Source organism: Cervus elaphus, chromosome 30, assembly GCF_910594005.1.
Source record: "Cervus elaphus chromosome 30, mCerEla1.1, whole genome shotgun sequence".
In the NCBI taxonomy this organism is placed as follows: domain Eukaryota; kingdom Metazoa; phylum Chordata; class Mammalia; order Artiodactyla; family Cervidae; genus Cervus; species Cervus elaphus.
In genome coordinates, this window is record NC_057844.1 from 3,130,437 (window position 1) to 3,202,525 (window position 72,089).

At 38.0% G+C, this 72,089-nt stretch overlaps 1 long non-coding RNA gene and 1 other non-coding gene across 2 annotated transcripts; both read right to left on the minus strand.

Moving 5' to 3' along the window:
- Window positions 1-18,692: 18,692 nt before the first annotated feature.
- LOC122686848 lies at window positions 18,693-31,395 on the minus strand. The gene is made up of 2 exons (XR_006338916.1): window positions 31,321-31,395; window positions 18,693-18,776 (listed from the first exon to the last, which is right to left on the minus strand). It is a non-coding gene; the product is annotated as an uncharacterized LOC122686848 (long non-coding RNA).
- A 29,041-nt stretch (window positions 31,396-60,436) lies between these two features.
- Window positions 60,437-60,542, minus strand: LOC122687121. The gene has a single exon (XR_006339024.1). It is a non-coding gene; the product is annotated as a U6 spliceosomal RNA (small nuclear RNA).
- Window positions 60,543-72,089: the final 11,547 nt, after the last annotated feature.

Here is a 72,089-nt window from a genome sequence, read left to right on the forward strand (position 1 = left end):
ACTAGAAAGCAACTATAAGAAAAAAAGAAAAAAAAAAAAACCTGCAAAAAATACAAACACATGGAGGCTAAAAAATATGTACTAAACAACAAATGAGTAATAAAGAAATTAGAATGAAAATAAAAAATTACCTGGAGACTTGTGATAATGAAAATACAATGGTCCAAAACCTTTCAGATGTAGCAAAAGGAATTCTAAGAGGGGAGTTTTAGTAATACTATCTTTTCTCAGCAAACATGAAAAATATCAAATAAACAACATAAAAGCAAAAGAGAAAAAGGAACAAACAAAACCTTAAGTTAGTAGAAGGAAACAAATCATAAAGATCAGAGCAGAAATAAGTGAAATAGAGACAAAGGAAATAGTAGCAAAGATCAATGAAACCAAAAGTTGGTTCTTTGAGAAGAAGAACAAATACAGTAAAGCTCTAGCCAGACTCACCTGGGAAAAAAAAGGAAAAGCCTCAATTTAATAAAATTAGAAATGAAAGCAGAGAATTTGCAATGGGCATCACAGAAATACAAAGGAGCAAAAGAGACTACTACAAGCAACAATATGTAAGTGAAATAGATAACCTGGAAGAAATGGACAAATAATTTAAAGGTACAATCACCCATGACTGAAAAAGAAAGAAATAGAAAATATGAACAAACCAATTACTAGCACTGAAATTTAAACTGTGATTAAATCTCCAACAAACAAAACTCCCATCCCATATGGCTTCACAGGCAAGTTCTATCAAACATTTAGAGAAGAATTAACACAATTCTTTCTCAAACTACCCCAAAAAAGATTGGAAGGAAGAAACACTTTCCAGCTCTTTCTATGAGCCTACCCTCATCTTGATACCAAAACTGAAAATATCACACACACAAAAAAGAAAAATACAGGCCAATAACACTAATGAACATAGATGCAAAAGTCCTCAACAAAATACTATCAATTTGAATCCAACAATGCACTAAAAGAATCATACACTATGATTAAATGGGGTTTATCTGAAGGATGCAAGGATTTTTTGATATCCACAAGTAAGTCAGTGTGATACACCATCTCAACAAATAGGAGATTAAAAACACTATGATCGTCTCAATAGGTGGAGGAAAAAATTTAACACCCACTTTTTATGATTAAAAAAGTTTCTCTAGATAGTGGGCAAGAGGGAAACCAATAATATAATAAAGGCCATGTATAATAAGTCTGGGCTTCCCTGGTGGCTCAGATAGTAAAGAATCTGAGAGATTCTTTGCAAATTCAATGCAGGAGAACTGGATTGGGAAGATACTCTGGAGGAGGGAATGATACCCCATTCCAGTATTCTTGCCTGGAGAATTTCAGACAGATGAGCCTTTCAGGCTACAGTCCATGGGGTTGCAAAGAGTCAGACGCAACTAAGCGACTAACCACACCAGCACACATAATAAACCTACAGCTAACTTCATACTGGAAAGTGAAAGTTGAAAACATTGCCTCTAACCTCAGGAACAAGAAAAGGATGTCCACTCTCACTACTATGTTATCGTAGTAGTGAGATACTATGAATAACTTTTGGAAGTCCTATGCACAGCAATCAGAGAAAAGAAATGAAAGGAATCCAAATTGGAAAAGAAGTAAGACCATCACTGTTTGCAGATGATATGAAACTCTACATGGAAAATTGTAAATATGCAACCAGAAGACTACTGGGGTTCACTAATAAATTCAGTAAAGTTGCAGGATACAAAATTAACACAGAAATTCGTTGTATTTCTATACACTAGCAATGAAAGAGCAGAAAGAGAAATTAAGGAAACAATCTCATTTACCAGTGCATCAAAAAGAATAAAAAACCTAGGAATAAATCTACCTAAGGAGATGAAAGATCTGTACCACAAAAACTATAAGATACTGATAAAGAAAATCCAAGACAACACTAACAGAAATATAAACCATGTTCTTGAATTGAAATAATGAATATTGTCAAAATGACTATACAGCCCAAGGCAATGGACAGATTCAATGCAATCCCTATCAAATTACCAATAATATTTTTCGCAGAACTAGAAAAAAAAAAAAAAAACTCAAAAATTTTATGGAAGCAAAAGACCACAAATATCCAAAACAATCCTGAGAAAGAAAAACAGCTAGGAGAATCAGGCGCCCTGTCTTTAGAATATGCCACAAAGCTACAGTCATCAAAACAGTATTGTACTGGCATAAAAAACAGAAATATAGATCAATGAAACAAGATGGAAAGTCCAGAGATCTCCTATGCACCTAATCTATGACAAACAAGACAAGAATATACAATGAAGAAAACAGTGTCTTCAATAAGTGGGAGCTGGGAAAACAGGAGAGCTACATGTAGAAGAACGAAATTATAACACTCTCTGACATCATACACAAAATTAAGCTCAAAATATATTATAGGCCTAAATTTAAGGGTGGATACCTTGTAACTCTTAAGCAGAACCCAGTAAGATCTTTTTTTATCTATCTCCTAAATTAATGAAAATAAAAATAAACAAATGAGACCTGATTAAACTTAAAAGTTTTTGCACAGCAGAAGAAACCATAAACAAGACAAACCATAAAAAATACAAACTTTAAAATGGGAGAAAATATTTAGAAAGGAAGCAACTGACAAGGGATTAATCTCTAACATATACAAAAAGTTTATGTGTCAGGAAGCATTTAACAGGAGTCTTCCTGTGTGCTGTTTTGGACCTGTCAGGAATCCTCTGTTCCATATTAATTCCTGAGTATTCAGGAATTAAGAGGAGGGACAAGCCTTTCCCAGGGCTGAGGAATCCAGGCATCTCCTTCGTTAGTTTTTCAATATGGTGATAAGTACCTTCTTCCTTCTTATGAACCATACGGTAAAAGTGACTGTTTACAACTCTCTCTCTTTAATATGAATCGCCTTATGTTTTGTAAGTCTGGAATTTTAATCTTTATCTTTGCTGAGAATAACTACCTTGTAAGACATATGACCACACCATGTTGATTAAAACACCTTTGCTCCATCAGAGCTTGGGTCCCCGTGTCTGTCTGTGTTTCTTTCTCTGTCTCTCTCTATTTCTGGCTGATTCCCTGGAGTGCAAAAGCCGACTGTGTAACCCAGGGAATATTAGCCTCTTTCCTTCTTTTGCTCTCTCATCATCGACTCCAGACTACCAGGTTCCGGTCCATAAAAGACCAACAAGTGGCGCCCAGAACAGGGACTGGTACATGTGGCAGATTCGGACGGAGTGACCCCAGAGGGCCTATTGAGGCCGGTAAGTACTAAGACATAGGTCAATCAACTAGAAAGCCCCCTCACTTTTCTACTTTACTTTATCACTTATTTAAAGTTCAGGGATTTTCTGTTTCACATCAGCGAATAGAGGCTTGCCTTCAGACAGTGGTTGAATGTAACCCTTGGTTCCCTGATGAAGGTAGTTTTGATTTAGAAATTTGGCATCGGGCCATAGAGAATGTTTAACAAGCCGTCAGACAGGGGAAAAATATTCCGATAGATTTCTGGCCCCTATGGGCTCTCACTGAAGCTGTGATTCTGCCATTTCAAGGTAATTCTAGCTCTCCTGAAATTCGGCAACAGGCAGAACACTTATTACATGAATATTAATTAGATGATGAAGACTTACAAAAGGCCCAATTCAAACAACATAAGATATTTCAGAATTTTCCTACTAACCCTTCCCCAGTTGCTCCAAGCGCTCCTCCCCTGCCAGCAGGCACAAATCCCAAAGTCTCTCCCCTGAGAGAGACTGATAGAACCTAATGATTCTGGCAACGACTCCCTTAAGACACCTTTTAACATTAAAACTGACAACACCTTTCTGAATAACAATAATCTACCCCCTTCAAAACAGAGGCTTTCTGAATCGCTGGCTTTGCAATCACAAGTCTCTGAAGATGATTGTTTCTCCACCTTTCCAGTTTTAAGAAATATTGACACTCAAAGACAAATAATGCCTCAATATGAAGGTATTAACCTTTTTCACATGCAACAAATGAAAAAGGCTGTAACTATGTATGGCCCACATTCGCCTTTTACTAGAGAGATTCTAAATGCTATGCTGTCTTTTATTATAACCTTTATTCTCTATGATTGGCAAATTTTAATAAAAGCTCTCCTTAAACCAGGAGAGTATCTTCAATGAACAATGTGGTTTCAAGATATAGCCAGAAATCACGCTAACAAAAACGCTCAAGCTGGTGCTCCCCAAAACCAAATTACTTTTGAAATGTTAACTGGCACCGGACAGTATGATTCTATAGAAGCTCAAATACAATTCCCTCCTTTGTTACATGGACAATTAAAAACAGTGGCCCTTAAAGCTTGAGATAAAATTACTCCTCAAGAAAAACCTATAGGTAGCTACACTAAAATATTGCAAATACCTAATGAAAAATTATGCTAATTTTTTAGCTGGATTAGAAATTGCTCTTTCCCATACTGTATTTGAAAAAAGAGAGAGAGAGAGAAAGAAAGAAAAAAGCTAAAAGACAACTAAAAAATTTACTTGCTTATGAAAATGCAAATCAAGTATGTTAAAAGGCTATAGCTCTAATTCGTGAGACAGGGACGATTTTTGATTATTTGAAGGCTTGTCACAATCTAGGATCAGAAACTCAAAAAAAATGCAAATACTAGTTGAGACAATGGCTGCTTGCTTTAAAAAGGAAAATGAAGGGTGCTTTGCATGTGGAGATAAAAACCATTTTAAAAGGGGCTTCCCTAAGTAAGCTAATTAAAAAAAAACCTCCAAAAATCTGCCCTCGCTGCCATAGAGGAATGTATTGGGCCAAAGATTGTAAATCTAAATTTGATATTTTTTTCCTTCTCTATACAAATTTAAAAGGAGGTTTCTCTTAAAATACTGTGTTGCCATAATGACACCTGGTTTCACTTGAAGTTAACTATTCTCAAACCCTGAGTTACCCAATGCATTTTTCTTATGGAAATGTTTGTCTTAAGCTATGTTAATGTGCTATACATTTACCCCAGACTTTGTCTTTAAGTCAATTCCGCCTAATGGCTCAGAACCTACTTGAAAAACCAGTATGTTATACTCAGATATTGTTCCCCTAATCTATGGAAACAAAACTATTTGTATGGTAATCTTCCTTTCTTCAAGATTCATGTCAATCATTTTATGGCCCAGGACAACTCACCTGGTGCCAAGGTTGTCTCAAAATGCATGTTGTGGGTGAGGGATCTGGTGCTATTCTCTGAGTTTTGAGACATTTCCTTTCTCTAATTAGCAGACTGCTAGTAGTTTTATGACATCTGGCTAAAGACTAGCAGGGGGGCACTCTTTCTGCTCCCTTCTGATGCCCATGTCAGAAGTTTTCTCTACCTCCTTTATACTTTAATACAAATAAGTCTCAATTTGAGTACACATTACAAACTTCTACTGATTTCCAAATAGCTTTTCTAAGAAAGTTATTATTTCTCTCATTTATTTTATATAGATGGGACTAAAAATGCCAAAGCTGCATTTTGCTCTCTTAAAAAATATAAAGTCTTTTATACTAAATTTCATTCTGCTCAACAAAATGAATTATATGCCCTTATTCAAGTTATTTACCTACACCTTTACCCCATTAATATAGTTTCTGACTCTATATATTCAGTTTTTGTATTAAAAAATATAGAAACCTCCACCATAAACTCCTAACTCTAGTAAAACAGACAATGGCCCTGCCTATATTTCTAGACACTTTAAACAATTTTTACAATCTTTTTCTATTAAATATATTACAGGTATTCCTTATAATCTACAGACACAAGACATAGTCAAATGAACACATCACACACCAACGTTACAAATAAAGAAAATTAAAGAAGGGGGAATACACAGGAACACTACTGTCTTCCTTATCTAAAGCAGATTTTACTAGATTCCAACATAAGATATTTTCTAAACTCATAACTATTGTTAATACAGCTTTATTTGTTTTAATTTTTTTTAAACTTACTACAGGGAGATACCTTAACAAGAACAGAAATACATTTCGATGAATTGAAGGACACTTCTCTTCCTCTGCCCATTTGGTATCAAGACGAGTTCAATAAAAAATGGAAATCTGGGAAATTAATCTTACAGGGAAAGGGATATGCTTGTTATTTCCCCAGATGGATCCAACAAACTTTTTCCTCAGAATATTCAACCCAAGGGGGCCCCCAGGCATTCAAAATAGAGATGAAACAACAAGAACCTCAGGAGGAAGAAATTCCAATATGGGCCATGGCAGCTGTAAAGATCTCCAGAAAGTTCTGCCCTCAGCGGGATCAGCCCTATGACCTCCCGTCTTGGGGACAGATAAAAACCCTTACTAATGAAGCTGAAAATTTGGTCTGTCAACAGGGAATGCCTCAGAGGCCTGAATACATTTTCCTGCTAGCCTGTGCCTCCCAAACTTAACTGGGCTTACTTACCCAACCCCCCTTTATTATAGGTCATAAAGTGGATGGAGAAAAGACTGATCATATCAACCAATGACTCCGCCCATATGCCCCCTCCCTGGAACCCTCACAACCTGGGGAGAAAGGAAAACTAATTAACATTTCTTTAGGCTATGAAGTCCTTCCATTGCCTGGGCCCAGGAAAATTATGCATAAACGTCGGCTGACAAACTTAGGCTTTCGTCCTTCCTCCAAAAGAAGACTTTTGGACATTGCTGCCCTTTCTCTGTCTGTGAACCATGTTTACTACTGAAACTTTAGGGAAAGAGTTAGGGAAAGAACAAAAAACATTATGTAAAAGGTTACTAACACTATGTTGAAACATTACCATGACAAAGGACTTCTTGGCTGGCTTGACGGTGGAATGGCATCCCCTCCTCCTCGAATCGTCCTCGATAAACAGAGTGGGCCTAAACAATGGGACATATGGAAACTTGCTGCCAGCACCAAAGAACTTGGGACTTAGACCGGACATTTCACAGGGACCAGTCCTGGTCATAGTAACTATTTCTTTTGTTACAATCAGTTATACTTTACACAGGCCTGTGTCCCATTTCCTTTTGTTATAGCCATAGGAAATTTACAATTTAATAAGATTTTATGTTCTTTAACTTGTATTAATTGCCAATTTTGTGTTACTTCTGTTCATTTCAATCATAGTACCTACAACTGGGAACAAATCAAATTTCATGTACATGATAATGCCTCTCTGAATGTACAATTATTGCAAAAGGAAATCTTTAAAACTTTTTCTAAACATCTGCCCACTTCCACTAATTTGGAAACTTTAGCTGAACAAATTATCCAGGCTAGACCCCTGAGGATGGTTTCAAAGTATTACCCACAGCAATGGGTTTGGAACTGTAACTTTGGTGATTGTCTTGATAATTATATTTATTGTTAATCATCGCCTTTCTATAAGGTTGGTTAATACTAGCCAAACTCATTTAGTCAGGACTTTTTTTCTTTTTTTAACATATATAATAAAATAGGGGGAATTGTCAGGAAGCATTTAACAGGAGGCTTCCTGTGTGCTGTTTTGGATCTGTCAGGAATCCTCTGTTCCTTATTAATTCCTGAATATTCAGGAATTAATATTCAGGAAAGGGCAAACCTTTCCCAGGGCTGAGGAATTCAGGCATCTCCTTCATTAGTTTTTCAATATGGTGATAAGTACCCTCTCCCTTCTTATGAACCATACAGTAAAAGTGATTGTTTACAACTCTCTCTCTTTAATATGAATCGCCTTATGTTTTGTAAGTCTGGAATTTTAATCTTTATCTTTGCTGAGAATAACTACCTTGTAAGACAGTCTATATGCCCACACCATGTTGATTAAAACACCTTTGCTCCATCAGAGCTTGGGTCCCCGTGTCTTTCTTTCTTTCTCTCTCTCTCTCTCTATTTCTGGCTGATTCCTTGGAGTGCAAAAGCTGGCTGCATAACCCAGGGAATATGAGCCTCTTTCCTTCTTTCACTCTTGCATCATCGACTCTGGACGTCCAGGTTCTGGTCCAATAAGGGACCAACATTTATGCAGCTCAATATCAAAAACAAACAAACAACTCAATCAGAAACTTGTCAGAAAATCTAAACAGGCATTCCTCCAAAGAAGATGTACAGATGCCCAAGAGGCACAAGAAAAGATGTTCAATAGCACTAATATTAAAGAAACACAAATCAAAAATACAATGAGATATCATTACGTCACACCAGCCAGAATGGCCGTTATCAAAATATCTACAAACAAGTAATGATAACCCTATATGCAAAACAGAAAAAGAGACACAGAAATACAGAACAGACTTTTGAACTCTGTGGGAGAAGGTGAGGGTGGGATGTTTCAAAAGAACAGCATGTATACTATCTATGGTGAAACAGATCACCAGCCCAGGTGGGATGCATGAGACAAGTGCTCGGGCCTGGTGCACTGGGAAGACCCAGAGGAATTGGGTGGAGAGGGAGGTGGGAGGGGGGATCGGGATGGGGAATACGTGTAAATCCATGGCTGATTCATATCAATGTATGACAAAACCCACTGAAATGTTGTGAAGTAATTAGCCTCCAACTAATAAAAAAAAAAAAGAAAGAAAGAAAGAAAAGAAAAAAAAAAATGCTGGAGGGGTGTGGAGAGAAGGGAACCCTCCTACACTGTTAGTGGGAATGGTCATTGCTATGGTCACTATATGGAATAGTATGGAGGTTCCCTTAAAAAATAAAAATAGAGATACCATATGATCCAGCAATTCCATTCCTAGTTATATATCCAGAGGAAAATGTGGTTCAAAGGATGAATTCACCCCATTGGTCGCTGCAGTTTTGTTTACAATGACCAAGGTATGGAAGCAACCTAAATTTCCATTGATAGATGAATGGATAAAGATGCAGTATATATATATATATATTCTGTGGAGTATTACTCAGCCATCAAAAACAATGAAATAATGCCACTTGCAGCAACATGGATGGACCTGGATATTATAATACTAAATGAAGTAAGCCAGACAGAGAAAGATAAATAACATATGATATTCTTTATATATGGAATCTAAAAAATATACACAAATGAACCTATTTACAAAATGGAAACAGACTCAGAAACTTAGAGAATGAATTTGTGGTTATCATGGGGAAGAGTGGGTGAGCGGGATATTGGGAGTTTGGGTTATATTTAAAACAGAAAACCAAAAAAGACCTACTGTATAGCACAGAGAATGTAGATCAATATTCCGTAATAACCTAAATGGGAAAGAATCTGAAAAGGAATAGATACCTGTATATATGTAACTGAATCACTTTGGTGTACACTTGACACTAACACAACTCTGTTGATCAACTGTGCTCCAATATAAAATAAAAATTAAAAAAATAAAGTTGCTGGTATATTTAAGATAATGCAATTATTAAGAATCATAAAGAACCCAAGAAACAAAATAAGCCATTGGGTTTTCTTGGTTCCAAACAAAATACCACTCTAAAAACTCTGTTAATATTAATAAGGCTATTGTTAGCAAGATAAATTTGGATTTCTTAATGGATTAATCATATATAAGGTGAACTGTTTTTCTGTTCTGTGGACAACTGTATAAACTCAGTAATGTTTGCATTCTCTCCTTAGAATTCTAAAAACTGAAAACAACTCTACAGACAGCTCTTTTGTCTTCCAGTGTAATCATAATGTTACATTAGTTACAAACTAACAACTAAATTTTCTTAAATGTTTCATATTTTTTAAAGAAGTATTCAGTGTGGACTAATCTATTTGACCCTCAAAATTACTATCTGAAGTAGATACTAACCTCATTATCATTTTATAAATGAGAAGACTGAAATCCACTGAGATTAAGTAATGTATTCAATGTCACACAACTAGTAAAAAACAAACATCAAAGCTTTCAGTGACTGTTCCATACCACTTCCCTATTCATGGGTCTGGTGATAATATTCTCTATTGGTTTTCATTTCAACCACAGTTTTCATTATAGCTTTAAATGTCTTTGTACATCTAGTCTGAGAAACTTATCTTGCTTTCAATATCTTACCAGTGTAAAAGTGTGTACCCAACTACCTATCTCCCATGGAAGCAGACATTTGGACCACAGTGCATTCCTATACTCACTGTTCTGCTTCATTCCAAGCAATTTCTTCTAGATCATTCCTAAAACCACACCACCTCCACCCTGGGCATTTATTTGGTCATCCTCCACTCCCTCCATTTGAATTTTCTAATAGCCAAGAACATCAAGGATCTGGGACAATCTTGTGGTGTCTTTACTTTTTACACTTTTACTCTTCTTTTCAGAAATTCTGTCAGCAACAATTTCTACAGACCCCTGTGACTTAGAAAATAGCCTCTTTATAAACTGTGCAGAAATGAATAGCAGGTGTGTGCTAGCAGCCATGGGAAATTCAGAAGTGTCAGTTAAATATCCTGAGTGTTGCTGCCTGAACTTGAAAAGTCAATTCAGGTTATAAAAATTTCAGTAAATTGCCACAAATGCCTGAATGTTCTCCTCAGTTCATGTAGTGCAAAGATAATGGTCCACAGGGGAAAAGCAAGAAAAAAAAAAAAAAAATGGATCCCATCTCATTAATTGAGAGCTGGCTCTTGAAACAGGTAATTGCATAAAGATCCCATTTCCTCCATAATCACCACTTTAGGGTAGCAAAAATATATATAAGCCAACATACTCGTGTCATCAAGGGCAAGTCAAAATGAAATCATTAAAATGCCAATTTTTTCTATTATAGCCTCATTTATACAAGATAAAGTATATGATTTGGGCTTCTCAGGACATAATTCACTTAATAAGTATTTTGTCCAATTATCTATACTACAGATGGGATTATCACTGATCCAACTTTTGAGAAAATTGAAATGCCACCTTAAATAGAGGAAAAATGTGCTTTTTGTAAGAATTTTGTATTTAGCTTAATACATTAGAGCACTATATATTGCTTTTGTCAATTAAATCACTTACTCTGTCAATAAGAATATATTCATTTATTACTAAAATGATATAACTATGTTATTTTGGAATGAATGTTCCCAAAGAACCTATCTTTAATGAAGTACACAGGAAAATGAGAATAACTAAAGCATTTTTCACTTCAACTATACCATGTTACATAATGCACTGTTTTAGTTGATACCCACATTGAGTACTTAAAATTAGTTTGTTCATTTATTTGTTACATAATTGTTTAATAAATATTCATTTATTACATAATGGTTTAATAAACATTTACCCAGTAGCAAACAGTGTGGCAGGTGCTGGAAGCTATGAAGATTGATGGATGTTGGTCCTACCTCTCCAAGAGTTCACAATCATATCTGGTAGGATTATATGTGAAGAAATCAAATACACTGCAGAGTGATATGTTCTATAATAAGAGAAGGGACTGATCATGTGTGGGGCCACTGATCAAGAAGCTAAATTAGGCACAAAAATCAGGAGGAGCTTAAAAAGTTTTTTTAAACATTCTTCAGAAATCAAGTTGTTTTGCCAATCAGTTTGTTTTATTACAACACAAATCCTCAAATACTGTATCATTTGACTATCCATGAATAGAGGTACTGTCAATCAAAGCAGTCTGCTCACTTGAAAAATCTGTTCTCATAATAAAGTTTTCGCTGCCACAAACATTCTATGAGGAAGTCAGAAATACCTTCATTTTATAGATGGGCAAAGGGCAATGCAATGAGGTTAACAAACTATCAAACACTGAATTGTAGTGAATGTTCTCTCTGGCATGAAAACAGATTCCTGAGCCTAAAATTTTCCTTCTCTGCTAGACTGCCCAACTAACTACTCTGCCCCCCCCTCCACAGTTATCAGAGATACGCTCTATGTGCATACCCAATCATGCATTTCAATGATTTAACTAAAAACAAATATGAAATGTCTGAGCAGCTGACAGATAATATCACCTTAGTGAGAAGATGGATAGCATGGAGACTCTGTAGACTAACAGTGAAGAATAAGATTGGAAACTACAGCAAATACGTATGTTGTATTTGAACACATATGTTACATGGACTTCCCTGGTGGCTCAGATGGTAAAGAATCTGCCTGCAATGTGGGAGACCTGGGTTTGATCCCTGCGTTGGGAAGATCCCCTGGAGGAGGGCATGGCAAGCCACTCCAGTATTCTTGCCTGGAGAACCCCCATGGACAGAGGAGCTTGGCAGGCTACAGTCCATGGGGTCACAAAGAGTCAGACACAACTGGGCCACTAAGCGCAGCACACTACATGATTTGTTTGTTTCTTGGTATGTTCCCGACATATTCTGTTTTAAATATACATTTCCTTATGATATACTCTGAAATGAATTTATCTTGCAGGAAAAAAAAAGAATCAAATTAATGTTATAGTTAGTTGAATATAAATGGGAACTCCATTGGTTTAGTAGTCTGTTACAACAGGAAAATTAATATTAATTGCGTAGAGGTAAGTAGCTAAGATCATGTGTCCAGAGAGGCAATAGGGCATGGAGGTTAAGGGTTTAAGGCCTGGAATTAGATTGTGCTCAATCCTTGCCTCTAGTGCACAATTGTTGTATAGTTTGGGACAACCTTAACTTTTGTCTTACTTTCATCACTGTAAAAGTGGAATAATTAACAATATTAGCACCTACCTCGAAGCACTGTTGTGAGGATCAAATGAGTTACTACTTGTTAAAGCCAAGAACAGTAACTGACTCGAAGTAGTGTTCCATAAATGTGTGCTATTGTACTAAACATAAAGCACATTTGTATTACCTCATTATTATTATGTGGCCTGATGCTATCTGGTTCAAAAATAATATGTAATGTAAATTCAACCCTTAAAAGTTATGTACAGTTTTAATTAATGTTAAAGGAGCACTTGCAAATTCTATTTGCCATTCTATTAAAAAAAAAATTAAAAACCTATTTTAGTCAGGATGCATGCATGCATGCTAAGTCGCTTTAGTTGTGTCCGACTCTTTGCAATCCTATGGACTATAGTCCCACCAGGTCCATGGACTATAGCCCAGTCCTCTGTCCATGGGATTCTCCAAGCAAGAAGACTAGAGTGGGTTGCCATTCCCTCCTCCAGGTTAATCAGAATAGTCCTTATAGATTATGGCCTTTCATAATAAAGAGTTTAAAATGGCTACAACATATCCAGTGTCAGTGTGGAAAGATTCTAAAACACTCCACTTCAACACTCCACTTCGGATGTGCTGGACTGGATTCAGCATTTTAGTGACTCATTTTTGAGATTCCTGCTATCTCCAAACTCAGGATAAATATCTAAAGGATTCTAAAATGTGATCGAATCATACCCAGTTAAGAATGGCTACCATTTCAGTCTTAGAATGGGCAGAAGCAGAGAAAGGGGGTGTATACAGTGTGGCAAGATTTCATTTTACACCTTTCTTTATCTGTTCCTCCAAACAGGTAAAGAGCATGATTTCCAAGGCCCTCTGATTTTCTGCTATTTGTCAATGCCACTTCTGTCAGTGTCCTCGAAGAGGTAATTAACCTCATACTGATAAGCAATTTTCTGTGAAGACCATGCTTTACTAGCCCTCTTACAGCTGTTATGCCCTGAATGGGGGTCAGATCCACTCCCACGTTCCCTCCAATACCTGTCAAGGTTTTGCAAATGTTATTAGGTAATAACTTCACATTAGTATTTCCTTTGACGTAATGGTGCTAAATTTAATTTTGCCATGACACAAGCACATAAAATCAGGATATCACTTGTCATATGTCCAAAGTTCTTTATAAGTCTATAGATACTGTGTTCTTTGTATTTTCTCAGTGCCCCTGGAAATAACCAGGATAACCTGTATGGAAGTTGTTTAGCCCCACAAGTGTTTGGGATACTGCATCAGAGCCCAGGAGCAAGCTTAAGCTCTAGAAGAGTGTGACATTTCCTTCCAATCCCCACCTTAACACCCATTATCAGTAGCAGAAAACATATTTGAGGACAAAATGGTGAGAACATCAGGCAATTATCTAGCAAATATGCCAAATAAGAACTTAAACTCCAAATTTAGCTTCTGCAATGGTTGTTCTCTGTCCATTTCTATCAGCTGCTTTAATTGCTCTATTAATATGTGAGTTGCTAGGTACTTGACATTTGCAATCCTTCGAGTTTTATAGATGAGAGGCAAACTATTTTAATAATAATCTTTTATTTGTATTCCTCTAGGGAGTAAAAGACAAGAATGGAGTTTTGAGAAAGAAAACATGGACTTTATTTTGGGGTTCACTACCTATGTATTACACATCCCTAGAAAAGTAATTCAAACTCCCTGAGATTTAAAGTTTCTCATCTGCAAAATCTGAATAATAATAATATAAACCTTACCAGGATGGTATGAAAACAGAATAGATCATGCCTATAGAAAATTTGTAAATATTACTTCTCTCCCAAAAGGGAATAATTCTGGTACTGTCTTGACCTTTCTGGGGACATGTTGTAACAGACATGAGTGATGAGACAAACAGCTACTTGCACTACTAGCCTTGGGATATAATGACCCAGAACTGGAACTGCAAAAATGTGAATTATGTGCTTCTCTTATTTCTTCCACTCTATTCACCTCAGGAGAAGAGGGGATACCTGAAAAAAATTCAGTAGAAAAGACAAAAATTATTGTTCAAAATGATGCAGTATAAAAACATCTATCAGCAAGATGTTGTTTGATACTGAATGACAAATGTAGGTGAAACACACCATTCAGTTCAGTCACTCAGTCGTGTCCAACTCTGCTACCCCATGGACTGCAGCACTCCAGGCCTCCATGTCCATCACCAACTCCCGGAGCTTGTTCAAACCCACGTCCATTGAGTCAGTGATACCATCAACCATCTCGTCCTCTGCCACACACTTCTGCCTTTCCCAGCATCAGGGTCTTTTCCAATGAGTCAATCCTTTGCATCAGGTGGCCAAAGAATTGGAGTTTCAGCTTCAGCATCAGTCCTTCCAATGAATATTCAGGACTGATTTCCTTTAGGATGGACTGGTTTGATCTGCTTGCAGTTCAAGGGACTCTCAAGAGTCTTTTTCAACATCACAGATCAAAAGAATCAATCATTTGGCACTCAGCTCTCTTATAGTCCAACTCTCACATTCCTACATGACTACTGGAAAAACCATAGCCTTGACTAGAGGGACCCTTGTTGGCAAAGTAATGTCTCTGCTTTTTAATATGCTGTCTAAGTTGGTTATAGCTTTTCTTCCAAGAAGCAAGCATCTTTTAATTTCATGGCTGCAGCCACCATCTGCAGTGATTTGGGAACCCAAGAAAATAAATTCTCTGTTTCCGTTGTTTCCCCATCTATTTGCAATGAAGTGATGGAACCACATGCCATGATCTTAGCTTTCTGAATGTTGAGCTTTAAGCCAATTTTCACTCTTCTCTTTCACTTTCATCAAGAGGCTCTTTAGTTCCTCTTCACTTTCTGCAGTAAGAGTGATGTCATCTGCATATCTGAGGTTATTGAAAATTCTCCTGACAATCTTGATTCCAGCTTATGCTTCATCCAGCCCAGCATTTCCCATGATGTACTCTGTATATAAGTTAAATAAGCAGGGTGACAACATACAGCCTTGACATACTCTTCTCCAGATTTGGAACCAGTCTGTTGTTCCATGTGCAACTCTAACTGTTGCTTCTTGACCTGCATACAGATTTCTCAGGAGGCAGGTAAGGTGGTCTGGTATTCCCATCTCTCTGAGAATTTTCCACAGTTTGTTGTGATCCACATAAAGGCTTTGGCATAGTCAATAAAGCAGAAGTAGATGTTTTTTCTGGAATTATCTTGTTTTTCTATGAACCAATGGATGTTAGCAATTTGATCTCTGGTTCCTCTGCCTTTTCTAAATCCAGCTTGAATATCTGGAAATTCATGGTTCAAATACTGTTGAAGACTGTCTTGGAGAATTTTGAGCATTACTTTGCTAGCATGTGAGATGAATGCAATTGTGCAGTAATTTGAATATTATTTGGCATTGCCTTTCTTTGGGATTGGAATAAAAACTAAGCTTTTCCAGTCCTGTGGCCACTGCTGAGTTTTTCAAATTTGCTGGCATATTAAGTACAGCACTTTCACTGCATCATCTTTTAAGATTTGAAATAGTTCAACTGGAATTCCACCACCTCCACTTGCTTTGTTCATAGTGATGCTTCCTAAGGCCCACTTGACTTTGCATTCCAAGATGTCTGGCTCAACATGAGTGATCACATCATCATGATTATCTGGATCATGAAGATCTTTTTTGTATTGTTCTTCTGTGTATTCTTGCCACCTCCTCTTAATATCTCCTGTTCTGTTAGGTCCTTATGATTTCTGTCCTTTATTGAGCCCATCTTTGCATGAAATGTTCCCTTGGTATCTCTAATTTTCTTGAAGAGATCTCTAGTTTTTCCCATTCTATTGTTTTCCTCTATTTCTTTGCATTGATCCCTGAGGAAGGCTTTCTTATTTCTCCTCGCTATTCTTTGGAACTCTGCATTCACATGGGCATATATTTCCTTTTCTCCTTTGCCTGTAGCTTCTCTTCTTTTCAGAGCTATTTGTAAGGCCTCCTCAGACAACCATTTGCCTTTTTCCATTTCTTTTTGTTGAGAATGATCTTGATCACTGCCTCCTGTACAATGTCACGAACCTCTGTCCATAGTTTTCCAGGCTATCTGTCTATCAGATCTAGTCCCTTGACTCTATTTGTCACTTCCACTGTAAAACAAAAGGGATTTGACTTAGGTCATACCTGAATGGTCTAGCGGTTTTCCCTACTTTCTTTGATTTAAGTCTGAATTTGACAATAAGGAATATATGATCTGAGCCACAGTCAGCTCCTGGTCTTGTTTTGCTGACTATATAGAGCTTCTCCATCTTTGGCTGCAAAGAATATAATCAATCTGATTTCAGTGTTGATCATCTGGTGATGTCCATATGTAGAGTCTTCTCTTGTGTTGTTAGAAGAGGGTGTTTGCTATGACCAGTGCATTATCTTGGCAAAACTCTGTTAGCCTTTGACCTGCTTCGTTTTGTACTCCAAGGCCAAATTTGCCTGTTACTCCAGATATCTCTTGACTTCCTACATTGCATTCCAGTGAATTCCAGTCCCCTATAATGAAAAGGACATCTTTTTTGGGTGTTAGTTCCAGAAGGTCTTGTAGGTGTTCATAGAACCGTTCAACTTCAGCTTCTTCAGCATTACTGATCAGGGCATAGACTTGGATTACTGTGATACTGAATGGTTTGCCTTGGCAACAAACAGAGATCATTCTGTCATTTTTAAGATTGCATCCAAGTACTGCATTTTGGACTCTTTTGTTGACTATGATGGCTACTTCATTTCTTCTAAGAGATTCTTGCCCACAGTAGTAGATATAATTCTCATCTGAGTTAAATTCACCCAGTCCAGTCCATTTTAGTTCACTGATTCCTTAAATGCTGATGCTCAGTCTTGCCATCTCTTGTTTGACCACTTCCAATTTGCCTTTATTCGTGGACCTAACATTCCAGGGTCCTATGCATTATTGCTCTTTACAGAATCGGACTTTACTTCCATCACCAGTCACATCCACAGCTGGGTGTTGTTTTTGCTTTGGCTCCATCTCTTCCTTCTTTTTGGAGTTATTTCTCTGCTGATCTCCAGTAGCATATTGGGCACCTATCGACCTGGGGAGTTCATCTTTGTGTGTCCTATCTTTTTGCCTTTTCATGCTGTTCATGGGGTTCTCAAAGCAAGAAAGCTGAAATGGTTTGCCATTCCCTTCTCCAGTGGACCACGTTTTTTCAGAACTCTCCACCATGATCCATCCATCTTGGATGGCCCTACAAGGCATGGCTCATAGTTTCATTGAGTTAGACAAGGCTGTGGTCCATGTGATAAGTTTGCTTAGTTTTCTTTTTTGTTGTTGGTGGTTTTTTGTTTGTTTATTTGTTTTTGTTTATTTTACTTGGAGGTTAATTATTTTACAATATTGTATTGGTTTCTGCCATACTTTGACATGAATCAGCCATGGATTTACATGTGTTCCACATCCTGAACCCCCTTCCCACCTCCCTCTCCATCCCATCCCTCGGGGTCACCCCAGTGCACCAGCCCTGAGCACCCTGTCTCATGAATCTAACCTGGACTGGCAATCTGTTTCATATATGATAATATACATGTTTCAATGCTATTCTCTCATATCATCCCACCCTTGCCTTTTCCCACAGAGTCCAAAAGACTTCTATACATCTATGTCTTTTTTTGCTGTCTCGCATATAGGCTTATCATTACCACCTTTCTAAATTGCATATATATGTGTTAGTATGCTGTATTGAGGTTTATCTTTCTGGCTTACTTCACTCTGTATAATAGGCTCCAGTTTCAACCACCTCATTAAAACTGATTCAAATGTATTATTTTTAATGGCTGAGTAATATTCCATCATGTATATGTACCACAGCTTTCTTATCCATTTGTCTGTTGATGGACATCTAGGTTGCTTCCATGTCCTGGCTATTATAAACAGTGCTGCTATGAACATTGGGGTGCACATGTCTCTTTCAATTCTGGTTTCCTTGGTGTGTATGCCCAGCAGTAGATTGCTGGGTCATATGGCAGTTCTAATTCCAGTTTTTTAAGAAATCTCCACACTGTTCTCCATAGTTGTTGTACTAGTTTGCATTCCAACCAACAGTGTAAGAGGGTTCCTTTTTCTCCACACCCTCTCCAGCATTTATTGTTTGTAGACTTTTGGATAGCAGCAATTCTGACTGTCGTGAGATGGTACCTCGTCGTGGTTTTGATTCACATTTCTCTGATAATGAGTGATGTTGAGTATCTTTTCATGTTAACTATCTGTATGTCTTCTTTGGAGAAATGTCTGTTTAGTTCTTTGACCCATTTTTTGATTAGGTCGTTTATTTTTCTGGAATTGAGTTGCAGGAGTTTCTTGTATATTTTTGAGATTCTTTGTCAGTTGCTTCATTTGCTATTATTTTCTCTCATTCTTAAGGCTGTCTTTTCACCTTGCTTATGGTTTCCTTCATTGTGCAAAAGCTTTTAAGTTTAGTTAGGTCCCATTTGTTTATTTTTGTTTTTATTTCTGTTACTCTGGAAGGTGGGTCACAGGGGATCTTGCTATGATTTATGTCAGAGAGTGTTTTGCCTATGTTTTCCTCTAGGAGTTTTATAGTTTCTGGTCTTGCATTTAGATCTTTAATCCATTTGGAGTTTATTTTTGTGTATGGTGTTAGAAAGTGTTCTAGTTTCATTCTTTTACAAGTGGTTGACCAGTTTTCCCAGTACCACTTGTTAAAGAGATTGTCTTTTCTCCATTGTATATTTTTGCTTCCTTTGTCAACTATAAGGTGTCTATAGGTTCGTGAGTTTATCTCTGTGCTTTCTATTTTGCTCCATTGATCTATATTTCTGTCTTTGTGCCAGTACATACTATCTTGATGACTGTAGCTTTGTAGTATAATCTGAAGTCAGGCAGGTTGATGCTTCCAGTTCCATTCTTCTTTCTCAAGATTTCTTTGGCTATTTGAGGTTTTTTGCATTTCCATACAAATTGTGAAATCATTTGTTCTAGTTCTGTGAGAAATACCATTGGTAGTTTGACAGGATTGCATTGAATCTATAGATTGCTTTGGGGAGTATACTCATTTTCACTATATTGATTCTTCCAATTCATGAACATGGTATATTTCTCCATCTGTTTGTGTCCTCTTTGATTTCTTTCATCAGTGTTTAGTTTTCTGTGATTGTAGTTTTCAGTCTGTCTACCCTCTGATGGATAAGGAGAAGAGGTTTAGGAAACTTCTTGATGGGAGAGACTGACTGTGGGGGAAACTGGGTCTTGTTCTGATGAGCAGGGCCATGCTCAGTAAAACTTTAATCCACTTTTCTGTTGATGGGTGGGGCTGTGTTCCCTCCCTGTTGTTTGACCTGAGACCAAACTGACTGTGGTTGAGGTAATGAAGATAATGGTGACCTCCTTCAAAAGGTCCCATGCACAAACTGCTACACTCAGTGCCCCTGACCCTGCAGCAGGCCACCATCAACCCGTGCCTCTGGTGGAGACTTCTAGACACTCATGGGCAGATCTGGCTCAATTTTTGGGGGGGTCATTGCTCCTTTCTCCTGAGTCCTGGAGCACACAAGGTTTTGTTTGTGCCCTCCAAGAGTCTGTTTCCCCAGTCCTGTGTAAGTTCTGGTGGATCTATGGTAGAGTTAATGGTGACCTCCTCCAAGAGTGCTTATGCCATACCCAGGTCTGTTGCACCCAGAGCCCCTGCCTCTGTGCCAGGCCACTGCTGACCCATACCTCCACAGGAGATGCTCAGACACAGTTCTGGCTAAGTCTCTGTGGGATCTCTGGGTCCTGGTGTGCACAAGGTTTGTTTGAGCCATTATGAAACCATATGTGGGTCAGATAATATATGGAAATATTAATAGTTATAATCTCTAGGTGAAAGAGTTAACTTAGGTAGATTGATAAGGAGTCCAAGCCTAAGGCCACTTTAAGGAGGAAATATACATTCTCATTCTTTTACCTTAGACAAGTAGGCCTCATAGGCAGCAATATCTCTTATTCAAGGACATGTCTTTTTTTTTTTTTTTTTTTTTTGAACTTTGGATGTATATTGTGGGAGAAGGTCTGGGTAAAATCTTCCACAGCCCTGAGCTCTGGGTTATCCTGTTTTTTCTGGCTAATCTCATGCTGATGTCATCCCAGGATGTATGTTATGTGAAAGGGTCTGAACAAAATTCTACAGCCATGAGGTATTTTTTATCTATTCTCAGCAGCTAGTTGAGAAGTATATAAGCCCCCCTTAAACTAATGAGGCAAGTACTGTCCTGCCTGCTTCTGATGTCTGTGTTGGAAGTTTTTTCTGTCACTTTCACTTTAAATAAAATCTACACAAAACTCTGAATGACTGAGACTGGCTTTGGTCCTGGAGTTAAATCTTCTCCTTCAGAGACATCAAATCCGGTGACACCTTTCACTCACTGTTCACCATAAACTATCATAGGTAGTGGGATTGCAATTATTTTTTCTTCTTTAAATTTATTCCATTGACATTTCCTTTGATTAGCATGTATTACTTTAGTACTAAAATGAAAATGTTATCTCAAAAGAGAAAGATCGCAAAATCTTAATATCTCATTTGTGTTTTTCTATATAGCTTTAAGTCCCCAAAACCAGTTTTCATCCCAGCTTTGCCATCTATATTTCTTCACCTAATCACTTTGCAGATGCTTATGTGTCATTGTTTATTTCCCTTTTACATGTCTGCCAATCCCCTAGTATTTACCTTTACAGTCCTGAACTTTGATTCCCTACAGTTTTTCAAATGTTGTATATGACATTCTTCCTTATTCTCCCATGTCTTCATCCCATGTTCCTGTGAGTTCCCAAACCTGTCTTACTAAGCCAGTTTTCCTCATCCACACTGTCTATGGCCTGTACCCAAATCTAATATAGGCACACTCTATCCCAATTTCAAACCTTTACAGAGCATTCCCATTTCTCTTCCTCACTTTCCTCTTTCTGTCTTTCTCAAAATTATTAACATTATTGGGGAAAAAATGTACTTTTTAACATATTTAAAACTTGTTCTTTTTACCTCCAGCCACTCCAGTGACCTGAGCATCACTAAAAGTTTTACAACTGTGCCCATTCACATACTCACCATTTCCCTTTAACAGGGAAAGGAATGTATTCAGCTCCTTGCTCTTTTTTTCTAGGTTCTTTGTGTTGTGTATGTGTGCTAACTCTCTTCAGTCATGTCCAATTCTGTGTAACCTCATAAACTGTAGCCCACCAGGCTCATGTGTCTATGGGACTCTCCCAGAAAGAGTACTGGAATGGGTTGTCATACCCTCCTCCAGGAGATCTTCCTGACCCACTGATAAACCCACATCTCTTAAGTCTCCTGCATAGTGATAAAAATCAATAGAACCACTGGGGAAGCCCTTTCCTTTGTGTTATCCAGGTACAACTGAGACAGGCCTGGGACCTGGGACCCTTTACTGCAGAGATGCAATGCTTGAACCTGGACACACCTGTCCTCCAGCAATAGAATACAAAGAAAATATATGGAACTGAAAATAACTGCATGCATGCACAATTAGAGTAAATTCTTGGCAAAAGAGTCAAAGAGACAAAAAAAAAAAAAAAAAAAAAAAAACCCAACCACCACTTTTGAAGAGTCTGGAGCAAAAGCAGGGTACTGTGCATGCCCCCTGCACACAACACCACCTAGGGGTGGGCAAACCACAGAAGTTACCCTCCAGCCAGACCCCTGGACACACACTCCTACCCTTACCCCATGTAAGGAAGAAGCTCACCTCCACTGTGGGAAGCAAGCGAGCAGGGAACATGGTGTTTGTTCTCACTTACCCCTACTGTAGCAGGGGCTCCGATAAAGCCTTGCCTGAATATCTGGTCTAGCCTTTGATCAATTTCTACTGATTAAGAAGGCCAGGAAATCTGGTTGGTAATGACTCAAACATAGATCCTTGCACAGCTTCAAAATGTGTCTCTGACTCCACTATCCTTTCTTCCACAAATTCTAAAACAATATAACTCAAATTTAATTTAACCATGAAATTTCGTTTATGTAAGAATCTGCTGCTGCTGCTGCTAAGTTGCTTCAGTCATGTCCTACTCTGTGCGACCCCATAGACGGCAGCCCACCAGGCTCCCCGTCCCTGGGATTCTCCAGGCAAGAACACTGGAGTGGGCTGCCATTTCCTTCTCCAATGCATGAAAAGTTAAAAGTGAAAGTGAAGTCACTCAGTCTTGTCCGACTCCTAGCGACTCCATGAACTGCAGCTTACCAGGCTCCTCCATCCATGGGATTTTCCAGGCAAGAGAACTGGAATGGGTTGCCATTGCCTACTCCAGTAAGAATCTGCATTTTGTTGTTATTGCCATGCCAAATACTCCCTCCACTGCCATTTAGGCTCAGCACCATCTTGCACCATAGTGTGAGGCTCTGAAAAGAATGTTCCAGTATTTCTGCACAGTTAGTACTTCTAGTGCTTTCTGAGAAAATTTTATTGAAACTTACCTGGACTAGAAGACAAAGCTAAATTATAACTGAATTGATATTGAGAATTTCAGAGAGATTTAACTTTCAGGAGCTTAACAAGGCAATAAAACCCTAAACAAACTTTGGGTTTAAATGTCAGAGATAACAGTCTTTTCTTCCCACTAAGACATATTTTTACATTCCAAAGGATAAAAACTTAGTATCCTTAAACAGCAGTGATTTCTCTCCATCTCTTGGGGATGGGGGAACTGTTCCTCTATAAGCCCCCAAATTCTTAATTTTAGGCTTCTTCACTTAGAGTTCAGACCCCAGTATGTGTAGGGAGATATCTGGTATATATACCTTAGCACTCAAAAAAGGGAATTGGCCCAGTCAAGTAATAATGAACCTGACTGCCTTAAGTTATCGTATCTACTCTAAAGAAAATACAAATAGATAAGATAGTAAACATTTGTCACATACTAAGTTCATCTAATCAAACTCATTTTTTTGTCACTTTTCAATTCCTGTTTAGTCTTTCAGTTCACTTCAGTCACTCAGTTGTGTCCAACTCTTTGTGACCCCATGGACTGCAGCACGCCAGGCCTCCCTGCCCATCACAAACTCCCGGAGTTTACTCAAACTCATGTCCATTGAGTCGGTGATGCCATCAAACCATGTAATCCTCTATTGTCCCCTTCTCCTCCTGCCTTCAATCTTTCCCAGCATCAGGGTCTTTTCCAATGAGTCAGTTCTTTGCATCAGGTGGCCAAAGTACTGGAGTTTCAGCTTCAGCATCAGTCCTTCCAATGAATATTCAAGATTGATTTCCATTAGGATGGACTGGTTGGATCTCCTTGCAGTCCAAGGGACTCTCAAGAGTTTTCTCCAACACCACAGTTCAAAAGCATCAATTCTTTGGCACTCAGCTTTCCTTATAGTCCAGCTCTCACATCCATACATGCCTACTGGAAAAACCATAGCCTTGACTAGACGGAACTTTGTTGACAAAGCAATGTCTCTGCTTTTTAATATGCTTTCTAGGTTGGTCATAGTTTTTCTTCCAAGGAGCAAGTGTCTTTTAATTTCATGGCTGCAGTCACCATCTGCAGTGATTTTGGAGCCCAGAAAAGTTAAATCTGCCACTGTTTCCCCATCTATTTGTAATGAAGTGATGGGACCAGATGCCATGATCTTAGTTTTCTGAATGTTGAGCTTTAAGCCAACTTTTTCACTTTCCTCTTTCACTTTTGTCAAGAGGCTCTTTAGTTCTTCTTTGCTTTCTGCCATAAGAGTGGTGTCATCTGCATTTCTGAGGTTATTGATATTTCTCCCAGGAATCTTGATTCCAGCTTGTGCTTCATTCAGTCCACTGTTTCTCATGATGTACTCTGCATATAAGTTAAATAAGCAGGGTGACATTATACAACTCTAATGTACTCCTTTTCCTATTTGGAACCAGTTTCTTGTTCCATGTCCCATTCTAACTGTTGCTTCCTGACCTGCATACAGATTTCTCAAGATGCACGTCAGGTGGTCTGTCATTCCCGTCTCTTTCAGAGTTTTCCACAGCTTGTCATGATCCATACAGTCAAAGGCTTTGGCATAGTCAGTAAAGCATAAAAAGATGTTTTTCTGGAACTCTTGCGTTTTCAGTGATCCAACAGATGTTGACAATTTGATCTCTGTTTCTGCCTTTTCTAGAACCAGCTGGAACATCTGGACGTTAACGGTTCACGTATTGTTGAAGTCTGGCTTGAAAAGTGATTATCTAAAGGTTTTACTACACAGAGTATCTGTTACTACACTCCATGTCACTGTAAATGCTTTCCATTCATCTGAATGCTTCCTTTCCTCTTTTAATCAAATTAAATTCCTTGCCATTAAAAATTGAAAAGTCAGCTGAGTAGACTCCTTTATTTTGTTCAATTTATTAGGCCATATATTAATATTTCAAACTCTTATACTTGGCTAGTAATTATACAATATACACTGTCATGTTAATTCAATTTCAAGGAAGACATTATTAATTCCATTTTAAATATAAGGAACAAGAATGTAAAAAAGAAAAAGAAAAATTGCCCAGAGTCATAGAGTCAGTAATGGAAAGGACCATGATTCAGATCTATCACTGCTTAATATAAGGATTGGCCATGTGGCTTTCTTTGGCCAACAAAATATCACTGGAATTGGCACGAATCATCTCTTAGCAGAAGTGTAAGCAGCTTTTGCATTGTTCTTTCTGCCACAATCTCAGCAGTGTTCCAAATGGGCCCTTTTCATCAACTTTTAGTGGAAAAAAAAATAGGTGTGATGTGTAGTTCAAAAAAAATTATATACAGGTACCATAAATGAGAGAAAAAAATGAAAAAAAAAAAAAAAAAACTTTGTTAAAGCCAGTGCAATTTCCAAATCCTTTGTTATTATATTTTAGTCTAAGCTGGACAAACAGAAAAATTATTCTTGGCTCTAAAGCGTAGCCAGAATGCAGGCAGCCTAAAATATTTGCTGCCAGATCTGAGGCTATTGGCAAGGAAAACTTATTTTGGAGAAAGACAATCATCTTTGTTGTATGATAGCAAATATTTGATAAAACTGACTCCCACAATAAGTTGAAGGGCACATAATATACCTGACCATCTTGTGATTTCCAATAAAGACATTTTAAAAAAGAATATTGCTAACATGAATTGACTGCTGTTGGCTGCTTTGGGGCAAGGTACTATTAGTAAAATATGAATACAGAAAAGAACTAGCTAATTTGCCAGAGAATTGTAGTGTGGGGGAAAACAAAGAAAAGAGTCTAGAAATTCTAGGCCTTACCAAAGTACAAGATACAATTTGTCTTTATTCCTTATTGGTAAATAAATGATAAACCTGAAAACAGAGGCTGATGAAAACTCGGCTCATTCAAAGACAAAATTAAAGACACTTTAAAAAAATGTATTATGAAGGTGAATGGCAGATTTATTCAGTTTTACAAAATGGTTCAAGGTAAAGAGACTAAAAGTATAGCTCTCTTATGAACATTTGACAATTACAAGATACCAGTTATATGCAGAATAATAACATCTCCCCAGTGATATCCTTGTCTCTCCTGATTCCCAGTGAATACATATTACCTTACATGGCAATACGATTAAGTTAAGGATTTCTAAATGTTATTATTCTAGATTATCTGAATGACCAAAGTGATCAGTCATAAAGATCCTTATAAGTAAAAGAAAGAGAGAGAGATGAGTTAAGCAAAGAAGATATGATAAGCATGATGACTCTGAAAATGGAAGTGAGCCTTGAGCCAAGGGTGTGAGGGAGGAAAAAGTCTCTAAAAGCTGGAAAATACAGGCGAACAGAATTTTCCCTCAAGCCTCCAAAAGGAACACAGTCTTGTCAACACTTTGATTTAGCCCATGAGGCCCATTTTGGACATCTGATCTATAGATAATAATAATAAATCTGTATTGTTTAAGACTACTGTTATCTACTGCTAAGGATATCTTTTAACACTAAATTTGTAGTAATTCATTATAGTAGTAACTGAAAACTAATGTTGTAGCCATAACTAAGTATAGAAAGATGGAGCATGTCTCAAAGGAATCATGTATATTGATCAATATTGATTTATCCATCAAATTAATAAAAAGCTGACTCGGTTCTTAAGAGAGATGTAATAGCAAAATAGTGAGTTTAAACATAGAGAGAAAGTGATTATTTGAGAAATGAAACTGTCGTTTTGACTTCAGTGAGCAGGAAACAGATTGAGACCCCTGCTCCGACCTCAAGCAGCGCACACTCCCCAATTCCCTTCTTTAGGTACAACAAAAGAGGATGCATGGAAATAGGAAGACCTTCAAGAGAGCAGAACCAAGAGCCCCAAGAGTCTTGGAGGGCAATGGACAAGGGCCTAACTGAGAACTATTCCTCATCTTCTCTTTAGGGACCCTCACACTGTTCAATTGTGATTGCAGAATTGCTATGATCAATGACTTCTTGTGTTCCCCCATTCTTTTCTTTTTCAGATAAGAATTTATCATAATTATCCATCCCTATTCTTCCATTGATATGTGGAGAATGTGGAGCATATAGGAATGAATTTTAAAAAAGAGATAAGCCTCCAGCTCAAGGTAAACCACACTTGGACATGATATGGAGACTCTCATACATATCTAGATTTTGAGCATGCTTGGACAGAAATTTTGGATCTTTTCCATTGGAAGAGAATTCTAATACTTCAAATATTTTGGGTACAAAAGGAAGATAAGTGAATTTTGTTACCAAGTAGTAGGTTCCATCACTTCATGGCAAATATGTGGGGGAAAAAAATGGAAACAGTGACAGACTATTCTCCCCAGAATCACTGAGAAGAGTGACTGCAGCCATGAAGTTAAAAGACAATCCTTGAAAGAAAAGCTATTAAAAATCTAGACAGCATATCAAAGTTATGGTTTTTCTTGTAGTCATATATGGATGTGAGAGTTGAACCATAAAAAAGGCTGAGCATTGAAGAACTAATGCTTTCAAACTGTGGTGCTGGAGAAGACTTTAGAGAGTCCCTTGGAGAGCAAGGAGATCAAACAAGTCAATCCTAAAGGAAATTAACCCTGAATATTCATGGAAGGACTGATGCTGTAGCTGAAGTGCCAATACTTTGGCCACCTGATGTCAAGAGTCGACTTATTTGAAAACACCCTGATGCTGTCTCTGTGGAAAACTTGTACTTCCCTGCCCTGTTGATGTCAGGCTTGGTCATGTGATTGCTTGGACAGTAAAATATGAATCCAAGTAAAATATGTCACTTCTGAAGAGAAGTTGTAATAGTCCCTGCAAATCTAGCAACTCTCTTCTTTCTCTGCCACAAGCCCAGCAGTTCGTCACATAAGGGCTTCTTTGTTGACTTAAGTTTCCAGAAATAAATAAATAAATAAATAAACAAAGACATTGTGAAACTGAGCCATAGGCAATGAATGATCCATGATTAGCGTGTAGCATGAGCAAACAACGACGCTTTCTTGCTTCTATAAGCCATTGGCATTGTGATAGAGATAACAGCCTAAGGTGACTTACACAGGAGAGGACTAGGGAAAATGAACTTGTGACCACTGTTCTTAATAAAAAGACCCAAGAAACAGTACTATTAATATATATTTGATTTTTAATTCAATAAAATGCTCTGACTATAAAATAATATTAAAATCATCCTGTGTTCATGTGTTTTTTGTAACTTATATGACAAGCATTGAATTTTATATTTGAGAGCAGCTGCAAGAAAAAGAATTCCCCATGGTATTACAGGAGCCCAAAAGAGAAAGCAATCATTCACTTGAAGAAAAAAAAAAGTTTAAACCCATTAAAAAAAAAAAAAAAAATGTGAGGCATAATCTGTACTTCATTCTGGTGAAATGCTAGTCACAATTCTCCTATAACAAATGGTAGATTTCCAATAGGACACAGAGACAAAAATAAAGGAGCCTTTGACATCACAATCATGTATTTAATGATCATATTACATAAGGATTATTGTCCATGAACCAACATAATTTATTTGCTATAGCTGTGTCACAAAGCCATTGAATATGCATAATCACTTATTTCTAAAGAGCAACCACAAAACTAATCCTTAAAACTCATTTCCAAAGAGGAAGTCTGAACTTACAATAAACAATATCCATATATGTACATGTTCAGGGCTTCTCTGGTGGCTCAGTGCCAACATAGGAGATGAGGGTTTGATTCTGGGTTGGGAAGATTCCCCGGAGAAGGAAATGGCAACCCGGTCTAGTATTCTCACCTGGGAAATCCCATGGACAGAGAAGCCTGGCAAGCCACAGTCCATGGAATCACAAAAGAGTCAGACACAACTTACTGACTAAGCAATGACAACAAAAACAAGGTAGTGAATATTTGGCCCAAAGAAGACAGGAATACAGGTAATATCATCAAAAGAGTGCTCACTTCCCCCACTATGACATTTGAGTAAAAGAATGATTGTGACAACATGAACATCAAGTCTGTCGTACACAGGAAAAATTTCCTAAAACTCCCATGTAATATATTTATGGAGGCCAGGAAGGCAATCCCACCCTCTTGTCTTGTTAATACTGAGGGGGAAAGAGGCTGATAATAAGAGTTTGACATTGTGTTTCAGCTGTTACAGCTGTAGCTGTTTCTGTTGATGTTACTGGTATTGTTATTTTATGTCCAAATATTTCTCCTCTAATTGTTGTTTCATTGAGTCACTGTCAACTGTTTGGAGGCATTATGTTATGGTTGGACAAAGGTTATGCTTTCGAGATAGTAAATAAGACGTAAAAACAGCAATGACATTAAGACTTTGGGTTTTACACCCCCCAAAACGCATTGTACCTTGAGAATTGTGCACAGTGGCCAGAAGGCATGTCTTTGAATATACAAAATTATTTCCATATTGCTCAAATAACACACCTGAGAAGGTGGTAGGTGTTTAGGCTTACCTCCAAATGCTAACCTACAGGGAAAAAACTGACAATGAGGAATACCAAAGCTGCCAAGAATAGGAAGCACAAAAAGTATGGCTTTTTAATGATGTATAAACTTAATTAGAGCTTTCTTTCCAGTTTATTACTAAGAATACTATGTTCCACCTATAATATGTAATAAGATTCCCAAATAATGCACTCAATATCTATCATATATTTTTAATACTATGCTATGTTGCATAGATAAAAAATATTTTAATGCATTATAATATGAAAGATTCCAACTATCTTAGCTGATAATACAGGAGTCACAAACTTAAATAACTATAGGAATGAGAAAGAGAAAACCTCAGAGTTGGGGAGACAACACAGAGTGTTGGAGACTAAGGCAAATCCAAAAAGCACACATCCCATCTAAAGGGGCAGCTACCACAAAACTCTGTCACGTATTCCCTTATTGAAGTCATCCCAGGGCAGTCATCTGATTTTCCAAGACAAGCCAGAAATCCAGAATTTTATGCCAAATTCCTTGATTTTTAAATGATACCCACTAATTCAAAGAAGTGGTAATAGTGTAAACCCTGCAAATGACAACAGTGTATGGGCTCAGTAAACATATATGCAGGACAGACTTCCCCAAAGACACAAGTAGTTGTCTGTTGATCCTCTGGACTTTGGTTCTAGTGCTTTCTCAACATAACCCAGAGAAGGGAATGGCAACCCACTCCAGTATTCTTGCCTGGAGAATTCCATGGACAGAGAAGCCTGGTGGGCTACAGTCCATGGGGTCACAGGTAGTCGGACACACTGAGTAACTAACACACACACAGATACCAAAGGACATCAATGAAATGAAAGTTTCTTTTTGTTTGACATAAAACTAAATTTTAAATTAAAAGAAAAATATACATTTTGTCATCAAGTACCATGACCATGAAATTCCCCTTTTGTAAGTAACATGTTTGTTGTGTGCTAGTCTTTTAGGGTTATTCTTTTTTTTTTTTTTTAATGTTTCTTTTTTTTTTTTTTTTTAATTTTATTTTTTTTTCCAGTGGGTTTTGTCATACATTGATATGAATCAGCCATGGATTTACATGTATTCCCAATCCCGATCCCCCCTCCCACCTCCCTCTCCACCCGATTCCTCTGGGTCTTCCCAGTGCACCAGGCCGGAGCACTTGTCTCATGCATCCCACCTGGGCTGGTGATCTGTTTCACCATAGATAGTATACATGCTGTTCTTTTGAAATATCCCACCCTCACATTCTCCCACAAAGTTCAAAAGTCTGTTCTGTATTTCTGTGTCTCTTTTTCTGTTTTGCATATAGGGTTATCGTTATCACCTTTCTAAATTCCATATATATGTGTTAGTATGCTGTAATGTTCTTTATCTTTCTGGCTTACTTCACTCTGTATAATGGGCTCCAGCTTCATCCATCTCATTAGGACTGATTCAAATGAATTCTTTTTAATGGCTGAGTAATATTCCATGGTGTATATGTACCACAGCTTCCTTATCCATTCATCTGCTGATGGGCATCTAGGTTGCTTCCATGTCCTGGCTATTATAAACAGTGCTGCGATGAACATTGGGGTGCACGTGTCTCTTTCAGATCTGGTTTCCTCAGTGTGTATGCCCAGAAGTGGGATTGCTGGGTCATATGGCAGTTCTATTTCCAGTTTTTTAAGAAATCTCCACACTGTTTTCCATAGCGGCTGTACTAGTTTGCATTCCCACCAACAGTGTAAGAGGATTCCCTTTTCTCCACAGCCTCTCCAGCATTTATTGCTTGTAGACTTTTGGATAGCAGCCATCCTGACTGGCGTGTAATGGTACCTCATTGTGGTTTTGATTTGCATTTCTCTAATAATGAGTGATGTTGAGCACCTTTTCATGTGTTTGTTAGCCATCTGTATGTCTTCTTTGGAGAAATGTCTGTTTAGTTCTTTGGCCCATTTTTTGATTGGGTCATTTATTTTTGTGGAATTGAGCTGCAGGAGTTGCTTGTATATTTTTGAGATTAATCCTTTGTCTGTTTCTTCATTTGCTATTATTTTCTCCCAATCTGAGGGCTGTCTTTTCACCTTGCTTATAGTTTCCTTTGTAGTGCAAAAACTTTTAAGTTTCATTAGGTCCCATTTGTTTAGTTTTGCTTTTATTTCCAATATTTTGGGAGGTGGGTCATAGAGGATCTTGCTGTGGTTTATGTCAGAGAGTGTTTTGCCTATGTTCTCCTCTAGGAGTTTTATAGTTTCTGGTCTTACATTTAGATCTTTAATCCATTTTGAGTTTATTTTTGTGTATGGTGTTAGAAAGTGTTCTAGTTTCATTCTTTTACAAGTGGTTGACCAGTTTTCCCAGCACCACTTGTTAAAGAGGTTGTCTTTTTTCCATTGTATATTCTTGCCTCCTTTGTCAAAGATAAGCTGTCCATAGGTTCGTGGATTTATCTCTGGGCTTTCTATTCTGTTCCATTGATCTATATTTCTGTCTTTGTGCCAGTACCATACTGTCTTGATGACTGTGGCTTTGTAGTAGAGTCTGAAGTCAGGCAGGTTGATTCCTCCAGTTCCATTCTTCTTTCTCAAGATTATTTTGGCTATTCGAGGTTTTTTGTATTTCCATACAAATTGTGAAATTCTTCGGTCTAGTTCTGTGAAAAATACCGTTGGTAGCTTGATAGGGATTGCATTGAATCTATAGACTGCTTTGGGTAGAATAGCCATTTTGACAATATTGATTCTTCCAATCCATGAACACGGTATGTTTCTCCATCTGTTTGTGTCCTCTTTGATTTATTTCATCAGTGTTTTATAGTTTTCTATGTATAGGTCCTTTGTTTCTTTAGGTAGATATACTCCTAAGTATTTTATTCTTTTTGTTGCAATGGTGAATGGTATTGTTTCCTTAATTTCTCTTTCTGTTTTTTCATTGTTAGTATATAGGAATGCAAGGGATTTCTGTGTGTTAATTTTATATCCTGCAACTTTACTATATTCGTTGATTAGCTCTAGTAATTTTCTGGTAGAGTCTTTAGGGTTTTCTATATAGAGGATCATGTCATCTGCAAACAGTGAGAGTTTTACTTCTTCTTTTCCTATCTGGATTCCTTTTACTTCTTTTTCTGCTCTGATTGCTGTGGCCAGAACTTCCAACACTATGTTGAATAGTAGTGGTGAGAGTGGGCACCCTTGTCTTGTTCCTGATTTCAGGGGAAATGCCTTCAATTTTTCACCATTGAGGGTGATGCTTGCTGTGGGTTTGTCATATATAGCTTTTATTATGTTGAGGTATGTTCCTTCTATTCCTGCTTTTTGGAGAGTTTTAATCATAAATGAGTGTTGAATTTTGTCAAAGGCTTTCTCTGCATCTATTGAGATAATCATATGGTTTTTAATCTTTCAATTTGTTAATGTGGTGTATTACATTGATTGATTTGCGGATATTAAATAATCCTTGCATTCCTGGGATAAAGCCCACTTGGTCATGGTGTATGATTTTTTTAATATGTTGTTGGATTCTGTTTGCTAGAATTTTGTTAAGGATTTTTGCATCTATGTTCATCAGTGATATGGGCCTGTAGTTTTCTTTTTTTGTGGCATCTTTGTCTGGTTTTGGAATTAGGGTGATGGTGGCCTCATACAATGAGTTTGGAAGCTTACCTTCATCTGCAATTTTCTGGAAGAGTTTGAGTAAGATAGGTGTTAGCTCCTCTCTAAATTTTTGGTAGAATTCAGCTGTGAAGCCATCTGGTCCTGGGCTTTTGTTTGCTGGAAGATTTTTGATAACAGTTTCGATTTCCTTGCTTGTGATGGGTCTGTTAAGATCTTCTATTTCTTCCTGGTTCAGTTTTGGAAAGTTATACTTTTCTAAGAATTTGTCCATTTCATCCAAGTTGTCCATTTTATTGGCATAGAGCTGCTGGTAATAGTCTCTTATGATCCTTTGTATTTCAGTGTTGTCTGTTGTGATCTCTCCATTTTCATTTCTAATTTTGTTAATTTGGTTTTTCTCTCTTTGTTTCTTAATGAGTCTTGCTAATGGTTTGTCAATTTTGTTTATTTTTTCAAAAAACCAGCTTTTAGCTTTGTTGATTTTTGCTATGGTCTCTTTAGTTTCTTTTGCATTTATTTCTGCCCTAATTTTTAAGATTTCTTTCCTTCTGCTAACTCTGGGGTTCTTCATTTCTTCCTTCTCTAATTGCTTTAGGTGTAGAGTTAGGTTATTTATTTGGTTTTTTTCTTGTTTCTTGATGTAAGCCTGTAATGCTATGAACCTTCCCCTTAGCACTGCTTTTACAGTGTCCCATAGGTTTTGGGTTGTTGTGTTTTCATTTTCATTCATTTCTATACATATTTTAATTTCTTTTTTGATTTCTTCTATGATTTGTTGGTTATTCAGAAGCGTGTTATTTAGCCTCCATATGTTTGAATTTTTAACAATTTTTTTCCTGTAATTGAGATCTAATCTTACTGCACTGTGGTCAGAAAAGATGACTGGAATGATTTCAATTTTTTTGAATTTTCCAAGACCAGATTTATGGCCCAGGATGTGATCTATTCTGGAGAAGGTTCCGTGTGCACTTGAGAAAAAGGTGAAGTTGATTGTTTTGGGGTGAAATGTCCTATAGATATCAATTAGGTCTAGCTGGTCCATTGTGTCATTTAAGGTTTGTGTTTCCTTGTTAATTTTCTGTTTAGTTGATCTATCCATAGTTGTGAGTGGGGTATTAAAGTCTCCCGCTATTATTGTGTTACTATTAATTTCCTCTTTCATACTCGTTAGCATTTGCCGTACATATTGTGGTGCTCCTATGTTGGGTGCATATATATTTATAATTGTTATATCTTCTTCTTTGATTGATCCTTTGATCATTATGTAGTGTCCTTCTTTGTCTCTTTTCACATCCTTTATTTGAAAGCCTATTTTATCTGATATGAGTATTGCGACTCCTGCTTTCTTTTGGTCTCCGTTTGCATGAAATATTTTTTTCCAGCCCTTCACTTTTAGTCTGTATGTGTCTCTTGTTTTGAGGTGGGTCTCTTGTAGACAGCATATATAGGGGTCTTGTTTTTGTATCCATTCAGCCAATCTTTGTCTTTTGGTTGGGGCATTCAACCCATTTACATTTAGGGTAATTATTGATAGGTGTGGTCCCGTTGCCACTTACTTTGTTGTTTTGGGTTCACGTTTATACAACCTTTCTGCATTTCCTGTCTAGAGAAGATCCTTTAGCATTTGTTGAAGAGCTGGTTTGGTGGTGCTGAATTCTCTCAGCTTTTGCTTATCTGTAAAGCTTTTGAATTCTCCTTCATATCTGAATGAGATCCTTGCTGGATACAGTAATCTAGGTTGTAGGTTATTCTCTTTCATTACTTTCAGTACGTCCTGCCATTCCCTTCTGGCCTGGAGGGTTTCTATTGATAGATCAGCTGTTATCCTTATGGGAATCCCTTTGTGTGTTATTTGTTGTTTCTCCCTTGCTGCTTTTAATATTTGTTCTTTGTGTTTGATCTTTGTTAATTTGATTAATATGTGTCTTGGGGTGTTTCGCCTTGGGTTTATCCTGTTTGGGACTCTCTGGGTTTCTTGGATTTGGGTGGCTATTTCCTTCCCCATTTTAGGGAAGTTTTCAGCTATTATCTCCTCGAGTATTTTCTCATGGCCTTTCTTTTTGTCTTCTTCTTCTGGAACTCCTATGATTCGAATGTTGGGGCGTTTCACAGTGTCCCAGAGGTCCCTGAGGTTGTCCTCATTTCTTTTGATCCTTTTTTCTTTTTTCCTCTCTGCTTCATTTATTTCCACCATTTTATCTTCTACCTCACTTATCCTATCTTCTGCCTCCGTTATTCTACTCTTGGTTCCCTCCAAAGTGTTTTTGATCTCATTCATTGCATTATTCATTTTTAATTGACTCTTTTTTATTTCTTCTAGGTCTTTATTAAACAGTTCTTGAATCTTTTCAATCTTTGTCTCCAGGCTATTTATCTGTAACTCCATTTTGTTTTCAAGATTTTGGATCATTTTTATTATCATTATTCTAAATTCTTTTTCAGGTAGATTCCCTATCTCCTCCTCTTTTGTTTGACTTGGTGGGCATTTTTCATGTTCCTTTACCTGTTGGGTATTTCTTTGCCTTTTCATCTTGTTTAGATTGCTGTATCTGGAGTGGGCTTTCTGTATTCTGGAGGTCTGTGGTTCCTTTTTATTGTGGAGGATTAACCCAGTGGGTGGGGTTAGACGATTGGCTTGTCAAGATTTCCTGGTTAGGGGAGCTTGTGTCAGTGTTCTGGTGCGTGGAACTTGATTTCTTCTCTTTGGAGAGCAATGGAGTGCCCAGTAATGAGTTTTGAGATGGGTCTGTGTGTTAGGTGTGTCCTTGGGCAGCCTGTATGTTGATGTTCAGGGCTATGTTCCTGCGTTGCTGGAGAATTTATGTGGTATGTCTTGCTCTAAAACTTATCGGCTCTTGGGTGGTGGTTGGTTTCAGTGTAGATATGGAGGCTTTTGGACGGTCACTTATTACTTAAAGTTCCATGTAGTCAGGAGTTTTCTGGTGTTCTCAGGTTTTGGGCTTAAGTCTCCTGCCTCTGGATTTCAGTTTTATTCTTCCTGTAGTCTCAGGACTTCTCCAACTATACAGCCCTGATAAGAAAATTTCTAGGTTAATGGCTAAAAGATTCTCCCCCGTTAGGGACACCCAGAGAGGTTCGCAGAGTTACATGAAGAAGAGGAGAGGGAGGAGGGAGATAGAGATGAGCAGGAGGAGAAAAAGGGGGACTCAAGAGGAGAGAGACAGATCTACGCAGCTGTCTGTTCCCAGAGTGTTCTCCGTAGCCCAGTCACCTACAAGGATTCACAGAATTGGATTGGGAAGAGAAGGGGAAAGGAGGAAATAGAGGTGTTCTGAGGTAGAAAACAGAGAGTCAAGATTGGGAGAGAATAATCTTCGGTTTAAAAATAGGGCTTCTCTTCTTTTTTTTTTTTTTGTAAGGTTATAGTGTATTGAAAATGAAAATTAAGCAGTAGTAGAGGAGTACTAGAGGACTTTAAAAGAAATAAGAGAAAAAGAAAAATAGAAAATAGAAGAGAAAAAGGAAAGAAAAAAAAAGGAAAAAAAAAGAAAGAAAAAGAAAAAAGAAAAAAAAAATTTTTTTTTTTTCCCCCTAATTAAAAAATCGTAAAAGTCTGTGGAAATGAAAGTTAAGGAGTAATGGGGGAGTAATAGGGGATTTTAAAGGAAAATAAAAGAGAAGAAAGAAAAAAGAAAAAAAAGAAAAAAATAAAAAAAATTTTAAAAATTAAAAAAAAAAAAGAGAGAAAAAAGTAAAATCATATCTAGGAGTTTCTCTGGAGCTGTTGCGGTCAGTGTGGGTTCGGCTCAGTTTCAGATAGCTCCTCGTTCCAGCTTACGCTTCTCGATATCTACAGGCCCCTCCGGTGTAGTCAGCGTTTCCTAGAGGGATTTTAATCTGTTGCACCAGTCCCTTCTGAAGCGGTTCCCTTTGTTTATTTGGCTTCTGTTTGCCGGTCTCTTCAGAGCCTCATTTCCGCCCTGACACAGGCGGGCGGAGGTGGACTCTTACTCAGGTACCTAGTTCCGTCGCTCTGCGGGGCAGGGAGGGCCTTGCGCTGTGGGGACAGGCTTGCGCCGCGGGGATGGGCTGGGGCTGCCGGGAGGGGCTGACGCTGCTTTCTCCGTCTGTGCTGCTCAGGCTCCCGGCCGGCCTATATGGAGCGCGCCCCGCGCTGCGCGAGGTTCCAGCCCTCGGGTGTTCCACAAAAGCGCGGAAGGAAAAGCTGCGCCTGCTCTCTGTGCCTTCCCCGTCAGAGCGGTCCAGGCAGCCAGGGGCTTGGTGGGCGCACTCTACCCAGGTGTGGCGTGCCCCCTCCCTTCCACGGACCCAGACTCAGTTTCCGCTGGCGCCAGTCGGGCGTGCGCGCCTTCCGCCCTCCGCGTCGCCAGCCCCAGTCCCCGCCCGCGCCGGTCGGGTGCCTGCGGCCTGTGTCTCTCCGCGACTTTCCCCTCCCCCCTGCCTCTGGCGGGGCTGGGCCAGTCCGCAGCCTGCGAGCTCCTCTCTGGACCCTCTCGGTCTCTTTGTTCTGCGAACGGCCGGCAGTGTGTTCGGGCTGGTTAATTTACTCTCTCTCTTTTGGTCTCCCACAGTTCAAGTTGGAAACTCACAGAAGTTCCCTCCGATTGTCCTCAGGGCACTCGGCCCGGACCCTACCCCAAGCAATGTCGCCTAAGAGCTCCCGGGACGGATCTCCGTCCTTAGCTCTTTTGTCTCACTTTTTATCTTTTATATTTTGTCCTACCTCCTTTCGAAGACAATGGGCTGCTTTTCTGGGCGCCTGATGACCTCAGCTAGCGATCCGAAGTTGTTTTGCGAAGTTTGCTCTGCGTTCAGTTATTCTTTTGATGAATTTGTAGGAGAGAAAGTGGTCTCCCCGTCCTACTCCTCCGCCATCTTGGCTCCTCCCTCTCTAGGGTTATTCTTAAAGTTAAATTAGGAGCCAAAAGTTATTTACAGAACTATTTTGCTGGGAACATGATACAGCAAGAACATGTATAACTAGGATTTAAGAGAGATTCTAGGCCTGATTCTGTTGTTTTCCTCTCCAGAGTGAACAGATGGGGTCTATGAAAAAATGAAAGACAGAAGTGACCAATTACCTATAATTTTAGTTTTTTTCCTGTTTACTTGGTGATTTCTACTTGGGGGTTTATTGTAGTGAATGAACTTGCATGGGTTGGGGCAAGGAGAAAGCATAGCATTCAGGGCAATGGATCAATTTATGGTCACTTGTTTCCTAGGGTCCCACCAAAGTCATGAGGAATTTGCAAACCTTTCTGCAGCTGAGATGAAGTTGAGTCCATCTTGGAAAATTGAGGATTTCCCTGGCAGTCCAGTGGCTAAGGCTCCATGCTTCCACTTCAGGAGGTGCAGGTTCAATCTCTGGTCAGGGAACTAAGATCCTACATGCTACACAGTATGACCAAAAAAGAAGGGGAAAAAAAGTAAGAAAAAAAAAAAATGGGACTGGCTCTCTGCAGTTGTTTTAAAATCTTATAGGAGAGGAAAATATTATACCTACTTCTGCCCCCAAGAGACAGAATGGGAAACCAGGGACATACTTCATAAGAAGGTAGAAAAATCCAAAAGTGGTCTTGAGTTGTCAGCCTTAATTCAGGTTATTTCCTCAAGTTGAAAGTAGAAATCATTGTTCACAGATTCCGTATTTGTGAATTCATCTACTCGCTAAATTTACATGTACCTTCCAAATCAACGGTCATAGTGCTTTCACAGTCATGGTCATTCCCAGGCATGGGCACACGCAGAGCTGTATATGAGTCACCTGCACACGTGTTCTCAGTGAGGCAGAACAAGGCACCGTGCAGCCTTCTCCTTCAGCTCTCATACTGGAAACAAGTATTCCGGGAGCCAGCACACGAGATCCCACCCATGACAAGGTCATGAGGAGGAGACGTGACAAGCAAGGCAGATCAGGACTTCAGGGATTTCGAAAAGCGGCCCCGGCGCTCACCTTAAAGATCATCTCTGTCTTTCTGATGCTTGCTATATTAGACTACTCCCTAATTTCTGTGACACGGGTAGAAGGCCTTCCCCGATCTCTTTCCAAACAGAATCAACTTAGAACTTTAATTAATATGTCCGCTGGACGGTGGTATCCTATAAGATTATCCAGGATGAAAGGAGTGTTTCAATTTAGACCCCTTTGCCGGCATTCTAGCCTGCTTGGCAAATGCGTACTAATGCACACGACTGCTCACAACACCTTAATCATAAACAGCATAAAGAACCTGATCATATAAAGGCCCTAATAGGCACAGAGCCCTTTGGGGGTGAGGAAGCCCTATTAGAGAACATAAAATATTATTCTAAAAGCGGTTATAGTTAAAGATTTAGAAAAATAAGAGTTTAGAATTGTTAATTTTAACCAGGAATGCTAAACAGGGGCTGCCTCACTGGAGCTGCAGAGTCTTTGTGTGGTAAACCTTTTAGATAAATTTAACTGATAACTTCTGAAAAAGGACTGACCTTTGTGTTCATTAAAGAATAGATTACGGAATACATGTAAATCCATGGCTGATTCATATCAATGTATGACAAACCCACTGGAAAAAATAATAATAATAATAATAATAATAAAGAATAGATTACGGAAAACAGCTTTGCATTCACCTAGGTCAAAAATGTCAATAGGCCCCAAGGCCAGAAGATAATGTACAAGACCCTCATAAACAAAGAAGCATGCAGAAAACACCCTGGTTTCGTGAAGAAGAAGCTGACGTAATGTTAAACTATCTTCCCCTTAGAAATGTACTAACTTAGGGTATAAAAGCCACGGTAAAAAATAAAACATTGCCAGACTCTGCCAGACCCTGCTGCACCCCCCGTCTGGTCACTCTCTCTCTCTCTCTCTCTCTCTCTGGTCTCTCTCTCTCTCTCTCTCTTCCCCCCCCCCCCCCCCCCCCGCAGACTTGGCCCTATCAAGGCTGGTCTCACGTCTCTCTCTCGCCGACGCCGTTCATCCTGAGGGTATCCCCTGGATCCTGCCGAGGCTGGACCCCGGCAAAAGTATTCTTTTCTGCTCTATTTAGTGCCATACTTTTTTTTTTTTTTTCCAAATTTCCTTTTGGGATGGCAATTTCACTGCTTAAAATTTGCTCCAAGCATACTTCAGAAGGGCTCTCCAGTGTTCCCAGCCTCAAAAAGGCTGTGATGTGCCTTACAAAGAAAACACAAGTATTAAATAAACTTCTTTGAGGTATAGGTTATAGTGCTTTTGGCCATGAGTTCAAAGTTAATGAATCAACATTACATAATAAATAAGGTGCTTTAAACAAAAACATACCCTGGGAAGACCCAGAGGGATCGGGTGGAGAGGGAGGTGGGAGGGGGGATCGGGATGGGGAATACATGTAAATCCATGGCTGATTCATGTCAATGTATGACAAAAACCACTACAATATTGTAAAGTAATTAGCCTCCAACTAAGAAAAATAAATGGGGAAGAAACAAACATACGTAAAAGAAAGTTATGTATTGATTGGTTTCCAAACTGTGACCAGAGGCTGTCAGGAACCTAACCCCATAGTTACCCTAGAAGCAATGATTCAGTATTCACTAATTTAGTGTTCAAGGCAACTTAAAAATATAACTACCATAAATAACAGGAATTATTAAATAGCAATTTGATAATCTCTTAAGAATGGTGCTATGCAAAGGCTTCACACCTCAGATCAAAGAACAACAACAAAAAGAGTCATTCAGTGTCATCTTCAGCCTCAAATTCTTACACTCAGTGGAAAACGGATTCAGGTCCCAGATGGTAGTTTCATTAAATACTCTTTCATAACTTTGAATCCCTCAAATGCCATGATTCTACAATTGGTCAAGGACTTGATTCAATCTCAATTTATGCTTGTATATATTATGAAATGGGAAAAAAATAATATCTTAGATCTCTTCCCAGCTCTAAAGTTCTATAATCCAAGAAAAAGATTTTCATAACAGTTTCCTGGAAAAATATGCATTTTTGTCATTAAATACCATTACCATGGCTTCCCTTGTGGCTCAGCTGGTAAAGAATCCATCTGCAATGCAGGAGACCTGGGTTCCATCCCTGGGTTGGGAAGATTCCCTGGAGAAGGGAAAGGCTACCCACTCCAGTTTTATGGCCTGGAGAATTCCATGGACTGTATAGTCCATGGCGTCACAAAGAGTCAGCCGTGACTTAGTAACTGAACAACAACGTCATTTGCAGCAATGTGAATGGACCTAGAGATCATCATACTAAGTGAAGTAAATCAAACAAAGATAGACAAATACCATCTGATAGCACTTATATATGGAATCTAAAATATGACATAAACAAATACATCTACAAAACAGAAACAAACTCACAGACACAGAGAACAGACATGTTACCCAAAAGAGGGGGAGTGGCAGAGGGAAAGATAGGGAGCTTTGGATTAGAGGATACTAGCATATGTATATGCACACCAGTATATGTAGGGTGAATCAAGAATCAGGTCATACCACAGAGGACTATATTCAATATCCTGTGATAAACCATAAATGAAAAATTATATAGGTATGTATAACAGAATCATTTACTGTATAGCAGAAATTAACACAACAGTGTAAATCTGCTATACCTCAATAAAACTTTTTTAAAAAGAAAAAAGAAAAGAAAGTTCAGAATTTTGAGCAAAAGTACATTTAAATTTATTTATAAATACTAGTGTGTCACACCAATAGTATCAATAACCAAAGACACAACATGAATTTAAAAAGGCAAAGAAAAAGGAATCAAATAGAAATCACTGTAATTTCATGAACAGCAAAAAAATATTGACCTTTCTTGACTTAGAAATAAATCTTTGTAGTTACACCTCAAATGACAAGCACAAAATGAATCAAGTATCACTATCAATAAGCATTGAGTAACTACGTAAAAGAGAAAAGTACACACAAAAAAAATCAACATCAGACTGGATCATTTTCCTTCAACTGCCCCGATTCCTTTTTGCTTTGTCTGCACCAGCCTCCACACTCTTCAACACAATGCACATCCTTAATTTATGAATTTTTGTGTTGAACAAGCTTGACCTATCCCTATTTATGCAGGTCGCTGAATACTGCAAAAACTCTAGGTGACAGCTTGTTGCAGGCTTCTTATTCTCTTTGTGTCATGAGCAACTTCGATGATCTGATAAAAGCTATAGATAGACCCTCTCCCCAGAGAGGAGCTGAGCTACAAAAATTGCATTAACATACAAAATCTTCACTGATTCAAAGCCCTGAAAGGTATACACACTGAAACTCTCAGGGAAAAGTTTATGTGAGAACTTAAGAAGGGATATAAGGGAAACGACCTAGAAAATAAACTTCCCAAATGTGTTTTTAACAAAAACATAATCAATAAACACTGATATAAACCCAGGGATCAGGGAAATACCTTGTGATGATAGCAAGGGCAGAGCTAAGTAACCTGAATCACCAATAACTGGAAACATCCTTGAAGGTTTAATTCTTCCAATTTTTAGAAAGTATGCTACAAATAAGAGAATTGCAATTACAACTTTTCATAAGGATTAAATTATGAAGACTTTAATCATTAAGGATTCATTTCAAATTATATCTAAAGTAGAAAGAGTTATTTTAGAAAAGAAATTATCATTAGAGGTGATTGCTTCAGGATAAAATAGAATTACATTTGCTTAGCATAACTAGAACCATTTCTATCAAACTAGTCAAGCGCCATTGAAAAAGAACCAGGATAAGGGCTAAGGAAATGTTCGCTGATATTTATCTAGCTGTGCAGCCCCCTCCATCTATTCTTTGTCCCACTCCTAGACATCTCCCAGAATTCGTCCCACTCCTAGACATCTCCCAGAAGATGACACCAAAGTCACTCCTCCCATATATGTGTTTCTCTCCATCATTCCCAGAACCCATGGGCCTCTGCTTAATTTTTTTCTGGTCTTTTATGTATTTTTTTTTTTTTTTTACAAGATCACCATTCTTTTTGAGTGGGTTCCATCAGTGTAATAAGTGTGTATAAGAATGAATAAAGCAGGTCATATTTCCCTTTATTACTCTTTCACTTTATTCTTTACAACATGCACACAAGTTTTTAAGTGTACACAAGATTTTAGTGAAGCCTTGGGAATAGGTGTAGGGAATATTGAAAAAGCAAAAATTAAATTATCTGGTAGCATTACTTTTCCTGTAGTCAATGACAGGATTTCCCAGGTGGTTCAGTGGTTAAAAAAAAACAAACAAACAAACAAAAAAAAAAAACCGTCTGCCAATGCAGGAGAACCTGAGATTGAAGTCAGGTTCAATCCCTGAATCAGGAAGATCCCCTAGAGGAGGAAATGGAGTACTCTTATCAGGAAAATCCCATGGACAGAGGAGACTGGCAGGCTATAGTCCATGGCATTGCAGAGAGTCAGATATGACTAAGTGACTGAGTACACACACACACAGCCAATGACAACAACATCTAAACAGTAAAAAGCTTTACCTTCTGTAAATATTCTGTTTCTAAATGTCCTTCCCAATCCTCAAGATTACCTTACTAATACTCTACCTAACATTTTCCCTTCCTTTTAATCTTTGTCTCCTTTGAGGAAACCTCCCCACAAAACACAGTGGTTGGTTCACTGTAACAGCTCATCTCCCAGGCCCGAGGGAACTGTTCTAGGGTCAGCAAGAGAAAGGCCAAGGCGGCTTTGGCGGTCATGTCCTACAGAACAGTAGAGATGTAAATGTTGTTTTGAGCATTTGCTCACTTGACATCTCTTACCAGTACGGCCTAGGATAGGCCTTGTTCCTCTAGTTTTCAACCAGATAACTGTTACATTTATCACCATACTCAACATAGCACACGTACCCATCCCCCAGGTAAGGATGACTATTCCTCAGAGACAACACTGTCTAGACCCATGAGCAAGATACGAATGTCTTCAATTACCTGATGATCTGTATGGCTGCCAGCCTTATTACAGAACTTCTATTTTATTTTATTCTGCAGGGCAGTGTATATAATTTTAATCTCACTCCTAATTTCCAATTTTGCCCTCTCAAGTTTGAGGAGGATAAAAACAAGGCTAAAAACATAAGCTCCTTAATTGCTACTTTCTTGATTCACAAGTTTTTATCCAATGTTCTAAAATAATCACTTGAATCACTTTCAAAGGCTTGATTTAAAATCATGAACAAGGCATCTTTCTTTGTCCCATTCACTCTGTAGTCATGAGCTTGAGGGGTCATGGTGTAAGTACAAGTTCTGTTTTGATGGTATTTATTAACTATTCATCTAAGCATTGGAAAATACCCTGATGCTGGGAAAGATTGAGGGTAAGAGGAGAAAGCAGAAACAGAGGATGAGATGTTTGGATGGCATCATCGACTCAATGGACATGAGTTTGAGCAAAACTCCAGGAGAGAGTGAAGGACGGGGAGGCCTGGCGTGCTGCAGTCCACAGAATCACAGAGTCAGACACAACAGAGCAACTGAACAAGAAACAAAACATTTAGTCCAGATAAAATATTGTTTCTTAGGAGGGACAACACAATGTACTTAATCCCTTAAGATGGGCACACTGCCTCTGCATTCACTGCATGCACGCTAAGTCACTTCAGTTGTATTTGACCTTTGTGACCTCATGGACTGTCACCAGGATCCTCTGTCCATGGGGTTCTCCAGGCAAGAATACTGGAGTGGGTTGTCATGCCCTGCTCCAGGAGATCTTCCCAACCCAGGGATCAAACCCACATCTCTTATATCTCCGGCATTGTCAGGTGGGTTCTTTACCACTAGCACCACCTGGAAAGACCCCTGCATTCATTAGACCATCCCATTTTACATGAAAATCCACATTTTTCAGTATTCTCATCTGAGGCACTACTTGCTTATCTTGTGTCTTCTTCCCTCTATGTGCGTGAAAAGTTTGCCATCGTCTCCTCCCTCCTCAACCTCCAACTTTGCAAACAGGGGTCATTAATTTAAATACAGTGATTGCCAGAATTAGCCTTACATTACTACTCATCACTATAGATAAGTAAAAATATATTGGCCCATGGCAAGGAAAGCAAAAGAGAATTCACTTTGTCCAATCAATTTTAAATTAAAGAAAAACCCATAATTGAGGCTAAAATGTTAATTATTTGTGTGGGTAAGTATGGTAAGAAATAAAGAAACACAATCAGTTAATACCTACTAGAAATTGCTATCATAATTTCAATGATAATGAAGGTAAGCTATTTAATTTACAGGTATATTGTATGCTTAGGAAAATTTCTTTCTTAGTAAACAAAGGACAGAAACATAAACTTGAAAGCTATATAAATGAGGAAATATCAATAAATAAGAATATTGTCAATCACTGTATTAATAAAAGCTCCGAGACATCTTTTTTTTTTTTTTTTCATTTGTTTTTATTAGTTGGAGGCTAATTACTTTACAATATTGTAGTGGTTTTTGCCATACATTGACATGAATCAGCCATGGATTTACATGTGTTCCCCATCCCGATCCCCCCTCCCACCTGTCCTCATCCCATCCCTCTGAGTCATCCCAGTGCACCAGCCCCGAGCATTTGTCTCATGCATCCAACCTGGACTGGTGATCTGTTTCACACTTGATAATATACATGTTTCAATGCTGTTCTCTCAAAACATCCCATGCTCGCCTTCTCCCACAGAGTCCAAAAGTCTGTTCTGTACATCTGTGTCTCTTTTTCTGTCTTGCATATAGGATTATCGTTACCATCTTTCTAAATTCCATGTATATGGATTAATATACTGTATTGGTCTTTATCTTTCTGGCTTATTTCATTCTGTATAATGGGCTCCAGTTTCATCCATCTCATTAGAACTGATTCAAATGAATTCTTTTTAATGGCTGAGTAATATTCCATGTGTGTATGCACCACAGCTTTCTTATCCGTTCGTCTGCTGATGGGCATCTAGGTTGCTTCCATGTCCTGGCTATTATAAACAGTGCTGCGATGAACATTGGCGTACACCAAGATGTCTTTCTTAAATGAGCCTTTATTTCCCAAGTTCAGAAATGACAAACTATTAACTGTGTTTTTTAGTTAAACAATATCTTATAATTCATTGGAAGGAAAAATTGAAAACTATAATCAATTTCATGTAAATTCTAACTGCTTAAACCTAAATTCACCAAACACAATGGAAGATGATCAAAAAATAATCAAAATAAAAACTTAATCTCCAAATCTGAATCACTGTAACTAAATCTTCATGGAAAATATTTGTCAAAAATATTGTTAAGTCAGTTTCCAGTTTAGCAAAAATATTATCAAGTGAATTTCCAACTTCTAAACACTAATTATTAAAAAGTGACTTATCCATGTAAACATACAGATACTCATGCCTAATTTTTTGGCTCTTGAATATCTTCTATTTTAAAATTGTTATTGCAATACTATATATTAATATACATTTCTAATGCAGTAATAAAGTCCTGAAATCCTAACTAGAAGGATAAAAAGAAGGCATAATGTATAATCATTTTATTTCAAAGCAAAATTCAACTCCTATCTTTTTAAAGCAAGGAAGTGAAACATACACATATTATCTGATATAGTTAGCTTCTCATTTGCAATTAGTTATGCTTTGAACTCCACCATGTTGCCAGATCCATTACATGGAGAAATTGCTGAATGATTCGCCAAGTGAATAACCAGGAAAATATTGAAGGGACCTGAGGCAAATTGAATGCTAAAGCAAAATTGGAACTTGAAAGTTATTTATCTGTTTGATTCCCAAAACATGTATAAGTAAAAGGAAAGCAATTGATTGGGAGAAAGGAGCTGGAAAGAAAAAAAGTGACTGACTTTATTTCTAAACAATAAATTCTACAATGGAAGAGAGCTATTGGACATCAATAAATCTGAATCACTGCACTTACACTGGTATAGAAATATAGGCCAACATTAAAAAAAAAAAAAAAAAAAAAATAGGCTAGTCCTGGAAAGACATAGTTGGGTATCATTGTCCTGAGAGGATGTGTGTTATGTATTCTAATCTCAATTGCTTCAATTTGAAGATGAACTGTTGTATTGAGGCATCAGACAGAGTTCCATTATTTTAAACCAACTGTGAAAAGTCCTGATTAATTTTCCTAAAATCACTGAAGTATCAAAGGCTATGGCATTTTCAAGTCTTTGGGAATTTACTGAGTAAATTGTATCTACATTTTCTAAGCTACAACTACTTGGATGATCTACTTTGAGGCTTAGAAAAGTTCCAACGCCCCGCTCAGGGACAGCGCGGCAGCTGCTGCTATAGCTGTTCATTGTGTCAATGCACTAGTAAATAAGTGGAGAGGTGTGGTCACAGACTAAGTCTAGTTTTAAAGAGATACAATAATAAAGATTTGTTTCCTAATACTATTACTGATGATGTCCAAAGTTTTGCTGGCATTTTGACACTAAATTTCATCAGGAAGTTGAAAGGGATTAATTAAACCAGATAGTAAAATACAGCTGAAGTGAAGTGAAAGTTGCTCAGTCATGTTGCTCAAACTTTTTGTGACCCCATGGGCTGTACAGTCCATGGAATTCTCCAGGCCAGAATACTGGAGTGGGCAAACCAGGGGATCTTCCCAACCCAGGAATTGAACTGGGATCTCCTGCTTTGCAGGCAGATTCTTTACCAACTGAGCTATCAGGGAAGCCACATTTTAAAGCTGCTGCTAAGGCACTTCAGTCATGTCCGACTCTGTGCGACCCCATAGACAGCGGCCCACCAGGCTCCTCTGTCCCTGGGATTCTCCAGGCAGGAGTACTGGAGTGGGGTGCCATTTCCTTCTCCAGCGCATGAAAGTAAAAAGTGAAAGTGAAGTTTCTCAGTCGTGTCCGACTCTTAGCGACCTCATGGACTGCAGCCTACCAGGCTCCTCTGGCCATGGGATTTTCCAGGCAAGAGTACTGGAGTGGGGTGCCATTGCCTTCTCCACATTTTAAAGCTAGATCAATTTAAAGATGACATAATCCCTTGAATAGCAAGGGGATCAAACCAGTCAATCTTAAGGGAAATCAACTCTGAATACTCACTGGAAGGACTGTTGCTGAAGCTGAAGCTCCATTATTTTGGTCACCTGATGCGAACAGCTGACTCACTGAAAAGTCCCTGATGCTGGGAAAGATTGAGGGCAGAAGGAGAAGAGGGCATCAGAGGATGAGATGGCATCACTGATGCAATGGACATTAACTTGGGCAAACTTCAGGAGATGGTGAGGGACAGGGAGGCCTGGCATGCTGCAGTCCCTGCGGCCACAAAGAATCGGACATGAAAGGGTGACTGAACAACAGCAACAACTCTCACACAATTTAGAAGTTGTAGTTTAATTATACTAGTATGAAATATCACAGCTCATGACTATTAGATGTGATCATATAAAAAGGTCATATATAAGATCATATATTCGATCAATACATAATATGAAGCCATCAAAAATCAAAAGGGAGTCTTCTGTATCCAGAAAGATGGAGCTGACATTGTTTTACTTATTCCCTCAATAAGAAAACCTAAATCTTGGACATTATGTATAGGACAAATGTAATAAGATCTGAAAGTTTGAGAAAAGAAGCCCAGCCAGGGCCCTTGTGACCCAAGGAACAACACTGTGATGAGTCCCTTGAGGGTCATTTCTGCTTCACATATCCCATACTTAGAGATAAACAAGGCATGCTTCCCCTCTAAGATCAAGAACAAATCAAGAAAGAATGTCTTCTTTATTATTCTTATTAAATATAATGCTATAACCAGAGAACAGTAAAGCAGGTGAAAGAAACAAAAGGTACACAGCTTGTAAAGGAAGAAATAAAACTGTCCCTATTTGTAGACAAGATTATTTATGTGGTCCAGTGGCTAAGACTGCATGCTCCCAATGCAGGGGACCCTGGTTTGATCCCTGGTAAGGAAACTAAATTCTGCATGCTGCAGTTAAAACCTGGTGCAGCCAAATACGTAAATAAAAATGATTATTTGTGTAGAATACCTCAAGGAATCTACAGAAACCTCTTAGAAATAATAAAGTAAATTCAGTAAGCTCACAAGATACAAGATAAACTTTAAAAAAATAAAATTAAAAAACAGTTTTATGTCTACATTCTAGAGTGAAGGAGGGTATATCACTACAGACCTACAGCTGGAAAAAGGAAGAAATCAGGAGAAACTCAAGTTAGAAAAAGAATTAGGTAAGTTACTCTTCCAGTGTGATGATTGCAAAGCAAAATCATGTTAAATGAAGTATGTGAGAATAAAGAAACCAAGAACAGTGAATGTGTCCTCATATCCCAGTGTAGATACATTTCTAAAGTTGTATCAGCTTTTTGTAGCTTCTCTCCAGTGCTCATATCTCCTCCATTGTCTCTGCCCACAGTAAGGAACAAATGCAGTAGTGGAGAGATGTAATATTTAAAGGACAAGTGGACTTTTCCAATAGAATTTCAGGGAGTTGCCAATGATGGTAACCTGAGAGCTAATAGCAGTGTGTCTCAGGAATGTTCATACTTCTTATCATTGAGAGGAACCTGGAGGGAGTCACAGTCTAGCAGTTGCAGGGCCCATGAAAAAAAGAATGGCAGTGTTTATAATTTGCATTTTGACTGTAAGTACAAGCCAATTCCTAATGAAATTCCTTTTCTTTTTTTAAATTGGAGAATAATTGCTTTACAATGTCATGTTGGTTTCTGCCATACAACAACATGAATCAGCCATAAGTGGAATTCTTTTCACAGGTTGAATTATGAAAGATGGGGTAAAATATCATCTGCTCTGGCCAGGATTCAAGTGAGGCTGAGTAGTGTAAGTGCAGGATTGGTTGCTTTCTTTATTTAAAATTTTGATATTTTGTTCAATTTGGATCTTTTTTACATAATTTTAATCTTTTAAATATATTAATTAAAATTATTTATTTTGAGTACTGTTTTTTGTTGCCTCCTTAAATTTAGCATCTAAGGCAGGTGCCTCACTCACCTCACCTTAGTGCAGACCCTGTCATCAGGGTGTGGGGAGCAGCCAAGACACAAATAGATTTTAGGATAGAGAAAATGGTAAAGTGTCAAAAGAAAGAAAATGAGAGAAAGAAATGAAAGAAAGCCAACAAGGTTAATTGAATACGAGAAGGAATTATAATGGAAGCATACTTGCCAGGTATGGAATTTCTATGCTCAAAGGCAGATTTTAATACAAATCCCCATTTGTTCAGCCTCTGGAAGACAACAGTGAGAACCACCATTTAATGAGGGTTTATCATCATAATTGTGCTTCCCTCATAGCTCAGTTGGTAAAGAATCCACCTGCAATGCAGGAGACCCTGGTTTGATTCCTGGGTCAGAAGATCCCCTGGAGAAGGGATAGGCTACCCACTCCAGTATTCTTGGGCTTCCCTTGTGGCTCAGCTGGTAAAGAATCAGCCTGCAATGCGGGAGACCTGGGTTTGATCCCTGGGTTGGGAAGATGCCCTGGAGAAGGAAATGGCAACCCACTCCAGTATTCTTGCCTGGAGAACCCCATGGACAAAGGAACCTGGTGGGCTACAGTCCATGGGGTTGCAAAGAGTCTGACATGACTGAGTGACTTTCACTCACTCACTATCATCATAATTAAGCCTCTTTTACTCTATTAAATATGCATCAATAAATCCCAGTTGTATATATTAGGAAATTTAGGTTCAGTTAAGTACAGTTTCCAACATCATGGAGTTTGTAATTGGAGAGGTGTGGTCACAGCGTATGTCTATTTGAATGCAAAACTTCGCAGAGCTAGTCTCTGCCCCATACTGACCTACTCACAGAGACAAGAGGGGATAAGAGCCAACAGGAGTTGCAGAGTGCAGGCTGAATCATAAAAATTCAGTGTTTACCTTCTGAAAATGTCTTTACTTCTCTCTGAATAGTGTGCATCTAGTACATGCTCCCAAACTGGGAAGAACAAACCCTTGTCTGAACTTCAATCAGTCACAGGCCATGTGTATTCAAAGCCAAGCCAGCAACCATCCAGTTACCCAAACACATGGGGTCGGGGGGAGGATGCAGAACACAGGGAGAAATAAAAATTGCAAAGTACCAAGGCTTGCTCTAATCCCACCCCAACCAGAGGAGACTTTAAATGATCAGTATAGCATTATCCAGAGAGAATGTTCCCCAGCCCATCAAAGGACTCTGAGGCTTGAGGACTTGACTCTGCTGGTTAGAGCTAACTAACCAACTAACCAACCTGTTAACTCTGCTGGCATAGCAAGAGTAATGCAGGACTGGAAAGTGGGACTATGAGATGATTACAGGATGCTTTTTCTCTTTGTATATTTATGTCTTTACATAACAATACAGCACACTGAACGTTAAATAAGCTCCTCTGAGGCTGACCAAATGAGATCAATAATTCATCATAGTCCCCAAAGATATTTTGGGGGATCCTCAGTCTATATAATATAAAGTGAGTGCTTCTGTAGAAATGTGATTAATTCTGAATAAAGCTGTCAGAGAGCATGTCCCTATAGTGTCAAAGGGAATTATTCAAAACATCTGCTAGAAATACCAGGATAACAGCAGCAGTTAGTGCCAAAGCCTTCTGGTTTTATAGGAAAGAAGTTTAACATACATCAGTATTTAGGTAAATATTGATATAAAAAGGCTTAGCTATCCCACAGTGTAAAGAATGGAGAATACAGCTTTTGTATTGTTTTAATTCAAATTTTTTATTTATGGAACAATCCAACTGAAAGGTTAACCACTCATAGTAGTGAATTATGGATTTAGTAGATGTTCACATCATAATTATATCAATTTTAAAGTTTCTTAAAAGCAAGTATACTTTGAAATTAAAAGCTAGATGGGGTTTGATATATTTTCTAAAAGATTTATACATATCAATTCCTGATAATACAGTTCTCTTTTTAAAAAGATTGAACTTTAAAAAAGATTTTCCTCTTAAACTTACTCCAGGAGGAAGGAATTAGAAAAGGAAAAAAAAAAAAGAGAGAGAGAGAGAAAGAAGAAGAAGAAGCAAGCAGCACCATGGGGTAGCACTTTTTTCAGTTTTACCATCTTACCCCATGCTTCCACATAAGAAATACAGAATGGCTGGCATGTCAATAAAATTGAATGCAGACGTTTTAAGGCGGTGTTCTACAAAACACAAATTTTAATAAATATTCAGCATAACCCCATAATTTTCAACTCCTGGTTACAATCCCTGCCAGGGAAACAGGACTGTAAGGAAAACACTGCCATAGCCATAGTCCATAGAAATGACTAGCAGGGTATCCTTAGTAGAAAAGTCACACTCTGAGAAGCCAGAAGTATGTAATCCCAAGGGCCACCATCACACTGTAGTCACTACAGTCATCAACCCTTGCAGTTGGGCAGCATGTATGCCACACAGCTATATCCTGTGACCCTGGTCACACTGGTATCAGAACACTAAAACATATGTAACAAGCACAGTTTCTTAAGACCAAATTAGTACTATTTTAGAATTGGCTTGAGCAAGATAATCCAAGCCTAGCAGGCAAAACAAAAGGTAGACACACTAATTTTAAATCAACTGTGGGAACATTAAGCTTCTTTCAGAACTATCCATAGGGCTTCACTTAAAATTTCACTGACAGCCAGCTTTGATGGCTAAGGTCTGTCCAGTTTGACTTCTACTGACCTTTTCTCTCTGTTCCAGCTTCCACTTGTGCCACATTCAACAAATCACCTGATATCATGTTCATCCCAATCTAACAACTGCCTCGTAGCCTGAGAACTCAGCTAATTCCAGACACTCTGCTGAGAAGTCTGAGACAGAACAGTAACGTGAGGCAGAAGAAGGGCACACAAATTAACATTTAATGCAGTGCTTTAGAGGTAGCCAAGATGGTGGAATATGAAGACCCAGAACTCACCTCCTCTCACAAACAAACCAAATTTACAACTATTTACAGGGCAACTGCCTATGAGAATGATCCAAGACTAGCAGAAAAGATTTTCTACAATTAAGACTTGCCAATCAGAGTATCCCAAAGAGACAGGAGGACCTAAGACTCTACTTGGAGATTAAACACTGGCAACAACCATTTTGGGAGTTTATTATACCACTGTAGCACCACTGCTGGTAGAAACCATTTTGAAATTCTCTCTCTAGCATATTAGTGCTGGGCCTTACACTCACCAGGAGGCAAGCACCATTCCTGAGTACCCCACCCCCAAGTGCTAAAGAGACAGCCCATGAGGACCCAATCCTGCTTCCCAGAAGGCCAGCACCAGCCCTGCACTACCCTGAAACAAACAACCAATCATGCAAGAAACCTACCCTGCACTCTAGCAGACCCACAGCCTCACAGTAAACTGGGCAGAGGCCAGTCCCACCCACAGTAGTCAGCCCTACTACTAAAGAAGGGTGCACATAGTCCACATAGGGAGCATCCCTAGAACATACAGCTCTGGTGACAAAGGGGAGCATGGTTTTGGAGGTCCTCTATGATACCTTTTATATAAGGCTACTTCTCCAATATTAGCAAACACAATCATCCTACCTAACACAGAGAAAGCAACAGAGAGAATTGGGGAAAATGAAGAGACTGGAATATGTTCCAAATGAAGCAATAAGACCAAACCTGAGAAAATAACTAAAAAACAAGTGGATATATGCAATCTACAAGAGTACAAGATAATGATCACAAATATGCTTATCAAACATTTGAGAAGGATTTTGAGATATTGAAGATATGTTTGAGACCAAAGATTAAGATGAACACAGTGAGAATTTTAACAAATATGCAAAAATATAAATAAGAACCAAACAGAGCAAAAGAATGCAATCACTGAAATAAAAATATACTAGAAGAAATCAACAGTAGATTAAATGATATGAAGGAATGAGTCAGAGAACTAGAAGACACAGTCATGGAAATCATCAAGTGAGACAGAAAAGAAGAAAAAAAAAATTAATGAGGATAATTTAAGAGACCTTTGAGACAGCATCAAGCATATTAACATTTCCATTCTATGGATCTTAGAAGGTGAAGAAAGAAAGAGACAGAGAACTTATTTGAAGAAATAATAGCTGAAAAATTATCCAACCTGAGGGAGAAAACAAACATCCATGTACAGAAAGCACTGAGGGACACAAAGAAGATGAATCCAAAAAGTCCACATCAAAACAATATAATTAAAAAGAAAAAAAATTAAAGATAAAGTGAAAAATCTTAAAATCAACAAGAGAAAAGTCAGCTAGTTATATATAAGAACTCCTATAAGGCCACCAACTGACTTTTTAGCAGAAACTCTAAAGGCCAGAAAGGAGTAGCATGATATATTCAAAGTAATGAAAGGAAAAAGACTTACAACCAAAAATACTCTACGCAGCAAGGCTATGATACATATTTGAAGGAGAAAAAAGAGTTCTACATATAAGCTAAAGTTAAAAACATTCAGCATCACTAAACTGGTCTTAAATAAAATGGTAAAGGAAGTTCTCTAAATGTTCCAGCCAAAAGGCACAGAGTGGCTGAATAGACAGAAAAACAATACTCATATGCGAGCTGCCTACAAAGAACTCATTCCAGAAACAAGCACATGCACACAGGCTGAAAGTGAAAGGATGAAGAAAGGTATTCCGTGCAAATGAAAGTCAAAAGAAAGCTGAAGTAGCAATATTTATTTCAGACAAAACAGGCTTCAAAATGAAGACTGTTATAAGAGACAAAGATATTACTTAATAATAAAGGGATCATTTGAAAAGGAAGATATAACAATTGTAAATATATATGCACCCAAAGTTGTTGTTTCTCAGTCACTAAGTCATGTCCAACACTTGGTGACCCCATAGATTGTGGCACACCAGGCTCCTCTGTCCTCCACTATCTCCTGGAGTTTGCTTAAATTTATATTCATTGAGTTGGTGATGCTATCTAACCATTTCATCCTCTGCCGCCCCCCTTCTCCTATTGTCTTCAGTCTTTCCCAGCACCAGTCTTTTCCCCTGAGCTCACATTAGGGGGCCAAAATATTGGAATTTCAGCTTCAGCAACACTCCTTCCAGTGAATATTTATGGTTGATCTCCTTTAGGATTGACTGGTTTGATCTCCATGCACTCCAAGGGACTCTCAAGAGTCTTCTTCAGCTCACAAAAGCATCAATTAAAATCTGTCACTGCTTCCACTTTCTCCCTTTCTATTTGTCATAAAGTGATGGCACCAGATGCCATGATCTTAGTTTTTTGAATGTTGAGTTTCAGGCCAGCTTTTTCACTGTCCTCTTTCACTTTCATCAAGAGGCTCTTTAGTTCTTCTTCTCTTTATGCCATAATGGTGGTGTCATCTGTATATCTGAGGTTATTGATAATTCTACCAGCAATCTTGATTCCAGCTTGTGCTTCACCCAGCCCAACATTTCACATGATGTACTCTGCATATAATCTGGAATCAAGATTGCCGGGAGAAATATCAATAACCTCAGATATGCAGATGGCACCACTCTTATGGCAGAAAGTGAAGAGGAACTAAAAAGCCTTTTGATGAAAGTGAAAGAAGAGAGTGAAAAAGTTGGCTTAAACCTCAATGTTCAGAAAACTAAGATTATGGCATCTGGTCCCATCACCTCATGGGAAATAGATGGGGAGACAGTGGAAACAGTGTCAGACTTTATTTTGGGGGGCTCCAAAATCACTGCAGATGGTGACTGCAGCCATGAAATTAAAAGATGCTTACTCCTTGGAAGGAAAGTTATGACCAACCTAGACAGCATATTAAAAAGCAGAGACATTACTTTGCCAAGAAAGGTCTGTCTAGTCAAGGCTATGGTTTTTCCAGTAGTCATGTATGGATGTGAGAGTTGGACTGTGAAGAAAGCTGAGTGCTGAAAAATTGATGCTTTTGAACTGTGGTGTTGGAGAAGACTCTTGAGAGTCCCTTGGACTGCAAGGAGATCCAACCAATCCATCCTGAAGGAGATCAGTCCTGGGTGTTCATTGGAAGGACTGATGCTGAAACTGAAACTCCAATACTTTGGCCACCTCATGCGAAAAGTTGACTCATTGGAAAAGACCCTGATGCTGGGAGGGGCTGGGGGCAGGAGGAGAAGGGGACGACAGAGGATGAGATGGCTGGATGGCATCACCGACTCAATGGGCATGAGTTTGAGTAAACTCCGGGAGTTTGTGATGGACAGGGAGGCCTGGCGTGCTGTGATTCATGGGGCTGCAAAGAGTTGGACACGACTGAGCGAATGAACTGAACTGAACTGAACTAAACTGAATTCTGCATATAACTTAAATAAACAGGATGACAGTACACAGCCTTGATGTATTCCTTTCCCAATTTGGAACCAGTCCATGGTTCCATCTCTGGTTGTAACTGTTGCTTCTTGACCTGCATACAGATTTCTCACGAGGCAGGTCAGGTGGCCTGGCATTCCCATCTCTTTAAGAATTTTCCATAGTTTGTTGTGATCCACACAGTCAAAGGCTTTCAAGTGGTAAATGAAGCAGAAACAGATGTTTTCCTGGAATTCTCTTGCTTTTTCAATGATCCAATGGAAGTTGGCAACTTGCTCTCTGGTTTCTCTGCCTTTTCTAAATCAAGCTTGAACATCTGGAAGTTCTTAGTTAATGTACTATTGAAGCCTGGCTTGTAGAATTTTGAGCATTACTATGCTAGCATGTGAGATGAGTGCAATTGTGCAGTAGTTTGAACATTCTTTGGCATTGCCTTTCCTAGGGATTTGAATGAAAACTGACCTTTTCAAGTCCTATGGCCACTGCTGAGTTTTCCAAATTTGCTGGCATATTGAGTGCAACACTTTCACAGCATCATCTTTTAGGGTTTGAAGAAGTTCAGCTGGAATTCCATCACCTCCACTAGCATTGTTTGTAGTGATGCTTCCTAAGGCCCACTTGACTTTGTGCTCCAGGATGTCTGGCTCTAGGTGAGTGTTCACACCATCGTGGTTATCTGGGTCATTAAGATCTTTTTTGTATGGCTCTTCTGTGTATTCTAGCCACCTCTTCTTAGTATCTTCTGCTTCTGTTAGGTCCATACCACTTCTGTCCTTTAGTGTGACCATCTTTGCATACACTTGTATCAATAAAATAAAATACCTTGGAATAAACCTAACTAAGGAAGTAAAGAATCTGTACTCAGAAAACCATATTACACTTAATGGAAGAACTGAAGACACATGTGGCTTTGGTGGTATATTGGTGAGCATAGCTGCATTCCAAAGAAATTGAAGCTGTCACAGACAAGAAGACACATCTGCACATAGCTTTGAGGAGTTAACATTGTTAAAATAATTTTACTACCCAAGATAATCTACAGATTCAGTACAATCCTTAAAGTGCAAATGGTGTTTTCCCAGGACTAAAACTAATAATTCTAAAATTTGAATGGAAACATAAAAGATTAGGAATAGCCAAAACATTCAAGAAAGAAGAACAAAGCAAAAGATAACATTCCTCTCACTTTCAAACTATACTAAAAAGCTACAGTTATCAAAACAGTACAGTTCTGGCACAAAATGGACATATCAATCAATGGAACTGAATAGAAAGCCCCCCCCCATAAAAATCTATATATATGTGCATTCTAAGTTGCTTCAGTCGTTTTACTCTGTGACCCCACGAATTGTAGCCTGACAGGCTCCTCTGTCCACAGGATTCTCCAGGCAAGAATACTGGAGTGGATTGCCATTCCCTTTTCCAAGGGAGCTTCCTGAACCAAGGATTGAATCCAAGTCTCCTACCTCTCCTGCATTGGCAGGCAGGTTTTTTACCACTGGTATCACCTGGGAAGCCCCAATATTCAGCACATATTAAGAGTATACCCCAATATTAAGAGTATACTGTGCATGCATGTTAAGTCACTTCAGTTGTGTTCTGACTCTTTGTGACCCTATGGACTGTAGCCCGCCAGTCTCCAATGTCCATGGAATTCTCCAGGCAACAATATTGGAGCAGATTGCCACGCCCTCTTCCAGAGGATCTTCCCAACCCAGGGATCGAATCCATTTCTCTTATGTCTCCTGCACTGACAAGTGGGTTCTTTACTACTAGTGCCACCTCATATTGTCAATTAATCTACAACAAAGAAAGCAAGACTATACAATGGGGAAAAGACACCCTCTTCAATGAATATGTTGGGAAACTGGACAGTTACATATGCAAAAGACTCAAACAGGACTACTTTCTCACACCATATAAAGATAAACCAAAAATGGATTAAGGACTTAAATGTAAGGCCTAAACCTACAAAACTCCTAGAAGCAGCACGCTCTCTGACATAAACCTTAGCAATATTTTTTGAGATCTATTTCTTCAAGCAAGGGAAACAAAAGTGAAAGTAAACAAACTGGATTGCAGAAAACTAAAAATATTTTGCATAGCAAAGGAAACTATAAACAGAATGAAAAGTCAACCTAATGAATTAGAGAAGATATTTTCAAACAGTTTAATCTAATAAGGGATTAATAACCAAAATTTATAAAGAAAACAAGTCAAAGTTTAAAAAATAAAGGCAATAAAAATGGGAAGAAGACTTGAATAAATATTTTTCCTAAAAAGACACACAGATGGCCAGCAGACACAGATGTTCAATATCTCTAATCATCAGGAAAAAGTAAATCAAAACAAAATGAGGTACCACCTGATATAAGTCAGAGTAGCTATCATCCAAAGGACAACGAATGAATGTTGGCAAGAATGTGGAGGAAAAGGAACCCACTCGCACTCTTGGATGGCTTGTAAATTGGTACAGCCACTATGCCAAATGGTGTGAACTTTCCTCAAAAAATTAAAATAGAACTACCATATGACCCAGCAATTTTACTTCTGGGTATTTACCTATAGAAAACAAAAACACTGATTGAACAGATATGTGTACCCTTATGAACATTGCAGCATTATTTGCAATAGGCAAGATATGAAAGCAACCCAAGTGTCATCTATTGATAGATGAATAGATAAAGAAGGTTTATGGGGAGTGGGATGTATGTGTGTGTATACAATAGATTATTATTGTTAGAAAAATAAAACAAATCTGGCCATTTGCATCAACATGGTTGCATCTAGAAGGATGAATGAATGCTAATGAAAGAAATCAGATGAAGACAAATATTACATGGTCTCATTTACATGTGAAATCTAAAAAACAAAATGAAAACAGATTCATAAAAACAGTAAAAATTAGTGGTTGCCAGAGGACAGAAGGGTTGGGGGGAATGTTGATGAAAGGATTAAGAGATTAAAAACATTTAGTTATAAGTAAACTAGCTGCAGGGATGTAATATTCAGCAAAAATGGGTCAATAATACTGCAGTAGCATTTTATGAGAACAGAACTAGACTTATTGTGGTGTTCATGTCAAAATGTGTATAAATTTGAAATCACTATATAGCATACCTGAAAGCAAAATAATTATTGTACATCAACTGTATTTCAATTTTAAAAATGTAATGTTTAGAGATGGTTGAGATTAAAAAGTAAATATGGCCCTTCACTTTTGTTAACAGGTGCAAATTTTTAATTATGTTTTTAATTAATTTATTTTTAGATGAAACAAAGATGAATATTTTTAATAATAAAAGGTACAATTCACAAAGAAGATAGACATCATAAACCATTAGACACCTAACAACAAATAAACAAAAATACATAAAGCAAAAATTAGAAGAAATATAATGAAGAAAAATATATATTTATAGTGAGAAATATTAACATTTCTCAGAATATTTTAGTAAGTGAAAAAAAAATAAAAATAGAAGCATCTTGAATGATTTATTAATAATGTAAATATAATAGATTCATATTTACATTAATTTACATTAATCTTATATCCTACACAGACATATTTAAAAGTTTGTATCTCATAGGTTGTTATTAGATTTCCATAGACATTTAGAGAAACTGGCAAAATGAGAAATATTACTAAATTTCAAAAAGTAGAATTCATTCTTTTGTGATTCAGTTATACATATACACATATTATTTTTAAAATTATTTTCCATTATAGGTTATTATAAGACATTGACTATAGTTCCCTGTGCTATACAGTAAACCTTTCTTGCTTGTTATATATCTATTTTTTTTAATTAGACACCTAGTGTTCTATTCATACTAAGTCAAACAAGTAGAATCAAAAATGTCACAAACTTTTTGTTAGACAAAAATTCATAAGCTTTCTAAAATATAGATATTATATATATATTATTTACATATACGTATGTAAGCCTTTCTATACACTTGATAAAGGCTTGAGAAAGAACATCAGAAAATGGAGAAACTGGAAAACATAAACTAAGTGAAATGGAGCACTGAATATAAAATAGAAAAAATAAAACAAGCTAGATAAAAGTAAAACATCCTCAAACAGCATCTTTTCATGCATTTGTTAGCCATAAGTATGTCTTCTTTGGAGAAATCTCTGTTTAGTTCTTTGGACCATTTTAAAAATATGGAATGCTTCATGAATTTGCATGTCAACCTTGCACAGAGGCCATGCTAATCTTCTCTGTATCATTCCAATTTTAGCATATGTGCTGCTGAAGTCAGAATGACTGCTATCAAAAAGTCTACAAACATTAAACACTGGAGAAGGTGTGGAGAAAAGGGAACCCTCTTATATTATTGGTGGGAATGCAAACTAGTACAGCCACTATGGAGAACAGTGTGGAGATTCCTTTAAAAACTGGAAATAGAACTGCCATATGACCCAGCAATCCCACTGCTGGGCATACACACCGAGAAAATCAGAATGGGAAGAGACACGGGTACCCCAATGTTCATCACAGCACTGTTTACAATAGTCAGGACATGGAAGTAACCTAGATGTCCATCGGCAGACAAATGGATAAGAAAGCTGTGGTACATATACACAATGGAATATTATTTAGCCATTAAAAAGACTGCATGTGAATCAGTTATAATGAGGTGGATGAAACTGGAGCCTATTATACAGAGTGAAGTAAGTCAGAGAGAAAAACACCAATACAGTATAATAACACACATATATGGAATTTAGAAAGATGGAAATGATGACCCTATATGTGAGACAGCAAAAGAGACACAGATGTAAAGAACAGACTGTTGGACTCTGGGTGAAGGCGAGGGTGGGGTGATTTGACAGAATAGCATTGAAACATGTATATTATCATATGTGAAATAGATTGCCAGTCCAGGTTCGATGTGTGAGACAGGGTGCTCAGGGCTGGAACACTGTGATGACCCTGAGGGATGGGATGGGGAGGGTGGTGGGAGGGGGTTCAGGATGTACATGTACATGTACACATGTACACCCATGGCTGATTCATGTCAATGTATGGCAAAACTCACTACAATATTGTAAAGTAATTAGACTCCAATTAAGTAATTAAAATAAATTAAGTAAGTTTAAAAAATCCTCATATAGTCCAGCTGTTTAGAAACATGGCTGCTCATTAGAAACAAATCTGGAGCCCTGGTGGAAAAAAAGCAATACCTGGGCTTTTTTTTTTTTTTTTTTTTTTTTTAAAAAATTTCCAAGATAATTCTGATATACTTCCAGATTTTAAAAAGTGATTATGGATGTTTCTATTAAATAGTAGTTTTGATGATATAGAATTCTATTATCTTTTTCTGTTGACCAATCATGATACAATCGTATCAGGTAATAGTTACATAATCACAATAGTAAAAGATGTTTACCAGTTTTCACAGTCAATATTCAGACAAAAAGTAAAAGATAATTGCAACTGCAAGCCATAATGGGAATATGATTAACCTAATGAAAAATTGATGCTTTTGAACTGTGGTGTTGGAGAAGACTCTTGAGAGTCCCTTGGACTGCAAGGAGATCCAACCAGCCCATCCTAAAGGAGATCAGTCCTGGGTGTTCATTCGAAGGACTGATGCTGAAGCTGAAACTCCGATACTTTGGCCACCTCATGCGAAGAGTTGACTCATTGGAAAAGACCCTGATGCTGGGAGGGATTGGGGGCAAGAGGAGAAGGGGATGACAGAGGATGAGATGGCTGGATGGCATCACCAAATCGATGGGCATGAGTTTGAGTAAACTCCGGGAGTTTGTGATGGACAGGGAGGCCTGGCGTGCTATGATTCACGGGGTCGCAAAGAGTCGGACATGACTGAGCGACTGAACTGAACTGAACTGAATAATATAAAATAATTATATACAATTTGGTGGGGGGTCAAACAGAGTGATGTAGTAAGTGGAGGTGCATACATGCACATATTTTTATCTGCTCAGTCAGTCTATCTTTTGGTTGGTGCATTTAATCCATCCACATTTAAAGTAATTATAAATATGTATGATCCTATAATCTTTTTCTTGGTTGTTTGGGGTTTATTTTCTGTAGGTAGGGATTTTCCTTCTCTTGTTTACTGCCTAGAGAAGTTCATTTAGATTTGTCATAGAGTTTGTTTGGTGGTACTGAATTCTCTTAACTTTGGCTTGTCTGGAAATCTTTTGATTTCTCCATCAAATCTGAAGGAGAGTCTTGCTGGGTAGAGTATTCTTGGTTGTAGGATCTTCCCTTTCATCACTTTATTTATTTTTTTTTCATTTGATTTTCATTTATTTTGTTTGTTTTTGTTTTTTTGTTTATTATTTTTTATTTTAATTTTTTATTTACAATATTGTGGTGGTTTTTGACATATATTCACATGAATCAGCCATGGGTGTATATGCGTTCCCCATCCTGACCCTCCCTCCCACCTCCCACCCCATCCCATCTCTCAGAGTCATCCCAGTGTACCAGCCCTGAGCACCCTGCCTCATGCATCGAACCTGGACTGGTGATCTATTTCACATATGATAATACATATGTTTCAATACTATTCTCTCAAATCATCCCACCCTCGCCTTCTCCCACAGAGTCCAACAGTCTGTTCTTTACATCTGCGTCTCTTTTGCTGTCTCACATATACGGTCATCGTTACCATCTTTCTAAATTTCGTATATATGCGTTAATAAACTGTATTAATGTTTTTCTTTCTGACTTACTTCACTCTGTATAATAGGCTCCAATTTCATCCACCTGATTAGAACTGACTCAAATGCATTTCTTTTTAATGGCTGAGTAATATTCCATTGTGTATATGTACCACAGCTTTCTTATCCATTTGTCTGCCATTGAACATTTAGGTTGCTTCCATGTCCTGGCTATTGTAAACAGAGCTGCAATGAACATTGGGGTACACGTGTCTCTTTCAATTCTGGTTTCCTCAGTGTGTATGCCCAGAAGTGGGATTGCTGGGTCGTATGGCAGTTCTAGTTTCAGCTTTTTAAGGAATCTCCACACTGTTCTCCATAGTGACTGTACTAGTTTGCATTCCCACCAACAGTGTAAGAGGGTTCCCTTTTCTCCACACCCTCTCCAGCATTTATTGTTTGTAGACTTTTGGATAGCAGCCATTCTGACCAGTGAGATGGTACCTCATTGTGGCTTTGATTTGCATTTCTCTGATAATGAGTGATGTTGAGCATCTTTTCATGTGTTTGTTAGCCATTTGTATGTCTTCTTTGGAGAATGGTCTGTTTAGTTCTTTGGCCCATTTTTTTATTGGATCTCTTATTTTTCTGGAATTGAGCTGCAGGAGGTGCTTGTATATTTTTGAGATTAATTCTTTGTCAGTTGCTTCATTTGTTATTATTTTCTCCCATTCTTAAGGCTGTCTTTTCACCTTGCTTATAGTTTCCTTCGTTGTGCAAAAGTTTTTAAGTTTAATTAGGTCCCACTAGTTTATTTTTGCTTTTATTTCCATTACTCTGGGAGGTGGGTCATAGAGGATCCTGCTGTGATTTATGTCAGAGAGTGTTTTGCCTATGTTTTCCTCTAAGAGTTTTATGGTTTCTGGTCTTATATTGAAATTTTTAATCCATTTTGAGTTTATTTTTATGTATGGTGTTAGAAAGTGTTCTAATTTCATTCATTTACAAGTGGTTGATCAGTTTTCCCAGCACCACTTGTTAAAGAGATTGTCTTTTCTCCATTGTATATTCTTGCCCCCTTTGTCAAAGATAAGGTGTCCATAGGTGTGTGGATTTGTCTCTGGGCTTTTTATTTTGTTCCATTGATCTATATTTCTGTCTCTGTGGCAGTACCATACTGTCTTGATGACTGTCGCTTTGTAGTATAGCCTGAAGTCAGGTTGATTCCTCCAGTTCCATTCTTCTTTCTTAAGATTGCTTTAGCTATTCGAGGTTTTTTGTAATTCCATACAAATTGTGAAATTATTTGTTCTCTGAAAAACATCATTGGTAGTTTGATAGGGATTGCATTGAATCTATAGATTGCTTTGGGTAGTATACTCATTTCCACTGTATTGATTCTTCTGATCCATGAACATGGTATATTTCTCCATCTATTTGTGTCATCTTTTATTTCTTTCATCAGTGTTTTATAGTTTTCTATATATAGGTCTTTTGTTTCTTTAGGTACATTTATTCCTAAGTGTTTTATTCTTTTCGTTGTAATGTCACCACTTTAAATATATCATGCCATTCTCTTCTGAGAAGGGAGTTCTCAGAGTTGTAGAGTTTCTGTTGAGAAATAAGCTGATAGGCTTATAGGAGTTTCCTTGTATATTGTCTTTTTTCCCCTTTTGCTTTTAATATTTTATCTCTGTCTTTAATTTTTGTTAGTTTGATTATTATGTGTCTTGGTGTGTTCCTCCTTGGGTTTATCCTGCCTGGGATTCTCTGTGCTTCCTGGACTTGGTTGACTCTTTCCTTTCCCATGTTAGGGAATTTTTCAGCTATTATCTCTTCAAATATTTTCTTAGGTTTTTTTCTCTCTCTTCTCCTTTTGGGACCCTTATAAGGTGAATGTTGGTGCATTTAATGTTGTCCCAGAAGCCTCTTAAGCTGTCTTCATTTCTTTTTATTTATTTATTTATTTTTCTATATTCTGTTCTGTGGCAGTGATTTCCACCATTCTGTCCTCCAGGTCACTTATCCATTCTTCTGCCTCGATTATTCTGCTATGGATTCCTTCTAATGTATTATTCTTCTCTGTTTGTTTGTTCTTTAGTTCCTCTAGGTCATTAGCAAACAGTTCTTGCATCTTCTCAATCTTTGCCTCCATTCTTTTCCTGAGACCCTGGATCATCTTCACTATCATTATTCTGAATTCTTTTTCTGGGAGGGTGCCTATCTCCACTTCATTTAGTTGTTTTTCTGGGGTTTATCATGTCCCTTCATCTGGGATATAACTTTCTGCTTTTTCATTCTGATTAACTTTCATGTTAATTGATTTTCTGAAAAAAAAGCTATGACCAACCTAGACAGCATATTAGAAAACAGAGACATTACTTTGCCTACAAAGCTCTGTCTAGTCAAAGCTATGGTTTTTCCAGTAGTCACGTATGGATGTGAGAGTTAGACTACAAAGAAAGCTGAGTACTGAAGAATTTATACTTTTGAACTGTGGTGTTGGAGAAGACTCTTGAGTCCCTTGGACTACAAGGAGATCAAACCAGCCAATCCCAAAGGAAATCAGTCCTGAATATTCATTGGAAGGACTGATGCTGAAGCTGAAACTCCAATACTTTGGCCACATGATGAAAAGAACTTACTCTTGGAAAAGACTCTGATAATGTGAAAGGTTGAAGGCAAGAGGAGAAGGGGACAACAGAGGATGAGATGATTGGATGGCATCACCGACTCGATGGACATGAGTTGGAGAAAGCTCTGGGAGTTGGTGATGGACAGGGAGGCCTGGTGTGCTGCAGTCCATAGGACTGCAAACAGTCGGACACTACTGAGACTGAACTGAACTGAACTTCCTGTAATGTGGCTTTTGTTTCAGTCTCTGTGGGGCTGTGCTTCTGCTTGGTTCTTCTGTCTGCCCTCTGATGGAAGAGGCTAAGATGCTTGTGTAAGCTTTCTGATGGGAGGGACTGGTGATGGGAAAAACTGAGGCTTGTTCTAATGGGCAGAACCTTGTAGAGTAAAGCTATAATCCAATTTACTGCTGATGGGTGGAGTTGCACTCTACTTGGTAGTTTTTTTTTGGCCTGAGGCAACCCAGTCCTCAGGTGTACAGGCTCTGTGGTAGTGTTAATGGTGATCTCCAAGGTGGTTAACACCAAGGGGGGCCTTCCAGGACTGCAGCTGCCAGTGCCCCCATCCCTGTAGTGAATCCCTGCTAACCCATGCCTTCACAGGATACCTTCGAACACTAGCAGGTAGTTTTGGTCAGTCTTCTGTGGGGTCATTGCTCCTTTCCTTTGCGTCTTGGTACACACAAGATTTTGTTTGTGCCCTCCAAGACTGGAATCTCTGTTTCCCCCACTTTGTGGAAGTCTTGTTAAAAAAATCCTGCTGGCTTTCGAAGCCAGATCCCCGGGGATTCCCAGTCCCTTTGTCAGATCCCCAGACTGGGAAGACTGATATGGGGTTCAGAACCTTTGCAACAGTGGGAGAAGTTCTTTGGTATTGTTTTTCTCCAGTTTGTGGGTCACCCACCTGGCAGGAATGGGATTTAATTTTATCATGATTTTTCCCCTCCTACCATCTTGCTATGGCTTCTTCTTTGTCTTTGGATATGGGAGTATCTTTTGTTGGTTCCAGCATTCTCCTGTTGATGGTTGTTAAACAGCTAGTTGTGTTTTTGGTGCTCTTGCAGGAGGAGATGAATGCATGTGCTTCTATTCTGCCATTTTGAACCAGAAGTTATTTTTTCAAATACTTATATTTGGGGATGTTGCATGCATTTTTTCATTCAAGAATGCAGACTTCAGCAGGAAATAATGTCACATAGAGAGCAAGCTTCAAAAACAAATCGAATTCTATGGCATTCTTGTAACTGACACTGTACAGTGTATTTCTAAGTGCCCAAAGCAAGGGCAATATAAGAAGGGAGAACTGTATAGGTTAAAGCCACAAGTAGGTAGAAAGTTCAGAAATTCTGTGTGGCTCTTTTTTCCCCTTCATGTTGATACTTGTATTCCCAGCCTACAAACCCAACTTTGGATCTGAAAGTTTCCCTACCAAGCTTTTTTTCCTTGAATATCTACTATTCTCAGAATGGTTTCCAGGACCTGCTCCTGTGTTCATTCACCATTGACTGTCTTAGTCAACAGTACACCTCTGCTTAGATTAGTCTCATTATAGACCTGACAGGGCCTAGGATCCTGAGTACTATTTTTCTTCCTCACAATATTCCCATATAATGGCACTGGATTCCTGATAGCATTGCTGTACCCATACCAGTAGATGCCTTTTTTCTCTCTAGGCCATATTTAAAACAAAGTATTCACCCTTGATTACTGCCCAAGTAACAATGACAATATGGAGTATTCCTTTGTTCCCTGAAGCTTTCTGAAGGAAGCTGAAACTCAGAGAGGATTTGAAAAGCATTAAAATGTATTTTTATCTCAATCAGCTCAAATGTACTGAAAGAAAGAGAACATTTATGTCCAAGACTACTTCAGGTAAAACCTCAAATTCTCTGATCTCTCTAAGGTTTCCACTTCTGTGTGACAAATCATACTGTCTTTCTTAAATAAACCCATAAGAGATTTAGAATGCTGCAGTCCCTGCAAGCAATCCCAAAATGATTTAATACTATTTTTTGAGGTTTTTTTTTTTTCAATTCAATGGCAATTCAGAATGGATTATAATCAATCAATTTTTGATTCTAGACTTCCAATTGCTTCACAAAATATGCCTTTAGAAGAAATCAAAATTATTTCTATGCTTCTCTATAGGCCTGGAAAAAAAAAAATATTATGGGTCCATAATAGGCAGTTTTCTGACCAGAAAGTAAATCCATGATGAAATCATCCTAGAGAAATAACTGTTTCATCTTCATATAAAGACACATAAAAGAGAAAATTCCACAGACTTCTTGAATTACACCAAATGTTAACAATAATTAATCTTCACAAATCTTGGATCGACCCTTGAAAATTGGATTTATAAGTGCAGTGGTTAATTTTATCTGCCAACTTAATTAGGCCACAGGTATTTGGTCAAACATTATTCTGTGTATTTCTGTGAAGATATTTTGGGAGGCAATTAACATTCAAATTGATAGACTAGAAAGCAGTTTGCCCTTGTTAAGGTAGGTAGGCCTTTTGTAATCAAGAACAATAGAAAAGCTTACCACCAATTAAGAGAGAATTCTCCTGCTTTTCAGACTTTGAGCTGGGACAACAGCTCTTCTTGGTTCTACAGCAGCCTGCTGGCCTTCAGACTTGAACTGGGTGTCAGCTCTGACAAGGTTGAGCTTGCCAGTCTTCACAGTTGCATGAAGCAATTTCACATATATATATGAAATCAAGAGGGTCTTAGGAAGTGTTACGACAAAGAAAGCTAGTGAAGCTAAGGAATTCCAGCTGAGCTATTTCAAATCCTAAAAGATGATGCTGTGAAAGTACTGCACTCAATATGACAGCAAATTTGGAAAACAGCAGTGGCCACAGGACTGGAAAAGGTCAATTTTCATTTCAATCCCAAAGAAGGGCAATGCCAAAGAATGTTCAAACCATTGCACAATTGCACTCATCTCACATGCTAGTAAGATCACGCTCAAAATCTTTCGTTAGACTTTAACAGTACTTGAACAGAGAACTTCCAGATGCACCAGCTAGATTTTAAAAAGGCAAAGGAACCAGAGCTCATATTACCAACAAACTTTGGATCATAGAAAATGCAACAGAATTCCAGAAAAATATCCATTTCAGCTTCATTGACTACATGAAAGCCTTTGACCTTGTGGATAACAACAAACTGTGGAATATTCTTAAAGAGATTGAAATATTAGAACACCTTACCTGCCTCCAGAGAAACCTGTATGCAGGTCAAGAAGCAACAGTTAGAACTAGTCATAGAACAACAGACTAGTTCCAAATTGGGAAAGGAGTACGTCAAGGCTGTATATTGTCACCCTGCTTATTTAACTTATATGCAGAGTACATCATGCAGTATGCTGGACTAGATGAAGTGCAAACTAGAACCAAGATTTCTGGGAGAAATATCAATAACCTCAGATATGCAGATGGTACCATCATAATGGCAGAAAGCAAAGAGCAACTGAAGCGCCTCTTGATGAAAGTGAAAGAGGAGAGTGAAAAGCTGGCTTAAAACTCAACATTCAAAGAACTAAGATCATGGCATCTGGTCCCATCACTTCATGGCAAATAAAAAGGGAGAAAATGGAAACAGTGATAGATTTTATTTTCTTGGGCTCCAAAATCACTGAGGATGGTGTCTGCAGCCACAAAACTAAAAGACACTTGCTTCTGGAAGAAAAGCTATGGCAAAACTAGAAAGTGTATTGAAAAGCAGAGATATAACTTTGCCAACAATAGTCTGCATAGTCAAAACTATGTTTTTCCAGTAGTCACGTACAGATAAGATAAGTCACGTACAGAAAGAAGGTCGAGCACCAAAGAAATGATGCTTTTGAACTGTGGTGTTGGAGAAGACTCTTGAGAGTCCCCTGGACAGCAAGAAATTCAAACCAGTCAATCCTAATGGAAATCAACCCTGAATATTCATTGGAAGGAATGAGGCTGAAGCTGACATGCCAATACTTTGGCCACCTGATGCAAAGAGCTGACTCATTGGAAAAGACCCAGATGCTGGAAAAGATCGAAGGCGGGAGGAGAAGGGGACAACAGAGGATGAGATGGTTGGATGGCATTGTCGACTCAATGGACATGAGTTTGAGTAAACTCTGGGAGGTAGTGAAGTACAGGGTAGCCGGCTTGCTGCAGCCCATGGGATTTTGAAGAGTCAGAGATGACTGAATGACTGAACAATGATAGGTATCTACAGATATAGCTTGATGGATAGAGACAGAGATCAATAAATGAATAGATATATATGATAAAGATAGAGATATTCTGTTTGTTCTGTTTCTGTAGAGAATTCTAATATAGGAGGGTAAACAGAATGAATTCAACTTCAGATATGATGAATTTGTGGCTTCTCTAAGATATTTCATATACTTAAAATATGTCTTGAACTATTAAGTGCACTTTTTGAGGCAAAAAATTATCATACATGAAAGCCAAAATTCCAAAACATTGTTCAATCAAAAAAAAAAAAAAAAAAGAAATGTTTTTTCTAAACGGGATGGGCATAATATTATAAAACTTTTTACTTTTTACTATTTACTTTAGTTGAAGGTAAAAGGATGAGAGTCACAGACCCTTTTGAATATCTCATGGGAGCCATGTCCTCCATAAAGAAAGAAACAGAAATAGACAACCAACTTTCAGAAAGCACAGCACTGAAGCCCACAGGTTCTAGTCTGGCAGGAAGATCACTGCAGTCCAAAAAACATAATGTGGAAATAATAAAAAGCTAAGTAAAATGCAAGGTCATTTGAAAGCTTTCAAAGCAGCAGCAATAACTTATATTTTAACACACTTAATAGACCATTTGGATCACATAGAAATATCTAATAATGTTAACATAAATATAATTTCAACTTGAATAAAATACAGCTGAGTGCTAGGTAACTACTACATGACATTGTTAGGCCTCATATGCATGACTTTAGACTAGAGTTTTCAAACTCCAACCATATGAGGGAGGTGATACATTTGGACTAGCCTCCAGCCAGAGTAGCTGATGGGAAAAGAAGTCAAATCAGTAGCAAGAAGCAGCTCACCTCAATGACAACAGGACTGTGAGAATCCAACAATGTATGTGAGCTAAAAAACAGAGCGGGTTGCTATTCTTATCATTAAGACAATTTGTCCACATTTAGTTCCCATGCAGAAAGCAAAATAAATGTGAGGATGACAAGAGAGGACTGACATAAATATTCTTTGTATCTTTGATTCTGTTCAAGTCAGTTTCCCCTTGCCAGCAGGTGGCCTCTGGCTGGGGAAGTTAAATAATAGTATTGTCTGTCTGTTATTTACACCAGGTGAGCCAGGTGAGTGGTAATTGCTTATTCTAGGATATAGACACTTTATTTTCCTCTGTCACGAAGAGGTAATATTTCAGAAAACTGTACTTCAGTGAAATACACAGTATGTTTTGACATTTGAGAATCACAGTTTTTCTCTACAAGAATATAGATAATATCCTCTCAAGTGTTTTGGCAGTTGTGTAATCTTAGTATTTATTTCTAAAATATTTATCAAGAATGAAACATTGTTACTCAGGTGCTTTCACTAGTTGGTGTGGGTTTTTTAAAAATAAGCTTCTGTACAGCTTGTTTCTCTCTTCAGATCTCTTCAGGGAAAAAAAAGTTGCTTTTCTTCTTAAGAAACAGTTCAATATTCTTGACTGGTTGCAAGCTACTGCTCCAAACTATATTTTACAGTATACTAAATAGAATATTAGTCACATAGCAGTAGTGCTTATAGTTTATATTCCATTTTCTAGGTTTTATACCTAGAAGTCCATAAGGTTTTCTCTTCTGCCTTATCTTGCCTTCTATTTACATCTGCCCACCCCAGATGTGATTATTTGACATGGCATTGTATATCATTGCCATGTAGGCGACATAAAGATTTATGTCCTATTCAAGAATGGTTGACAAATTCTACTTTCATTTCACAATGGATGAATGCAAATGACTTGGCCTTAATGTTTCAAAAACAAAGTTATTACTGTTTGGTATTCTTTTTGGCTTGAAAAATGTTTGGCCTTTTGTGCACACACAGACATGCACAGATACACTATATATATACATTTTTTTCTTTACCTTTCTAGTTGTCTGTATATAAGTTTCACTGCCTTTACAAAGCCTTGGGCTTCAACTCTGCTGTCTGAAGATCAGCATATTAGGCAAATAAGCATGGTTATATTTTTCATTTGCATTGCTTATCTCCAATGTGTGATTTTTTTTTCTACAGCACTAAGTTATCAAGCCTCTGATTGATGCACTTGCTGTCCTGCATACTGATCTGTAACAGAATATCTCATTTGTCTTCACAATTCCATCTTTCATAGACTGAGCGGTTTCCAAATGCATCAGATGACACCATTTCAGAGATTAGATATTTACCTCTTTTCAGCCTCAGGCCTCTCTGTACACGAACCATTCTATTTTGTGTAATCTATTTACTTTCATACATAAAATACATTTTAGGCATTACTTTAAATATTGCATGGAATTGGCAATGTGCTCCTA